We start from the raw sequence: 72,089 nt of genomic DNA on the forward strand, positions 1-72,089 counted from the left end.
AAACCATGCCAGCCACACCACTGTGCCAATGGCATGCCATGCCAGCCACATCTCCGCGCCAAAGGCATGCCATGCCAGCCACATCTCCGCGCCAAAGGCTTGCCGACCATGCCAGCCACACCTCTGCACCAAAGCCATGTCGGCCATGCCTCCACGCCGCTGGCTGACAAACGAAGGGTTGCAACAATCAACGACCACCTTTCCCTCTGAGATGCAAATCTCAGCCGTCCAAGTTCGCCACCAAACGCGTGGCAACTTTTGGCCCAATGCCAAGCCCTAATTTTGGCCGCGCCTAAGCTATGCCAAAACCCTAATTTTGGCCACTCGTAAAACTATGCCAAAATCCTAGCTTGGCCGCGCCTAAGCTATGCCAAAACCTTAATTTTGGCCACTCCTAAAACTATGCCAAAATCCTAGCTTGGCCGCGCCTAAACCATGCCAAAGCCATGCCTCCATACCGCTGGTTGCCAGACGAAGGATTGCAAAAATCAACGGTCACCTTTCCCTCTGAGATGCAAATCTCAGCTATCCAAGTTCGCCACCAAACGCGTGGCAACTTTTGGCACAATGCCAAGCCCTAATTTTGGCCGCGCCTAAAACTATGCCAAAATCCTAGCTTGGCCGCGCCTAAACCATGCCAAAGCCATGTCGTCCATGCCTCCATGCCGCTGGCTTCCAAACGAAGGGTTGCAACAATCAATGGCCACCCTTTCCTCTAAGATGCAAATCTCAGCCGTCCAAGTTCGCCACCAAACGCGTGGCAACGTTTCGCCAAATGCTAAGTAGTAATTTTGGCCGCGCCTAAAACTATGCCAAAATCCTAGCTTGGTGATGTATTTTCAAAGTTGTTGTAGTAATATGATTCGTTCAAGACTTGTGAAAGCGGATTTTTAGATATTTTTTTTAATAAATAAAAATAGCGAACTAAATTAAAAAGATGTTGTGAAAATTATGGAGAGAATATGGCTAGGATTCCACCATTGGTTGATATTAGTGATTTAATAAAACAATAATTATGCAACTCAACATTCAAATTGATTCTAATAGTATTGTCTAGACATGTAGATTTCCAAAAGAATAGATGTTAATCCAAGCATAGAATATCAAAACCCTAAAGCAAGCATATTCTATCAAGAGAAAATACACCTAACTAATCAAAATCATATAAACAATTTTTAGTTCAATGCAAAAATCATAATAGAGTTGTTTTAATTAATTAATAGAAATATATCACTTTTACCGAAACAATGGATTCCTCCGTAGCCCCAAGGATTGGGTTTATCTCATCATGATGTTGGAAACACGCTCAAAAGTTGATTTCATTGCTCAAAGTAGGTGTACAAATGATGAAATGGAGAAATTGATGAAATTGGGTGTTTGCAACGTTTATAATTGTTGCAAAATACTGTTACAAAGAATGATAGAAAAGAACTGTTGTTGTTGTATCTCTGCGACCCTCGTGTGGCTGTCGTTGTCACTGTTGATAAACGACTTCCTCTGGTGGTCTTTTGTTCTTCGTGTTCTTGGTGCAGCAGCAGAAACAGAGTTCTGAAAACTCTTGATTCACGCCTTCTGAGTTCTCCTCTCGACCCCAAACTCTCCGTCACCCTTCTCTATGATCCAAGCAATCTATTTCTACTCCTCAGCCTCATTTAATCACGCCATAATTCTCAATATTCTTCATTGAACTCGGGTAGTAAAGAAAATATTCTGGGAATATTTTCTTCCCTGATTTAGCTTCTCACGCGTTTCTACATATGCAAAATCTCCTTATTTATCTTTGTCAAGGTCCAAAGTGTTGCTCGATTCATCAAACATGAGCAGAACACGTTTAAATTCTCCAAAACTCATGCAATCCCGTGAACTGTTCCTCTCATGCACGTGCTGCCCTGTTTTCTTCTCACGTATTTTTCAGCCAAATTTGATCGAAACAAACACCCATACCAGCTCTGTTAGGACATATCACAACTACCCATAAATCAGCGATTGAATCGCACAAAAACTCCTCCAACATCCGATCGAAAAATTTGCCAGTGAATGGAAATATTTTCCCGCCAAAATATTTTTTTTGAAATGTTGAAGATGAAGTGCCCCTATCCCTTTCTGGGGTGCGAATAGCAGATGGGGGATAAGGACAAATTTGGGTGCTGAGGATGAATTTGGGCTACGCATAACCTTAGGTGTCCCTTAGCCAAATCTGGGGTCCGTATAGCAAATGTCCTCCAGGGGTCCAAATAGCACTTTTGAGCAACTTTTTCCGCACAAGTGTATTTCTCCAAAAACACCTACACAAACATAAAAACACCATAATAAGTACAAAATCAAGCACTAGCAATAGAGACACTGAGGACAATTCAGACACAAAAATGTGTCTATCAAATACCCCCAAACTTAGTATTTGCTAGTCCTCGAGCAAATCTAATATAGAAAATAAAAATGACTACACTTAGCACGTGCAGCAAGCCGTTAAACCACTAGGTGTCCCTAGTGGTGGAGTGTTGTCTCCGGAGGGTTTACCATAGGTGTACCCACAAAACCTTTACTCCAGACCCTAGCTATCTACGCAGAACCTTGGAAGGCACTAAAGAATCTCCTTGGTTGGCACACTCTCATTGACTACAGGAGGAAGTACCCTGATGCGAAATTCCAATTGATGTACACGAGTTTGCACTCAGCATACTAAAATTCATATATAAGTGACAGAGCTCTACTCAGATAGTTTCTGTACATCATAACCGGAGTCAACCAATCACATGGAACTATTAAGAAGATGGATAAAGAGATGGTTAAAAGTGAACGGTGTTTCCCATATCTGTCTGAAGGCCTCTGCCAAGGTGAACCTATCCTAATGGACTGAGATACCGGTCTGACTAATATCAACACAAATGGCATATACAAGGGGACCAGTAGTCGATAAACCTAACTCTAGGTAAACACAACTGGCATATACAAGGGCACCAGTGGTCAACTTTATTGAATTTATTCCGGTTGCTGTAATGGTCTTTTTTGTGTGTGTGTGTGTGTGTATCTCAATCACTCTATTCCACCCTAGCAAAGGTAACAACTTGAATCGTGTGCCCCACCAAATCACTTAAAAATAAAAATAGAAGGATTAGGATTCAACGAGATATGGCGAAACTACCATGTTTTGTTTTTTTTTTTAATTCTAACACATGAGCTCTGTGCTTTTATGAATATACTCTTTAGATGTTTCCATCTAATCAGATTGGTTCCTCAACTCCTATAACTAAGATGTTCCCATCCACTTAGATTGGTTAGTGCCAACCTTAATAAGCATAAAATTCTAGGCTCTGGAGTTTATTTGTTGCAGCTAAGAGCTAACAAAAAGTTTCTTCCTCACCCCCAAACTTAAATATAACATTGTCCTCAATGTTCTAAAGATGAAATTAAAACTATGAACAATAAGAAACTGTTACCACTTGATGGATGGAAAAAGAAATAAGGAAGGATATTACCGTAAGCATGACTACCTCCCAGGAAATGCTAAATTTAAAGTCTTTAGCTAGACATCAAATACCTCAAAAAAGTATTGTCACCTTCCAAAGTCATATATCAATAGTCAAAACAATTGTGGGTCCATAAGACCAAATAGAGCTGACACTAGTATGAGACAACTGCACTGATTCAGAAAAATGAAAAGAAGGAGCACGTCCTCATCTAAGGTTTCTGTCAAGACAACTGGGTTTATCTGTGGCGCGTAATTGAACTTCATATGTGTGTCTCGATAAATAGATTCATCCGAAAAACGGGTCTCTAATACCTGGGTTACCTCCTGGACAGTATCAGGGGGATCGGGTTGCGGAGTCTGAAAAGACTCAAGTAATATCTCAGATGTACAAGGCTCGAGTTCCAAGTTAGGGACTCTAATTAGGGATACGATACAATCACAAGAACCATCACTACCCCCAAACTTAGGGTTCACAGACAAACCTCTAACTATTTCTTGAATTTCCGGATCTTCAGAGTCCTTAAAATACTCAAGAGATTCTTCTAGTTCTCTACCCCCAAACTTAGGGTCATCATTATCCTCAGAAAAACCTAAAACTATTGCCTGAATTTCTGGGTCCATAGAATCTTTAAAATACTCAAGAGCTTCTTCTAAAGATTGATCACATATCTGATCTAAGAGAATGGTTTCCTCAAAATCTTCTAAAGAATCTACTAGTAAAGTGTCAAGCCAATTATCCTGAACCAAATCCTGAACTAAAGTGCTAAACATATTCACTTATTCTAAATCATCGTTCTCAGAAGGTTGTCTAGTAACATTAAAGACATTTAGTTCAGTGGTCATATTACCAAAGGATATGTTCATAAGCCCAGTCCTACAGTTGATGACAGCGTTAGCTGTGGCTATAAATGGGCGACCTAAAATCACTGGGATTTGTCGACTTGGGTCCTGAACCGGCTGGGTGTCTAGAACAACGAAATCCACAGGATAAATAAACTTATGAACCTCAATCATAACATCCTCTATGACACCACGAGGGACTTTGACAGACCTATCAGCTAATTGTAGTGTCATTTTAGTCGGTTTCAACTTACCAAGACCTAGCTGGGTGTATACATGATACGGGAGTAAGTTAACACTAGCTCCTAAGTCAAGTAAAGCTTTATCGATCATGTGATTACAAACCTCACAAGATATGGTGGGGCATCCAGGATCCTTATACTTAGAGGGTGTTTGGTTCAGAAGAATGGAACTTATGGTCATTAAGCTTTCTTATGGACATTAAGCTTACGCTTTCGTGTACAAATATCTTTAATGAACTTGGCATAAGCAGGCATCTGCCTAATTGCTTCTAATAACGTAATTTTGATGTTCACCTGCTTAAATGTTTCCATTATCTCGTTGAAAGTCGACTCCTTCTTTGTTAGGGCTAACAAATGTGGATATGGGGCTCTAGGCACAAAGGTAGACCTATCAGGAATTTCTTGGGAATTCTTAAAGACTGTTTTAGTTTCCTCGTCTATGAGCTCTTCTTGGGAAGTAGAAGGTGGAACTACAGTATGTCCACTAGGCATGGCTACCTTATTTTCTACCGTTTTACCACTCCTAAGGGTTGTTATTGAGTTCACATGGTTTGATGATTTATCACCAGCTAAAGATATTTGATGGACTCCCCTAGGGTTGGGTTGTGGTTGACTAGGAAACTTTCCTTTTTCTCTAAATGTCTCATTTATCTGACTAACCTGGGTTTTCAACTCGGAAATAGCCTGAGAGTTAGCTTGTACCTTTCTTTTATTTTCATCTAATCCTTGTGCAACCGATTGCTGAAATTCTAAAGTGTTCCGAGTTAACAAGGCAAGAGACTCTTCTAAACTCATGATTTTCTTATCTGAAGGGATCTGAAACTGTGCCGGAGCTGAAGGATTCTTAGTATAGCCAAAACCTGGGGGAACCTGAGCATTACTGGACTGACCTTGATTCTGGCCCTTGGACCAAGAAAGGTTTGGATGGTTTCTCTAGCCAAGGTTATAAGTTTCTGAATATGGGTCAAAATTTTGTCGATTATCAAACCTAGTGTTGTTATAAATAGCATTGGCTTGCTCTTCAACAACATAGCCTTCCCAAAAAGGCTCATTTCTTCCACTACTACCACTAGAATGACCTAATTCTAAGGCTTCTAACCTTTTGGCTATATCTGCTATTTTGGCATCTGACTCATAAGATCCTTCTACCCTATTAACATTTCCTCTACTTAGAAGAATTTTTTTCTGGGGTTCCCTACTATTTTCCCATTGTTGGGTCTTATCGGCGATTTCATTCAAAAATGTCATCGCTTCATCAACAGTTTTATTCTCAAACCCACCTGTGCATAAGGACTCAACCATGGTTGTTGTTGAATAATCTAAACCCTCGTAGATGATCTGAACTAACCTAACCTTCTCCAAACCATGATGAGGACATTGAGATATCAAGTCATTGAACCTTTCTAAGTACCTATATAAAGATTCTCCCTCTTGTTGGGAAAAAGTACATATTTGTGTCCTAATAGACGATGTTTTATGCCTTGGGAAAAACTTATGTATACAGGCAGAAGTAAGTTGGTCATAGGTTTCAATTGACTCAGAGTCCAAACTGTACAACCAAGATTTGGCTTTATCTTTTAAGAAAAAGGGGAATAACCTAAGTTTCAACGCATCATCACTTAGGTTTTTAATTTTCAGAGTACTACAAACTTCCTCAAATTCCCTAACATGAAAATAGGGGTTCTCATTCTCCTTCCATAAAAACATTGGTAGCATCTGTAAAGTCCCAGGTTTCAGTTCATAATTTTCCTCGGTTTCAGCTAACTTGATACAAGACAGACGAGAGGTCCTAGTTGGGTTTAGCAAGCTTTCAAAGTTGTCATTTCTGGCACTACCAAAGGACTAAGAGTACTAGGGATACTTTCCTCACGAAGAGACAGATTCTCAAAACTGAAGTTTCCAAAAATGGGGCTCTCAAAAGAAGAGTCTTCGAGCTCCCCGCCTTCACAAGAAGAACTACTAGATTTGTCATAATCAAACGACCTAGAGTGTTTCTTTTCCAAGACCGTTTAAAAACTTTGGGCATACACTAGAAAAACAAAATCAAAAAGAAAAGTCCTAAAAAGAAAGGGATGTTCTATGCAAACACAAACAAGGCTGACTCCACCACAGCAAACCTACTAATTTCTAGCAAACAAAAAGCATGATGGCTCCACTTAGATTGTTTCTAGACCAGCTTCTAATCCTCGAACGGGAATTCGTTACAATTTAAGCAAACCCCTCTGGAATCAATCCGAGTCAAAGTAAGTTGAATAGAGGCGAGAGAAGCTCGGTGGAGCTTTGATACCCAAGGCCTCATCGGTATTACAAGGCGGCGCAGTCACGCATTCAACTTACATAAACCGTCAAGAACTTCGAAGTATGCTTAAAAGAGTAACCGATATTTTTCGAATGAATTTCCGGTTAAGCTCGTTACCCTATCGGTCTCGTTCTAGTCAAAATTTTAGGCTTAGGTTCGCGTTTGTTGTCGTTTTCCTAAGGTGGGCAAGAAGAGAACGGTGATGAAATCCGAACCCTTATCTTGTATGGCCAGTCCTTGCCCTTTACTAGGAAATTAAAGCAGCCGTTTTCAAGTCCTCAACATATATGCATACGAAGGAAGACAGTAACTCGCTGACATGGGATTCACGAGTGTTTCGACAAACTTACCTCCCGTACCACACGGGGGATGAACCTTTATAGTCGACTCGGGCCACGACTCCTATGTCGTGTACGAACCCGAGGGACCGAGGTGATATTGTAATCACCGTCCTTCTCTGCAAACAGTTTATATTTAAACTACCCTTCCGTAGGGTTTTAAAAAAATAATGTCCCAAAATTTAAAGTCCAGAGTCCAAAAAAAAATTAATATAAAGTGCAAAAAAAAAAGGAAGTCTAAAAAAAAATCTATAAAAATAAAAATGTCTCTCTTTTTTTTTCTCTTTTTTTTATAAAATAAATAAAAAAATCTTCTTCTTTCGCTCCTTTCGCTTTGCCTTTCACTCGAAGTCTTTAAGTATTCACCAAAAGCTTTGGCAAAATTTTCTTTCGCTCCAAATTCCGAATTCTGTAAGAAAAGGACAAAAACCCAAAAACGTAAAGAAGAACAAATAAAATAAAAACCTAAAAAAATTAAAAAAAATCTAAAAACTCTAGCCTAAAGACAAGTCCGCGTCGATGGCGCCAAAAATTTGATGTATTTTCAAAGTTGTTGTAATAATATGATTCGTTCAAGACTTGTGAAAGCGGATTTTTAGATTTTTTTTTTAATAAATAAAAATAACGAACTAAATTAAAAAGATGTTGTGAAAATTATGGAGAGAATAGGGCTAGGATTGCACCATTGGTTGATATTAGTGATTTCATAAAACAATAATTATGTAACTCAACATTCAAATTGATTCTAATAGTATTGCCTAGACATGTAGATTTCCAAAAGAATAGATGTTAATCCAAGCATAGAATATCAAAACCCTAAAGCAAGCATATTCTATCAAGAGAAAATACACCTAACTAATCAAAATCATATAAACAATTTTTAGTTCAATGCAAAAATCATAATAGAGTTGTTGTAATTAATTAATAGAAATATATCACTTTTACCGAAACAATGGATTCCTCCATAGCCCCAAGGATTGGGTTTAACTCATCATGATGTTGGAAACAAGCTCAAAAGTTGATTTCATTCCTCAAAGTAGGTGTACAAATGATGAAATAGAGAAAATGATGAAAATTGGGTGTTTGCAACGTTTATAATTATTGCAAAACACTGTTACAAAGAACGATAGAAAAGAACTGTTGTTGTTGTAACTCTGCGACCCTCGTGTGGTTGTCGTTGTCACTGTTGATAAACGACTGCATCTGGTGGTCTTTTGTTCTTTGTGTTCTTAGTGCAGCAGCAGAAACAGAGTTCTGAAAACTCTTGATTCACGCCTTCTGAGCTCTCCTCTCAACCCCAAACTTTCCGTCACCCTTCTCTATGATCCAAGCAATCTATTTCTACTCCTCAGCCTCATTTAATCACGCCATAATTCTAAATATTCTTCATTGAACTCGGGCAGTAAAGAAAATATTCTGGGAATATTTTCTTCCTGATTTAGCTTCTCACGCGTTTCTACATCTGCAAAATCTCCTTATTTATCTTTGTTAAGGTCCAAAGTGTTGCTCGAGTCATCAAACATGAGCATAACACGTTTAAATTCTCCAAAACTCATGCAATCCCGTGAACTGTTCCTCTCATGCACGTGCTGCCCTGTTTTCTTCTCACGGATTTTTCAGCCAAATTTGATCGAAACAAACACCCATACCAGCTCTGTTAGGACATATCACAACTACCCATAAAGTTTCAGCAATTGAATCGCACAAAAACTCCTCCAAAATCCGATCGAAAAATCTGCCAGTGAATGGAAATATTTTCCCGCCAAAATATTTTTTTGAAATGTTGAAGATGAAGTGCCCCTATCCTTTTCTGGGGTGCGAATAGCTGATGGGTGCTGAGGAAAAATTTGGGTGCTGAGAATGAATTTGGGCTACGCATAACCTTGGGTGTCCCTTAGCCAAATCTGGGGTCCATATAGCAAATGTCCTCCAGGGGTCCAAATAGCACTTTTTGAGCAATTTTTCCGCACAAGTGTATTTCTCCAAAAACACCTACACAAACATAAAAACACCATAATAAGTACAAAATCAAGCACTAGCAATACAAACACTGAGGACAATTCAGACACAAAGATGTGTCTATCACTTGGCCACGCCTAAACCATGCCAAAGCCATGCCGGCCATGCCTCCATGTCACTGGCTGCCAAACGGAAGGTTGCAACAATCAACGGCTGTCCTTCCTCCTGAGATGCAGATCTCAGACGTACAAACTTGCCAGCATACGACATGTGGCAATCTCTTGGCTACGGTGCCAACTCTCGGCCACGGTGCCAAACCTTAATTTGGCCACGGTTCCAAAGCCCTAATTTGGCCACGCCAAAGCCATGCCGACCATGCCTCCATGTCGCTGGCTGCCAAACGGAAGGTTGCAACGATCAACGGCTGTCCTTCCTCTTGAGATGTAGATCGCAGCCGTACAAACTTTCCACCAAACGACTTGTGGCAATATCTTGGCTACGTTGCCAACTCTCGGCCACGGTGCCAAAACCATGATTTGGCCACGCCAAAGACATGTCGGCCATGCCTCCATGCCACTGGCTGCCAAACGGAAGGTGGCAACAATCAACGGCTGTCCTTCCTTCTGAGATGCAGATCTCAGCCGTACAAACTTGCCACCAAACAACTTGTGGCAATCTCTTGGCTACGGTGCCAACTCTTGTCCACAGTGCCAAAGCCCTAATTTGGCCACGCCAAAGCTATGCCGACCATGCCTCCGTGCCACTGCCTGCCAAACGGAAGGTTGCAACAATCAACGGCTATTCTTGCTCCTGGGATGCATATCTTAGCCGTTCAAACTTTCCACCAAACGACTTGTGGAAACCTTTGGCTACGCTGTCAACTCTTTGGCCACGGCACATACTTAGCAATGCCAATTCTTTGGTCACGGCACCAAACCCTAATTAGCCACGCCAAGAGCATGTGCAAGCCATGCCAGCACCGTGGCCAAGCCACCGACTACCAACGGAAGGTAACCACAATCAACGGCTAACCTTCCTCCCAAGATGCGAAATCTCGGCCGTTGAAAGTCACCACCGAACCGGAAAGCCTATCAATCTTAACTTGCCAAACAATAGCAACATGCTACACGTTTTCCACGAAAACACTCGAGACATCAAAACATGTCACAAACTGGGGGATGCTCATCAGGGTATTGGTCTGGCGGTTTACAGCGTGCGGCGTACACTACGCCCATTACAAGAAAGTGTCATAAGAGTGAGGCGGTTAGTAAATACAAGAAGTAATGGTGAAACGTTTCCTTCATTATGGAAACATCAATTCTAGACGTTACCCGTTACCGCTTTCTTCCATTTACTCAACTGTTTCCACTTCTTACAAGACCAGGGTACGTTTCGTTGCGACTTGTATAAATAGGTCTCACCTATTTCCACCAAAAATAAGTTTTGGTCAGGAGAATACAACACTCGGAAATCACTTGTTAGCTTTCCCATCTGTTAGCTTTCCACTTTCTGATATAAGTCGTCAAACAACTACTCTTCCCGAATCAACCATTATGGTCTCAACACTCTCTTCGCTTCCCTCCCTAGATCAACCCTTCTCCTTCACTTTGTGACCGAAGAAAGTCTGGAACGGCCATTTCTTGGTTTAGGCCGGACTTGTACAGATTGATCTCTCGAATCAAAGTACTCCCTCGCAATACATTGTTTAGTTTAGACTCGTTTCTCACCAACGCACTCGAAATTATCAAAATCAGCAGAAACTGTTTTCACCCTCAAACAACATGATTAAAAGCTACCGGCTCACAAGGAGTAGTGATACATGATCTCTTAGGCATGATGGCGCCTCAAAAAATGACTATTAGTAAGGGTAAAGTTTTTTTTTAAATCCGCCCCGAAACTGGCTTTCCCTCTAGTAAAAGTGGCTTTCCCCTTAACAATTATCAAATAATCCAAAATGGTATTTGGCAGATATTGAGTATCCTTAGAAAACTTTCTCTCCAAGCTTCTAAATTGTTATTAAAGTCTATAAATAACCTGAAAAATATTACATGTAGTATGATTCTAATAAATTGAAGTAGTTTTATAATAAGAAAATTGTATAATAGTCATGAAAAACTATCTTATCAATATTCCTTTAAGAAATTTTTATAAAACAATTAGGTAGACTATGTGTTTTTCATCCCAATATTTATATTTCCTCGGAATGAAATCAGTTGGTGGATATATTTTGCTAATACCGGAGACTTTGTGTTGGCTCAAGGTGCTTAATTATTTATATTGGTGGAAGAAAATACAATCGATTACAATGTTACATGTACTAGAAATATAAAAATCTATAAGTGGTAACACAACTTAAAAATAACGACGACGTATTTAATGAGCAATCTTAGGATCGTAGCTAGAAGTAATTGGTCATGTAATGGGCGATTATTTGCCTTTAGGCCATGTATGGCATGTTTTGAATACTCATATCACATTTTGATATTCCATGTGTGTACTTACTGTATGAACTTTACCGCATATGCGGGTTATATGTAGGCTATTTTAGAGCTTCTCCAATGGAATATATGTGATGATAAATGTCTAAGTCCACATAGGATACACATTGATTTTCACTAAAATTCTTCTCCAACCCAGTTTATTAAATCAATGTGAAGATGACATGGCTTAATTTTTGTTAGACATTGTCAAGATGAATGTCAAGTTTTAGACATTCACCTTGACAATGTCAAGCTATCCTAGTAAGCCTTTACTTAACTAAAATTAATTCCAATATAATAAATAACCATTTTTAGTTCTAATAAAATCTTAAAATTACTAAAAATAAAATTTACATTTAATTAAAAAAATATCACAACTAACACAATTGGAGATGAATTATTTTTTTCCCCTAAATTTAAGTTAACATTGGAATAAGGATGATCTTGTTTGTGATTCCACATAGAAAACACACACAACACCATTGGAGAAACTCTTACTTCTATTAAAACAACTCTTGTATCATCAAACCTTATATTAGAAAATATAAGAATTTTTTTTCTTTACAATAAAAAACAAAATAAAATTTTCCAAAAGATTTTAAGCAAAATAATTTACTTTTAAAGTTTAAAATATTAGTTACTGGTTTTTCTATATTTAAAGGATTTTCACTAAATTTTATTTTATATAAAAGCACAATATCTCATCCAAAAAAAGATAAATTGATTGCTCAAATAAATGTCATTATTGTTATTAGTTTGGGCATATATATTATGTTATTTTTCTTCTATTAAAACAACTCTTGCATCATCAAACCTTATATTAGAAAATCTAAGAATTTTTTTTTTACTATAAAAAACGAAATAAAAATTTCCAAAAGATTTTAAGCAAAATAATTTACTTTTAAAGTTTCAAATATTAATTACTGGGTTTTCTATATTTAAAGGTTCTTTTTTTTTTTTGTATAAAGCAAAATATCTCATCCAAAAAATGGTAAATAGATTTCTCAAATAACTGTCATTATTTTTATTAATTTTGTCACACATATATATATATATATGTTAAGGACACAGTTAATTGGTTTTAAGTCACCTGAGTTGTGAGATGATGTCAAAGTACATAAGGGTCGTACTATTGCTATGTTAAGGAAATCCATCAAAGGTTAGTTAGTATAATTTCACAATAAAAAGAGGTTACAAATCATATATTCATTGGATGTGTATGGTTGGGATGAGACTGGATGGTCGGATGCAACTTTTGTTCCTCAGAATGTTATCCGATCGTCCAAGTTCAAAAACCCTTTCTATTTTGTATCATAAATGTGTTAACAATTGCGGAAACTAAAACTCTGACCATTAAAGATGACTTGTATGTCAATATTCTTTGTTCTTTCCACATGATGTAGCGTACGCCAATGATGATAAGTAGCGCGTCTATAAAAACTTTTAAACTCAACTGGAAATACCCTTACCCGTTGAAATTCAATTTGATATATGATAAGATTACGTATTACACGGTGCATCAATTGTTTTTAAGAAAATCATCCACAACTAGGAGATTAGTCACAATTCTATCAAAGATAAACAAGATCTTGTTGGATTCCATACGATCAAGATGGGTGCACAAATCACGAGATACAAAAACTAATAAGAAAATCTTCTTCGTCTTCAAATCTTCAACTGCCTTCTTATAACCTGCTATTGATGGTGGTTTTTAGCTTTGGGTTAAAATCGTAAAACCTTAGTCTGACATGGCGTCACTCTGTAAGGAAACGGAGCCGTGAGTACCAATATCTCCACTAGCACATTTATTGAGACTTTCAATACGTCTACGAGAAATTTACCAGGGTACCTTTTTTTTACATATATGTTATGTTCCACGACAAAACCCTCAGTACTGACTGGCATCATCTCCGCACATGCCAGCCACGCATGCTGGCCAAGCGTGCCAACCGTGCATGCCGTATATTATAACTAGGGTTTCGACACGCTAAACCCTAATTTCCACACCTAGATGGCCTTAGCCACGTCACCGCGCCAAAGGCATGCCAACCATGCCAGCCGCACCACCGTGCCAACGGCATGCCAACCATGCCAGCCACACCTTCGCGCCAAAGGTATGCCAACCATGCCAGCCGCACCACCGTGACAACGGCATGTGATGTAATTTTGTAGTGGTAAATAAAGTGTTCGTTTCTCGGACTTGTTGAGACTGATTTCAGATTTAAAAATAGAAAACAATAAAAATAAAGAAAATATATACACAAGGTTTGTCACAATGTCGAGAGATTACTGAGACTCAGGATTCCACCAAACCTCATATCATGTGGTTCAAAAATCAATTCTTAGACAATTATAACTCTTGTTTATTGACTCTAATTCTTTGCCAAGGTATATTTTAAAAAGATTAACTATAAATCACTAGCATGATGCATCAAAAGCACTTAGACCAAGCATACATCATCATACGACTTCACAACTAATGAAGAAAAATCATAAATGAAAAAAGTCATAAAAAGAATTAAATATAAATACCACACGCATGAAATATGGCTTTCTCCGTCATCCCAGTATTGGGGTTTAGCTCCTCATATTAATCACTTGCTCAAAATACATGTTTGTTTCTCAAAAGTTGATTAAAAGAGTGAAAGGTGTAAAGCAGCTGATTTGCAACAGCGTAAAAGTGTTACAGATCTCTGGTACAAAGAGGAACAATGATTAACTGTTGTATATAAACGTTACTGCTCTTCTGCTGTTGAACAACGACATTGTTCTGCGACTGTTTTCCGTGCGTCAATGTTCTTCGTGTTGTTGAGCTGTGCAGCAGAAGCAGCAGCAGAAACAGAGTTTGATAAAACTCTGATTTCTTCTTTTCTGGCCCTCCTCAGGTCCCCAAACTCCAGAAACCCTTTCCTTGACCTCACCACAGGCTATATATACATCTCCGGGCAAAATTATCTCGATTAATCATTCCAATATTATCTCTTTTCCTCCACCACAAGTTTCGGGAATAATTCTCTCCAAAACTTTCTTTACGCGTCTTCTGGCATATTTTACACTTTCCAAACTCTTCAAAGGATGTACTGATATCGAATAGAGCATCTTAGTTACTCATCTGGCCACGTAACTTCCATAAACAGAGAAACAAATCTCGGAAACTTTCTCCTTCTCTGCTTTTACGTAACTCACGTTACTCTCCTATTTCTTCGAAACCAAACTGCTTACCGTTCCTATCTTGTCGCAAAGTGTTGGTCTGAATTTATTCCCATGAAAAACTCCGGCTATACCTCTCTCGAATCCTTCCCTAAAAACCCGAGAAACCCATCCTCCACTGTTTCAATCAAACTCGGCGATCCGACCCTACTTAATCAAATCTGATGGACCTATCCACCCTGTTTAACCTTAAGAAGTCTGTCCCAACCAATATTAACGATTGAGTCTTTTTAAATCTTGCCGAAAAATCCAACCCTAAGTCTGAACTTTGCTGGACAAACTTTCCCGCCAAATTTGAGATTTGAATAGTTGAAGATGACCTCCCTTATCTGTGACTGGTCTCCCTTAAGAAATTGGGGTGTAGATAGCCATAGGATTCCCCTTAGTAACTGGGTTCCCCTTATCAAAACTCGAGAGTCCGTATAGCAGGTTCCTCCGAGTGCTTTCATCAACTTTTCGAGCCAAATTTCTCCGCACAAGTGTATTTCTCCAAAAACACCTACAAAGACATAAAATAACCAAATAAGCACAAAATCGAGCACTAACAATATATACAATTGGGATCAAAATAGACACATATATGCATCTATCATCATGCCAACCATGCCAGCCACATCTCTGCGCCAAAGGCATGCTAACCATACCAGCCGCACCATCGTGCCAACGGCATGTCAGACACATCTCCGCGCCAAAGGAATGCCAACCATGTCAGCCGCACCACCGTGCCAACGACATGCCAACCACGACATCCACACCTCCGCGCCAAAGGCATGCCAGCTGCACCACCGCGCCAAAGTCATGCCAACTATGCCAACCGCACCACCGTGCCAACGGCATGCCAACCATGCCAGCCACACCTCACGCGCCAAATGCCCAACCATGCCAGCCGCACCGCCGTGACTAAAACATTCCAAAGCCATGCCGGCCATGCCTCCGTGTCGCTGGCTGCCAAACGGAGGGTTTCAACAATCAACGGCTACCCTTCCCTCTGAGATGAAAATCGAGGGAACTGGGTGCCCCTTATCCAAAATCGAGGGTCTGTATAGAAGGTTCCTCCAGGTGCTTTCATCAACTTTTCGAGCCAAATTTCTCCGCACAAGTGTATTTCTCCAAAAACACCTACAAAGACATAAAATAACCAAATAAGCACAAAATCGAGCACTAACAATATATACAATTGGGATCAAAATAGACACATAAATGCGTATATCAAATACCCCTAAACTTATTATTTTCTAGTCCTCGAGCAAATCAAATGAAATAAAATCCTAACTCACTGTCGCAGGCATCATCGATTGCATTTAGCGTATGCAACAAGCCTTTCAACCCCTAGGTGTACCTAGTGGCGGAGTGTTGTCTCCGGAGGGCTTACCAGAGGTATACCCACAAAACCTTCATACTCCAGACCCTAGCTATCTACACAGAACCTTGGAAGGAACTAAAGAATCTCCTTGGTTGGCATACTTATTGACTACAGGAGGAAATACCCTGATGCGAAATTCCAATTGTTGTACACGAGTTTGCACTCAAGCATACTAAAATTCATATATAAGTGACAGAGCTCTACGCAGATAGTCGCACTATGGACATCAATATCCGGAGTCAAAACTAATCACATGGATAGATCAAGAAGATGGATATAAAAAAACATAGATGGTTTTGATGTTTACTAGGTGAACGGTGTTTCTCATACCTGTCTGAAGGCCTCCGCTAAAATGAACCTATCCTAATGGACTGAGATACTAGTCTGACTAATATCAACACACTGGAATATACAAGGGTACCAGTGGTCGATAATCCTAACTCTAGGTCAACACAACTGGCATATACAAGGGTTCCAGTGGTCGACTTTATTGAATTTATTCTAGTTGGTCTGATGGTCTGGTCTCAATTTCTCTTTTTTTTCTTTTTTTTTTCTTTTTTTTTTCAACTTTTTTTTTCAAATTTTTTTTTCAAATTTTTTTTTTTATCTCAATCACTCTAATTCACCCTAGCATTGGTAACAACTTGAATCGTGAGCCCCACCTAATCACTTAGAGAAACATAGTTTAAAAACAAAACAAAATAAAAACAGAAGTGAAAAGGACTCAACGAGATATGGTGAAACTATCATGTTATTTCTAACACCTGAGTTCTGTGCTTTTATGAATAGACTCTTTAGATGTTTCCATCTAGTCAGATTGGTTCCTCAACTCCTACAACCAAAACGCTTCCATCCACTTAGATTGGTTAGTGCCATCCTTAATAGGCATAAATTTCTAGGCTCTGGAGTTTAATTATGCAACTAAAAAGTTTCTCCTATACCCCCAAACTTAAATCTAACATTGTCCTCAATGTTCTAAAGATCAAATTAAAAGCATGAACAAGGAGAAACTGTTACCATTTGAAGCAAAAGAGATAAGGAAAGATATTACCGTATTGCATGAGAATGGGTTACCTCCCAAGAAGTGCTAAGTTTAACTTCTTCAGCCAGACTAAGAAAGGATTAGTCACCTCATAGAATCATAAAGTAATAGCCGAAATATCTGTGGGTCGTCAAAACCAAATAGAGGTATCACAAGTAAAAGGAATCTGCAACATGCCAAGAAAATGAACAAATAAAGCACACCCTTGTCTAGTTTCCTGTGTAAGAAAACTACATCTAGTTGTGGTTCAGGTTCAGGATTTATAACTAGGTCCAAATAAAATATTTTCATGGGTTGCATTTCCTCATAGGTTAGATCCAAATGTTCAGGTTTTAGAGTCTGGAAAAACTCAAAAAACTTAGAAGCACATAATAATAACCTGAATAATTGAGGATCCTCTAAGTCAATCAGATTTGACTTACACAGCTGACCACAATGAGAGTGGTGATTTTCCTTAAACAAATATGTCGACTCTAATCTCCTAAAGTAATTAGGTTTAGTCTCAAAACTTAATATTCGATACATTTGAAAATCAAACATTCCCACATTTGGAAGAAAAATATTTGGTGGGAAACAAAGTCAATCTGGGTATCATAGTCTGGGTAAACCACATCAACCAGAGGATGGGTTTCTAATAACTGAAATTTCTTGTGGACATCACTAGGTTCAGGAAAACGTGTATGAAGATAATCTTGTAAAATGGTTGAGGCACATATGTCAAGTCCCAAGTGAGGGACCTTTCTAATAGTTAAATCACATGGAGAATGATAATCACCCCCAAACTTAGAGTTTTCAGTGTCTCTAAAAAGACTAGTCACAACTTCCCTAATTTCAAGGTCATCTAATTCATGAAAATGGTCAATTGATTCTTCTAAGCCAGGTACATCCTCACTCATCTCCATGAGTTCATTTTCTTTTTCTAAGTCTATTGTTTCTAAATCGGTAGACTCAAAATATACTCGTTCCTCTAAACCATTATTAGCTTCGTAATCAAAAGGAAATACTACATCATCTAAAACGGGGGCATCTCTAGTCAAATCCTCGTCCTTTTGAATAGGTGAATAATTATTAAAATTATTTGGATTTGAACTAGAAATAATATTATTATTAAGCTCAGTTGGAGTAGCAAATTCCTGATCACTATGCCTATTTATTTCAAATTCTTCATCAACACTGTCCTCATCATAATTATTATAATAACATGAAAATGGTTGAACCTCATCTAAACAACAAGTAGTGTTACCAATTATATCCTCGTCATCTTGATTATGCAAATAACTATCCTCATTTCCAAGGGTACTATTGGAAACACTATATTGGAAATTAAGACTATCTTGAGAAGTTCTTTCCTGGGCCTCTAACAACATTTTCTGAGTCGACTCTTATGACTTCCTGATTTTATCTAGGAAAGAGGTTCACACGTTGCATTGCTTTTATTCATAACTAAGTTATTTATCTCAGCTGAACTATGTGTCGACTCAAGTAACTTTTGTGTCGACTCAGCTAACTTACATGCGGACTCTAGTAGAGAAGAATCGTACGACCGGTGGGCGTATGGATAGTAATTAGGCTCACCATGGTATGGACCATAACCTTCAAAAGGCTGATGTTCCCAAACACTATTCACACTATGGTCAAATAGCAACGTCCATTTTGAAACTCAGTCGGATATTCGTTGTATTGGCTATTGTAATATCAGTTCGGCATTCTATTGCAGGGGTGTGAGTTGTCACACAAAATAAAACCCACTGACAGGGGATTCGTGGGTGGATAGAGTCTTACCTCCCGTACCAGACGGGCGATGAACCGTTGAAGTCGACTCAGGCCACCGACTCCAATGTCAGTGTACGAACCCGAGGGGCCGAGACAGTATCGTAACTGTCGTCTTTCCCTTCAAACAGTTTATATTTAATTTTAACCCTTCCTTAGGGTTTAAAAATAAAAATGTCCAAGTCCAAAAATAAAAAATAAAAAATTTCCAAAAAGGAAAAGAAAAATTACAAAAATAAAACCCTATTTACAGTTTCTAAAAACAAAATAACTATATACAAAATCTTCTTCTTCACTCCTTTCAGATTCCTCTTTTCTTTCCTTCTCTGGCGATGCTTTCGTTTTATAGCACTTTTTCTTTCCTTGTAGCTTCACTCCAAATCTGAAAAGAATCGAAAAATACCAAAACGCGTAAAAAAGAACAAAAATAATAAAAAGAAAAAGAAACCTAAAACAAATCTAAATACAAGTCCGTGTCGGCGACGCCAAAAATTGATGTAATTTTGTAGTGGTAAATAAAGTGTTCGTTTCTCGGACTTGTTGAGACTGATTTCAGATTAAAAATAGAAAACAATAAAAATAAAGAAAATATATACACAAGGTTTGTCACAATGTCGAGAGATTACTGAGACTCAGGATTCCACTAAACCTCATATCATGTGGTTCAAAAATCAATTCTGAGACAATTATAACGCTTGTTTATTAACTCTAATTCTTTGCCAGGGTAGATTTTAAAAAGATTAACTATAAATCACTAGCATGATGCATAAAAAGCACTTAGACCAAGCATACATCATCATACGACTTCACAACTAATTAAGAAAAATCATAAATGAAAAAAGTCATAAAAAGAATTAAATATAATTAACACACGCATGAAATATGGCTTTCTCCGTCATCCCAGTGTTGGGGTTTAGCTCCTCATATTAATCACTTGCTCAAAATACATGTTTGTTGCTCAAAAGTTGATTAAAAGAGTGAAAGGTGTAAAGCAGCTGATTTGCAACAGCGTAAAAGTGTTATAGATCTCTGGTACAAAGAGGAACAATGATTAACTGTTGTATATAAACGTTACTGCTCTTCTGCTGTTGAACAACGACATTGTTCTGCGACTGTTTTCCGTGCGTCAATGTTCTACGTGTTCTTGAGCTGTGCAGCAGCAGCAGAAACAGAGTTTGATAAAACTCTGATTTCTTCTTCTCTGTCCCTCCTCAGGTCCCCAAACTCCAGACACCCTTTCCTTGACCTCACCACAGGCTATATATACATCTCCGGACAAAAATATCTCGATTAATCATTCCAATATTATCTTTTTTCCTCCACCACAAGTTTCGGGAATAATTCTCTCCAAATCTTTCTTTACGCGTCTTCTGTCGTATTTTACACTTTGCAAACTCTTCAAAGGATGTACTGATATCGAATAGAGCATCTTAGTTACTCATCTGGCCACGTAACTTCCATAAACAGAGAAACAAATCTCGGAAACTTTCTCCTTCTCTGTTTTTACGTAACTCACGTTACTCTCCTATTTCTTCGAAACCAAACTGCTTACCGTTCCTATCTTGTCGCAAAGTGTTGGTCTGAATTTATTCCCATGAAAAACTCCGGTTATACCTCTCTCGAATCCTTCCCTGAAAACCCGAGAAACCCATCCTCCACTGTTTCAATCAAACTCGGTGATCCGACCCTACTTAATCAAATCTGATGGACCTATCCACCCTGTTTAACCTTAAGAAGTCTGTCCCAACCAATATTAACGATTGAGTCTCTTTAAATCTTGCCGAAAAATCCAACCCTAAGTCTGAACTTTGCTGGACAAACTTTCCCGCCAAATTTGAGATTTGAATAGTTGAAGATGACCTCCCTTATCTGTGACTGGTCTCCCTTAAGCAATTGGGGTGTAGATATCCATAGGATGCCCCTTAGTAACTGGGTTCCCCTTATCCAAACTCGAGGGTCCGTATAGCAGGTTCCTCCGGGTGCTTTCATCAACTTTTCGAGCCAAATTTCTCCGCACAAGTGTATTTCTCCAAAAACACCTACAAAGACATAAAATAACCAAATAAGCACAAAATCGAGCACTAACAATATATACAATTGGGATCAAAATAGACACATATATGCGTCTATCATCATGCCAGCCACATCTCTGCGCCAAAGGCATGCTAACCATACCAGCCGCACCATCGTGCCAACGGCATGTCAGACACATCTCCGCGCCAAAGGAATGCCAACCATGCCAGCCGCACCACCGTGCCAACAACATGCCAACCACGCCAGCCACACCTCCACGCCAAAGGAATGCCAGCTGCACTTCCATGCCCACGGCATGCCAGCCACACCTCCGCGCCAAAGTCATGCCAACTATGCCAACCGCACCACCGTGACAACGGCATGCCAACCATGCCAGCCACACCTCACGCGCCAAAGGCCCAACCATGCCAGCCGCACCGCCGTGCCTAAAACATTCCAAAGCCATGCCGGCCATGCCTCCGTGCCGCTGGCTGCCAAACGGAGGGTTGCAACAATCAACGGCTACCCTTCCCTCTGAGATGAAAATCTCAGACATACAAGTTTTCCACCAAACATGTGGCCACTTGTTGCCCAATTCTAAATTCCACGGTTTATTCCAAAACCCTAATTTGGCCACGCCTAAAACATGCCAAAGCCATGCCGGCCACGCCTCCATGCCGCTGGCTGCCAAACGGAAGGTAGCCAATTAACGACAAACCTTCCTCCTGAGATGCAAATCTCAGCCGTCCAAGGCCTCCACTGATCTAAAATACTTGTGATGACCTTTTTGGGAACAACGCCAAATTCTTTGGTTTGTGCTACCAAAACCTAACTTTGACCATGCCGCCATCCCTCATGAATTCTTCCTGAGTTTTATTGTCGGGCTGTTTTCACCCCTAAACGATCCCAAAACCTAAATATTCCCGCGTGGAAAGATATAGTATTCTTTTCCGATCAGAATGGAGGGGCGGACCATCAAAGTCCGAGTCCGCACGAGAATTCTACAACGATTCTAGTAAAGGGCTCTAATTAGGGTTTCGGCATGTCAAACCCTAATTTAGACAAAGCCGCACGCTGCCAGTGATTCCCTTCCAAGCCGCCAGCGCTTCCCTTCCAAATCCGCAAGCGACTCCCTTCCAAGCTGCACGCTGCCAGCGTCTCTCTTCCAAGCCGCAAGCGACTCCCTTTCAAGCCGCACACTTCCAGCGGCTCCACTTCACGCCAAAGCCATGTCGGCCATGCCTCCATGTTGCTGGCTTCCAAACGGAAGGTTGCAACAATCAACGTCTATCCTTCCTCCTGAGATGCAGATCTCATTCGTACAAACTTGCCACCAAATGACTTGTCGCAATCTATTGGCTACGGTGCCAACTCTTGGCCACGGTGCCAAAACCCTAATTTGGCCACGGTGCCAAAGTCCTGATTTGGCCACGCTAAAGCCATGCCCGCCATGCCTCCATGCCGCTGGCTGCCAAACGATGGGTTGCAACAATTAACGACTACCCTTCCCTCTGAGATGCAAATCTCAGCCGTACAAACTTGCCACCAAACGACTTGTGGCAATATTTTGGCTACGGTGCCAATTCTTGGCCACGGTGCCAAAACGCTAATTTGGCCATGATGCCAAAGCCCTAATTTATCCATGCCAAAGCCATGCCGGTCATGCCTCCATGCCGCTGGCTGCCAAACGGAAGGTTGCAACAATCAACGACTATCCTTCCTTCTGAGATGCAAATCTCAGCCGTACAAGCTCGCCACTAAACCAAACGAATTGTGGCAACCTTTGGCTACGTTGTTAAGTCTTTGGCCACGGCACATACTTAGCTATGCCAATCCTATGGTCACGGCGCCAAACCCTAATTAGCCACGCCAAGAGCATGAGCAAGCCATGCCAGCACCGTGGCAACGCCACTGGCTACCAACGGAAGGTAACCACTAGAGATGTCAAACGGGCAAGATAGGTTCAACCCGGCCCTAGCTTGCCAACCCGTACTAGGGTTAGGGTCAACCCTAGCCCTAATACTGTTCACGAACAAGCTCAAAACCCCAACCCTAGCCCTAGACGGGTCAACCCTGACGGGTTGGCGGGTTGGCTTGTTAATGTTATCAATTTAAAAATTAAATTTAAAATTTAGGATTGTTTAGGATTATTCATTTAGTAAAGGTCGAACCTAGGTCAATTTGGTGTTTAACTAGAAGCCCCACCACTGAGTTGTAAAGTGGACGTTTTTATTGCCACTTAATCAACGATATAGCCGGTTACGGCGCTTTAGTCTTCTTAGGCAGACAACCCTAACATCAACTAAGCATTTTACTTTTTTTTTATCATTTTATAAGTTTAAATTAATGTGAGTAAGACTAACTCACTGTTTAAATTATGCTAGTCCTTTTATCAATTTAGGACATCCCGAATAAATATGTGATTGATGAATCTAAGTTGTAATTTAATTTATTGATTGATTATTTAAAATCTAAAAATTGTTATATTTGTTTGGGTAGATACAAAATTAGCTATATTTATTGATTTAAAATTAACTAATTCTAATATATGTTTGCTAATCATGGATTTTAAAGAGTTGGTGGGATTGAGGGATATATTTATTAATTTTGACGGGTTGACGGGTAACCCGCGGGTTGGCCCTAGCCCGGCTCGTTTTCTAGTAGGGTTGTATATGCCAACCCTAACCCGGCCCGTTTAGACAACAAGCCAAGCCGGGCCGGGTTGAAACAAGCCGGGTTAGGGTCAACCCGCAAGCCGGGTTATAAATTGACAGCTCTAGTAACCACAATCAACGGCTAACCTTCCTCTCAAGATGCAAAATATCGACCGTCGAAGGTCACCACCGAGCCGGCAAGACTCCCAAGCTCAACTTGCCAAACAATAGCAACATGTTACACAAAACACTCGAGATATCAAAACATGTCACAAACTGGGGGATGCTCATCAGGGTATTGGTCTGGCGGTTTACAGCGTGCGGCGTACACTACGCCCGTTACAAGAAAGTGTCATAAGAGTGAGGCGGTTAGTAAATACAAGAAGTAATGGTGAAACGTTTCCTTCATTATGGAAACATCAATTCCAGGCGTTACCCGTTACCGCTTCTTCCATTTACTCAACCGTTTCCATTTCTTACGGGACCAGGGTACGTTTCGTTGCGACTTTTATAAATAGGTCTCACCTATTTCCACCAAAAATAAGTTTTGGTCAGGAGAATACAACACTCAGAAATCACTTGTTAGCTTTCCCATCTGTTAGCTTTCCACTTTCTGATACAAGTCGTCAAACAATTACTCTTCCCGAATCAACTATTCTGGTCTCAACACTCTCTTTGTTTCCCTCCCTAGACCAATCCTTCTCCTTCACTTTATGACCGAAGCAAGTCTGGATCGGCCATTTCTTGTTTTAGGCCGGATTTGTACAGATTGATCTCTCGAATCAAAGTACTCCCTTGCAGTACATTTTTTAGGGTTTAGACTCGTTTCTCACCCATACACTCGAAATTACCAAAATCAGAAGAAATTGTTTTCACCCTCAATCAATTGGAGACCACAGTGGGAGATTAATCTCTCGGTTACAATATCAATTTCCAATTCCCGATTTCATTCTTCAACCCAGATTCTAAGATGGTGAAAGCAAACGATCCGCTAGGGAATCACTGGCTCAGTCACCAAACGGCTCAATTACCAGTTATCACACGACAAGGGGTGACCGGGGACTTCTAAGATGGTGAAAACAAACGATCCGCTCGGGGATCAATGACTCAGTTACCAGTTATCTCACGACAAGGAGTGACTGGGGACTTCTCGCGGTCAGGACGACGTCGCCCATAAAACTATGGCGGACATGCCTATGGCTAGAGTTTGCACCAACAACAGAAGAGCAAACAGAAAGAAGAAACACGGAGATACGTACCTGGAATATGTCCGCCTTCTTTATTACTACTACTCTGCCACTAGCACCAAGACTTAGAAACGAAGCCAATAATACGAGCGATAACAGCTTGCGTGCTTCCAGCGCCGGCAGCTTGCATCTTTTCCAGCGGTAACAGCTTGCGTCCTTCCAGCGTCGGCAGCTTGCATCTTTTCCAGCGCAACTTCTCCGCCCATATCTGATTCCACCAACAGATCCGCGTCCCAAGACGAGCCAACGACGTTGACGGCTCACCAAGCCAAGATGGCGCACGCCAAGCCAATGCTAGCGGCTCCACTTCAAAACCAACACCGGCGGCTCCATGTCAAGCCGACGCCAACATCTCGCGTCCTAGCCAGCAGCGCCATGGGCCATCCCTTAGCCAGTCGGGAAGCGCCATCCCCCTTTCCATAGCCACACAAAGCACCGTCTCACGAAACAAGTTGCAATGCCACCGCTACCGATCAGTATCCCAAGTTGCAGCGCTGACGCCAACACTCAATGGACAAACCAAATTTATGCAAATCCGCGAATGCAAGGATCACATATTCTTCATGCCTCCTAACAAAGTGATATTAATACGCCACCTGTCAACACCAGCGACGCAGAAAATGTCCCTTCAGGCGTTACACCTCCGATCACCAGAGCCGCTTCCGCCACCCCCAACGTTTCTTCAAGTGTGACAGCTCCAACCGTCGCCAGAGCCGCTGCTACTCCACCACCAGGACGAGAGATTGGAGGATCCAGAAGAAGCCGACCTCCTTTTACCGTTGTTGATTTGATGGAAAGATGAAAGGATCTTGTAAGGCTCAGACAGACATGGCTATAACTCAAAAAGAGATACCTATTTTCCTCAAGACACTAACGGAGCGTCCACCACAAGATTCACGTCAACCCCAGATGGAGATGGCAAGGAATATTATTAACATACGGTGCATGCACTTCGGCGGGACGTGCGTTTATAGACGAAGAGGCTCGCGTTGCTCTTGAACGCCAAGTATAATGGAATCAGCAATCCGATTTCATCACACGTGAAGATCAGGAACGACTTCTCCAAAATCGAGGCAAAGAAAATCAACAACCCTCCCGAGTTCACAAAGACTCTCTTTCTGTCAGGAGCTGCATGATTTCCGGGGACTTCGCCCACAAAATCGTGTTGTCTATGATAAAACACTTATATGAGATTCTATATTTCCCAAAGGCGCAGCGTCAAGACATATTTACATCCCTCAACTGCACTGCATCAGGAAAGCAGTTTTTCTAGCCAAAGAAGTCGTTCCCAAACCCCAACCTATCCTGGAAAGCATGATTGATAGATGGAACTTGGGACTCCTAACCACTGTTCGCTTGAAGGGTGTCTAGTTTGACAGCATACTGATTGACGCAGCCGCTCCGCTTCAACGTCCTCCAGCAGCGTCTCCGCTTCAACGTTCTCTCCAGCAGCCACTCCGCTTCAGTGTTTTCTCCATAAGCTACTCCAGGATCTGAAGCCGAAGCTTCAGCGTTTGGCTTCTTAAGTTTCAACGTCCTCTCCAAGAGCCGAAGCCGCTTCAACGCTGCTCCCTCCTGCCAAAGATCGTACCGCGGCCGCTACTCCTTCATGCAAAGGTCGTGCCGCCGCACCCCCCATGTCAAGGATCATGAGCCGGCCAATCTTCGTAGTCATGGCCACCTTTTGATCCATCCCGCAAAAACTCGTGATCATGGAAAGTTTTCCTGCTTACGCATCCAACCAATCCTTTTGCTTCCATGGATGCCCATACAATTCCAGTCAACCTATTTTGTTCCGACGACAATGTAGTCTCTTCTGATTACATATGCTACCAAGAACTGTTGCTGCTCATTTGCCGATACCAACCAGAGCTCCACCGCAGCAGCAATCACTACAAAGATCTACACGGAATCCCTTCATTGTCAAATCTCAGAAGACACAGTCAACCAAAAGGCCATAGCCACAACAAGGTCATCTACCCTTCGAGGGTGTAGCGCAAGAATATCATCACCTCTCTGTCTAGAAGATGCCTTCAACACTTTACGAGGCCGCGGTGGATCCCAAGCCTGCTCATAGGAAAACAGCTTCAGAAACTAAAGAAAAATGCGACTGGGGACTGCTCATCGCAGTCCATCCCGACGGTCATTAAAGATTCATGAGATAAATCCAGAGACGCGGCTGAAACATTTTCTTTAAGAAACAGAGGAATCCACGATAAACAACATAACTCTCTCATATTTACCTCTTCGCTATCCAGAATATTTTTTCCACGTGATATCCTGAGCATCCCAGCGTCACATCTAGAAGAGTACAATAAGCTTGTATCAAATCCCATGGACATGGATTCAAGGCGATGCAATGAAAGTATGCTACACATGGGTACTACCAGCATGAGACGATTTCACCCCCCTCAACCTGGTTATTTCTAATTTCAACATCATCACTGCTGAAGTTTTACGAGCCGCAGGAATTTCTCAACATGAGGTCGTACATGTGCATCAAAGACTCCAAAAGCACGCCACAAAAATACATTCACATATTCGACCATGCTATCAGATCTAACAGAAATATAACTGGGGACTGCTCACCGCATCCCATTCCATACGATAGTCCAAGATTCAGAAGCTGGTTCGAAGGATGTCTCTTGGAACAAAGTCCTTGAAGACTTGATAGCAGTACATTGGCAACAGAATGTCTCCCAACTCATCTATTTCATCATGTGGCTTCGGAAGATTTTTACCAAACAATCATCCACAACATATCATCATCGCGATCAGAAGGTCCAGACACTGAACAACCTAAAATCAAGGATGGACCGACAACACAACCACAATCTCCAAGGTTACCCCTGACATGATCGTTGCCGAGCATATATTTCATCCATGCATTCCAAGAATGCAATGGAGTTTGGTAAATTTTGGAATCTGCTGGAGATACACTGCAGACGAAAGCATGGATCCAGACGAGCAACAGAAAACAGAAGAGGGTCGATACCTCTTTTTCATGCGGATGGAATTTCTAGAGTTTGAACAGAATAAAGATTCCTTCTTTCTCCATGACCGAGAATAGATGACTGGGCGCGACTATGCCACCTCGGGCCCGCAACATCCCTCCTGAATTCTCCCTGAGTTTTACTGTCGGACTGTTTTCACCTCCTAAACGAGCTCAAAACCTAAATATTCCCGAGTTGGGAGATAGGAAATTCTTTTCCGATCGGAATAGAGGGGCGGACCGTCAAAATCCGAGTTCGTACGAGAATTCTACAACGATTTTAGTAAGGGGCGATAATTAGGGTTTCGGCATGCTAAACCCTAATTTGGACAAAGTCGTCATCCTTCCACGGAACTGAAGCCAGTCGTCATCCTTCCACGAAACTGAAGCCAGTCATCATCCTTCCACGGAACTGAAGCCAGTCGTCATCCCCCACGGAACTGAAGCCAGTCGTCATCTTTACACGGAACTGAAGCCAATCGTCATCCTCCCACGGAACTGAAGCCAGTCGCCATCCTTCCACGGAACTGAAGACAGTCGTCACCCTTCCATGGAACTGAAGCCAGTTTTCATCATTCCACGGAACTGAAGCCAGTTTCCACCATTCCGCGGACTGAAGCCAAAGCAGCACCAACGGCTCACGCCCAAGCCATGCCAAGCCCAAGCCAATGCTCGCGCCAAGTTCATGATAGCGGCTCCATTCCAAGCCGACCAATGTTAGCGGCTCCATTCCAAGCCGACCAATGCTGACGACTCCATTCCAAGCCGACCAATGCCGACGGCTCCAGTCCAAGCCGACCAATACCGACGGCTCCATTCTAAGCCGACCAACACCAACGCTCTATTTCACGCCAAGTCTATCCTAGCGGCTCCCTTCCAAGATGATGTCAACAGTCTGCATCTCAGCCAGCAACCATCTATACCACCCCGCGGCATAAAATTTACGCAAATCACCAACGCAAGAGCCATGGATTCTCTTTACCTCCCGAAAAAAGGTTAGTCGGATCTCCCTGACCATCTTTTCATGATTTTCCGTTTTGATTTTGCCCTTATCTGTCACCATCTCATGCTTACCTCGCAATAAGGCCCATGTTCCGAGCTAAGAAGGGGACTTAATGTTGATGGTGGTTTTTAGCTTAGGGTTAAAATCGTAAAACCTTAGTCTGACGTGGCGTCATTCTGTAAGGAAACGGAGCCGTGAGTACCAATATCTCCACTAGCACATTTATTGATCCTTTCAATACGTCTACGAGAAATTTACCAGGGTACCTTTTTTTTACATATATGCTATGTTCCACGACAGAACCCTCAATACTGACTGGCATCATCTCCGCACATGCTAGCCACGCATGCTGGACAAGCGTGTCAACCGCGTATGCCGTATATTCTAACTAGGGTTTCGACATGCTAAACCCTAATTTTCACACCTACATGGCCTTAGCCACGTCACCGCGCCAAAGGCATGCCAACCACACCTCCGCGCCAAAGGCATGCCAACCATGCCAGCCGCACCACCTGCCAACGGCATGCCAACCACATCTCCGCGCCAAAGGCATGCCAACCATGCCAGCCACACCACCGTGCCAACGACATGCCAATCATGCCAGCCACACCTCCGCGCCAAAGGCATGCCAACCATGCCAGGCGCACCACCGTGCCAAAGGCATGCCAACCATGCCAGCCGCACCACCGTGCCAAAGGCATGCCAGCCATATCTCCGCGCCAAAGGCATGCCAACCATGCCAGTCACATCTCCGCGCCAAAGGCATGCCAACCATGCCAGCCGCACCACCGTGCCAACGACATGCCAACCATGCCAGCCACACCTCCGCGCCAAAGGCATGCCAACTATGACAGACGTACCATCGTGCCAACGGTATGCCAACCATGCCAGCCACACCTCACGCGCCAAAGGCACAACCATGCCAGCCGCACCGCCACGCCTAAAACATGCCAAAGCCATGCCGGTCATGCCTCCATGCCGCTGGCTGCCAAACGGAGGGTTGCAACAATCAACGACTACCCTTCCCTATGACATGCAAATCTCAGCCGTACAAGTTCGCCACCAAACGCGTGGCAACTTCTGGCCCAATGCCAAACTCCACGGTTTATGCCAAAACCATAATTTGGCCGCGCCTAAAACATGCCAAAGCCATGTCGCCACGCCTCCATGCCGCTGGCTGCCAAACAGAAGTTAGCCACAATCAACGACTACCTTTCCTCCTGAGATGAAAATATCAGCCGTCCAAGACTGCCACCGAACTAAAAGACTCGTGACGACCTTTTTAGCCATAATGCCATATTCTTTGGTTTGTGCCACCAAAACCTAACTTTGGCCATGCCGCCATCCCTCCTGAATTCTTCCTGAGTTTTATTGTAGGGATGTTTTCACCCCCTAAACGAGCCCAAAACCTAAATATTTCCTAAGGGAAAGATAGAGAATTCTTTTCCGATCAGAATGGAGGGGCGGGCCGTCAAAATCCGAGTCCGCACAGGAATTCTACAACGATTCTATTAAAGGGAGCTAATTAGAGTTTCAGCATGTCAAACCCTAATTTAGACAAAGCCGCACGCTGACAGCGGATCCCTTCCAAGCCGCAAGTGATTCCCTTCCAAGACGCAAGAACTTCCCTTACAAAGCCGCAAGCGAGTCCCTTCCAAGCTGCACGCTGCCAGCGTCTCTCTTCCAAGCCGCAAGCGACTCCCTTCTAAGCCGCAAGAGACTCCCTTCCAAGCCGCACACTGCCAGCGGCTCCACTTAACGCCAAAGCCATGCCGGCCATGTCGTCTGCTGCCAAACGGAAGGTTGCAACAATCAACGGCTATCCTTCCTCCTGAGATAAAGATCTTAGCCGTACAAACTTGCCACCAAACGACTTGTGGCAATTTCTTGGCTTCGGTGCCAAAACCCTAACTTGGCCACGATGCCAAAACCCTAATTTGGCCACGCCAAAGCCATGCCGACCATGCCTCTATGCCGCTGGCTGCCAAACGGAGAGTTGCAACAATCAACGACTACCCTCCCCCCTGAGATGTAAATCTCAGCCGTACAAACTTGCCACCAAACGACTTGTGGCAATCTCTTGGCTACGGTGCCAACTCTTGGCCACGGTGCCAAAACCCTAATTTGGCCACGGTGCCAAAGCCCTAATTTGTCCACGCCAAAGCCATGCCGGCCATGCCTCCATACCGCTAGATGCCAATCGAAAGATTGCAACAATCAACGGTTATCCTTCCTTCTGAGATACAAATCTCAGTCGTACAAACTCGGCACTAAACCTAACGACTTGTGGCAACCTTTGGCTATGCTGCCAACTCTTTGGCCACGACACACACTTAAATATGCCAATCCTATGGTCACGGCGCCAAACCCTAATTAGCCATGCCAAGAGCATGCGCAAGCCATGCCAGCACCGTGGCGACGCCACTGGCTACCAACTGAAGGTAACCACAATAAAAGGCTAACCTTCCTCTCAAGATGCAAAATCTCGACTGTCGAAGTTCACCACCGAGACGGAAAGCCTCCCAAGCTCAACTTGCCAAATAATAGCAACATGCTACTATTTGAGGGTGAACACGATTTCTGCTGATTTTCGTAATTTCGGGTGTGTGGGTGAGAAACGAGTTTAAACCCTAAACAATGTACTACAAGGGAGTACTTTAGATTCGAGAGATCAATCTGTACAAATCCGGCCTAAACCAAGAAATGGCCATTCCAGACTTGCTTCGGTCACAAAGTGAAAGAGAAGGGTTGGTTTTGGGGAGGGAAGCGAAGAGAGTGTTGAGACCAGAATAGTTGATTCTGGAAGAGTACTTATTTCACGAATTGTATCAGAAAGTGGGAAGCTAACATGTGGAAAGCTAGCAAATATTTTCTGAGTGTTATATCCTCCCGACCTGAACTTGTTGTTCGGTTGAAATAGGTAAGACATCTTTATACAAGTCGAAGTGAAACGTACTCTGGTCTCGTAAGAAATGGAAACGGTTGAGTAAATGGAAGAAGCGGTAACGGGTAACGCCTGGAATTGATGTTTCCATAATGAAGGAAACGTTTCACCATTACTTCTTGTATTTACTAACCGCCTCATCCTTATGACACTGTCTTATAACGTGCGAAGTGTACGCCGCACGCTGTAAACCGCCAAACCAATACCCAACGAGCATCCCCCAGTTTGTGACATGTGTTGATGTCTCGAGTGTTTTCGTGGAAAACATGTAGTATTTTGTTGTTAGGAAAGTTGAGTTTGGGAGACTTTCCGGCTCGGTGGTGACCTTCGACGGTCGAGATTTTGCATCTTGAGAGGAAGGGTAGCCGTTGGTTATTACAACCCTTCGTTTTGTAGCCAGTGGCATGAAAGCATAGCCGGTACGGCTTTAATATGGCCTAGTTTAGGAGCGGCCAAAAGTTAGGGTTTTGGCTTTGTTTGGGCGCGACCAAACTAGGGCTTGGCGTCGGGCCAAAGGTTGTCATGCGTTAGCTGGTAACCTTGGACGGCTAATATCTACATATTAGATGGAAAAGTGGTCGTTGAGCTTCGCAAGCCTTTGTTTTGGTAGCCGTATAGGGAAGGCCGTCATGGTATCACGCGACAAGGTGGTTGGCATGCCATTGGCACATGTGGCATGGCTGGCATGCCTTGGCGCGGTTTGGGCGTGGCCAAAACAAAGGTTTAGGCGTTGGGCCAAAGGTTACCATGCGTTGGTTGGCGACCTTGGACGGCTAATATTTGCATCTTAGATGGAAGGATGGCCATTGATTGTCGCCAGCCTTTATTTTGGTAACTGCATAGGGAAGGCTAGCATGGTATGGCGCGACAAGGTGGCTGGCATGCCATTGGCACATGTGGCATGGCCGGCATGCCTTGGCGCGATTTGGGCGTGACCAAAACTAGGGTTTTGGGCCAAAGGTTACCATGCGTTGGTTGGCGACCATAGACGGATAAGATTTGCATCTTAGATGGAAGGATGGTCGTTGATCGTCGCAAGCCTTTGTTTTGGTAACCGCATGAGGAAGGCTGGCATGGTATGGCGCGACAAGTTGGCTGGCATGCCATTGGCACATGTGGCATGGCCGGTATGCCTTGGCGCGGTTTGGGCGTGACCAAAACTAGGGTTTGGCGTTGGGCCAAAGGTTACCATGTGTTGGTTGGTGTCCTTGGATGGCTGAGATTTACATCTAAGATGGAAGGGTGGATGTTTATTGTCGCACGCCTTCGTTTTGGCAGCCGTGAAGGGAAGACCGACATGGCATGGCTTAGGCGCGGAAAGGTGGATGGCGCGACATGTCATTGACACATGTGGCATGGTCGGCATTCCTTGGCGTGGTTTAGGCGCGTCCAAACTAGGGTTTTGGCATTGGGACAAAGGTTACCATGCGTTGGTTCGTGACCTTGGACGACTGAGTTTTGCATCTAAGATGGAAGGGTGTCCGTTGATTGTCGCACGCCTTCGTTTTGGCAGCCGTGAAGGGAAGGCCGGTATGGCATGGCTTAGGCGCGGAAAGGTGGATGACGCAGCATGCCATTGGCACATGTGGCATGGTCGGCATGCCTTGGCGTGGTTTAGGCGCGGCCAAACTAGGGTTTTGGCGTTGGGACAAAGGTTACCATGTGTTGGTTGGTGACCTTGGACGGCTGAGATTTGCATCTAAGATGGAAGGGTGGTCGTCGATTGTCGCACGCCTTCATTTTGGCAGTCGTGAAGGGAAAGCCGGCATGGCATGGCTTAGGCGCGGCATGCCATTGGCACATGTGGCATGATCGGCATGCCTTGGCGTGGTTTAGGCGCGGTCAAACTAGGGTTTTGACGTTGGGGCAAAGGTTATCATGCTTTGGTTAGTGACCTTGGATGGCTGAGATTTGCATCTAAGATGGAAGGGTGGTCGTTGATTGTCGCACGCCTTCGTTTCGGCATCCGCATAGGGAAGGCCAGCATGGTATGGCGCGGCAAGGTGGTTGGCATGCCTTGGGCACATGTGGTGCGGCTGGCATGGCATGCCATTGGCGCAGTGGTGTGGCTGGCATGGTTGGCATGCCTTGGCGCCAAGGTGCGGCTGGCATGGTTGGCGCGGAGATGTGGCTGTAATGGTTGGCATGCCTTGGCGCGGTAGCATGTGAATTAGGGTTTGGCATAGATGATGTCAGTCAGTGTTCAGTGTTCTGCCGTGGAACATGACCCATGTAAAAAAAAAGGGTACCCCGATAATTCTTACGTAGGCATGCTAATTGATTTAATAAATGTTCTAATGGTCATCGTAACGTCATGTCAGATGTACAGTTTTACGATTTTGACCCTAAGCTAAAAACCACCATCAACAGCTACACAAAACATTCGAGACATCAAAACATGTCACAAACTGGGGGATGCTCATCAGGATATTGGTCTGGCGGTTTACAGCGTGCGGCGTACACTACGCCCGTTACAAGAAAGTGTCATAAGAGTGAGGCGGTTAGTAAATACAAGAAGTAATGGTGAAACGTTTCCTTCATTATGGAAACATCAATTCCAGGCGTTACCCGTTACTGCTTCTTCCATTTACTCATGAGGAAGGATGGTTGTTGATCATCGCAAGCCTTTGTTTTGGTAACCGCATGAGGAACGCCGGCATGGTATGGCGCGACAAGGTGGTTGGCATGCCATTGGCACATGTGGCATGGCTGGCATGTCTTGGCGCGGTTTGGGCGTGGCCAAAACAAAGGTTTTGGCGTTGGGCCAAAGGTTACCATGCGTTGGTTAGTGACCTTGGACGGCTAAGGTTTGCATCTTAGATGGAAGGATGTCCGTTGATCGTCGTCAGCCTTTATTTTGGTAACCGCATAGGGAAGGCCAACATGGTATGGCACGGCAAGGTGGCTGGCATGCCATTGGCATATGTGGCATGGCCGGATGCCTTGGCACGGTTTGGGCATGACTAAAACTAGGGTTTTGGGCCAAAGGTTACCATGCGTTGGTTGGCGACCTTGGACGACTAAGATTTGCATATTAGATGGAAAGATGGTCGTTGATCGTCGCAAGCTTTTGTTTTGGTAACCGCATAGGGAAGGTCGACATGGTATGGCGCGACAAGGTGGCTGGAATGCCTTGGCGCGATTTGGGCGTGACAAAAACTAGGGTTTTGGCCTTGGTCCAAAGGTTACCATGTGTTGGTTGGTGACCTTGGACGGCTGAGATTTGCATCTAAGATGGAAGGGTGGTCGTTGATTGTCTCACGCCTTCGTTTTGGCAGCCGTGAAGGGAAGGCCGGCATGGCATGGCTTAGGCGTGACAAGGTGAATGGCGCGGCATGCCATTGGAACATGTGGCATGGTCGGCATGCCTTGGCGTGGTTTAGGCGCGGCCAAACTAGGGTTTTGGCGTTGTTCCAAAGGTTACCATGCGTTGGTTGGTGACTTTGGACGACTGAGTTTTGCATCTAAGATGGAAGGGTGGCCGTTGATTGTTGCACGCCTTCGTTTTGGCAGCCGTGAAGGGAAGGCCGGCATGGCTTAGGTGCGGTAAGGTGGATGTCGAGGCATGCCATTGGCACATGTGACATGGTCGGCATGCCTTGGCGTGGTTTAGGCGCGGCCAAACTAGGGTTTTGGCGTTGGGCCAAAGGTTTCCATGCGTTGGTTGGTGACCTTAGACGGCTGAGATTTGCATCTAAGATGGAAGGGTGGCCGTTGATTGTCGCACGCCTTCGTTTTCGCAGCCGCGAAGGGAAGGCCGGCATGGCATGGCTTAGGCGCGGCAAGGTGGATGGCGTGGCATGCCATTGGTACATCTGGCATGGTCGACATGCCTTGGTGTGGTTTAAGCGCGGCTAAGCTAGGGTTTTGGCATTAGGCCAAAGGTTACCATGCGTTGGTTGGTGACCTTGGACGGCTGAGTTTTGCATCTAAGATGGAAGGGTGGCCATTGATTGTCGCACGCCTTCGTTTTGGCAGCCGCATAGGGAAGGCCGGCATGGTATGGCGCGACAAGGTGGTTGGCATGCCATTGGCACATGTGGTGCGGCTGGCATGGTTGGCATTCCTTGGCGCGGAGGTGCGGCTGGAATAGTTGGCATGCTTTGGCGCGGAGGTGCGGCTGGCATGGCATGCCATTGGCGCCATGGTGCGGCTGGCATGGTTGGCATGCCTTTGCGCGGAGGTGTGGCTGGCATGGTATGCCATTGGCGCAGTGGTGCGGCTGGCATGGTTGGCATGCCTTGGCGCGGTAGCATGAGAATTAGGGTTTGGCATAGATGATGTCAGTCAGCGTTAAGGGTTCCGCCGTGGAACATGACCCATGTAAAAAAAGGATACCCCGGTAATTCTTACGTAGGCATGCTGATTGATTCAATAAATGTGCTAATGGTCATAGTAACGTCATGTCAGATGTACAGTTTTACGATTTTGACCCTAAGCTAAAAACCACCATCAACAGCTACACAAAACACTCGAGACATCAAAACATGTCACAAACTGGGGGATGCTCATCAGGGTATTGGTCTGGCGGTTTACAGCGTGCGGCGTACACTACGCCCATTACAAGAAAGTGTCATAAGAGTGAGGCGGTTAATAAATACAAGAAGTAATGGTGAAACGTTTCCTTCATTATGGAAACATCAATTCCAGGCGTTACCCGTTACCGCTTCTTTCATTTACTCAACCGTTTCCACTTCTTACGAGACCAGGGTACGTTTCGTTGCGACTTGTATAAATAGGTCTCACCTATTTCCACCAAAAAACAAGTTTTGGTCAGGAGAATACAACACTCAGAAATCACTTGTTAGCTTTCCCATCTGTTAGCTTTCCACTTTCTGATACAAGTCGTCAAACAACTACTCTTCCCGAATCAACTATTCTGGTCTCAACACTCTCTTCGCTTCCCTCCATAAACCAACCCTTCTCCTTCACTTTGTGACCGAAGCAAGTCTGGAACGGCCATTTCTTGGTTTAGGCCGGATTTGTACAGATTGATCTCTCGAATCAAAATACTCCCTTGCAGTACATTGTTTAGGATTCATACTCGTTTCTCACCCACACACTCGAAATTACCAAAATCATCAGAAACTGTTTTCACCCTCAAACACCTGCGTAACACAAACTTGAATCCTTTTGTGATTAATCACACACAAAACAGAATCTTATAACAATGGATTATCACAAGATGTCTTTAGATCCAGCAACGGTTCTAAAAATCTCGTCGATACTTTGATCTAGTTTGAGTGACCCTTATGTCAGAAGAGAAGGCTCTCGAGAATAATTAAACTATGTGCAATCAAAGTTTCAACAACCGTTAGTCAATCAAATCAATAATCGAAAACTAAAATAACAATGAAATTATCTAGTTTCTCACCAACAGTACTCGTAGAGCTTCTTGTCCCACAAAGGTCTTTAAACGAGTGGTCGTAAGAGATTTCACCTAATTAGGGTACTTTCCTCTACGGATAGACGGCTCCACTAGAAACAACACGAACGAAGTTTGCCTGGCTCTTAAGATAGTTTGTAAGAAATGCAAACTCAAGTATCTATAGTCTAATGTTGTTTGGACAACAAGGAAATTCCAAAATCGATAATACTCTCAAGATATGCACTAAAGTACCTAATTTCAGTTTTCCTATTTCCAATTAATGTCAAACAATGTTTTTGAAATCTCTCTTATATTTTTTTATATTATATATTAGTTTAGCACATTAACTAATAAACCTTTTCCAGGGGGATATGTTTTAATTGCTGGTAACTAAAACATATATACTTGAAAATCATAATTAAATGCTTTTCAATATTTCTGTTTGGGATCACCTTGAGCATCGAGGAATATCTTTAAACGATTAAAGGTAAGGGTTATGCACATGTTTATTAAATAATATCGACATCTAACAGTTTCTTTCATCTTAGCAAACCCTGATTACGAATTCACACACAATATAAAGAAATATGTGAATATTGGAAACTCGGTTTTGCTCTTGGGATCGGTTATACCATGACTCCCAAACTAAGTTATGTACGGTTATACCATGACTCCCAATATAGGTTGTGACCTTTTATACCATGCTTCCCAAAACTAGTTAGGATCGGCTACACCATGTCACTAGATATAGGTTATGACCGGTTATACATGTTTTCAAAACCTTTCCGCACGGTTCGGAGAACATTGAATTAGAATGAGAGCCACGGAACTCGCTTGATTCGCGGATTGGTCCGAATCGTAATTCACTTATGACTTCGTGTTCGATAGCTAGTTAGGATCGATTATACCTTATCGCACAATACAGGCTATGACCGGTTATAACTAAATACTCAACATAAGTTAAGATCGGTCCTAACTTGTCATCTTGCATTGGTTATCCAAATATTATTCAATGAAGAAATGGACCAACACACTCATGATTTCCCTTTCGATTATGAAACAAGTTCATACATCTACTTCCTTAAACCAATGTAATAATACATAGTTTTCTAGGATGAATTCATACTTATCTCCCGCACATAATAAAATAACTATATACATATATTATGTTGATGTCGTATTTACGAAGTTCAAAAGATAAACGTTATACTTCGTAATTTAATATAATTCCTTAATTATTTGATCATAATGTTATGACCAAGTCCAATCATTAGAGTGTCATAATAGCTCCGCATGTTATGTTTTCAATATAAAACGACTTGAAATATACGTTAGGAATGAAACAAGTCAACTCAGTATTACTAACCTCAAGTAGAAGGATGATGTCTTTGTAACAGTCGTTAGTTCTTCACATTCTTCAGGTCTTCAGAGTAATACTTGTAAGTCTTAACATTCCTATACTTTCTAGTCTAACCTAAATGAAGTTGACTCTAGTAATTAATCAAGCGACTCTAGATGAGTTTTGATACTAAAATATGACAACCAAACTTGATATATCAACGCTTGGTGGGTTCAACCGAGCTATGCTCTAACAATCTCCCTCTTTGTCAATTTTAGAGACAAAACTCTATTACATATGAAGATAAACAAATTACAAAATAATTCATTCTTCATACGCTTGATTCCAAGTTTCAACAACACAATGTCCTGCGTATATTCAAAAATAAATGCCGCTATTGACATTCGAATAACAAAATCTTTACTCCCCTTAAAGGAAATCTAGGCAAATATTCAATCCGAACATCTTTATTATTCCCCTTTTGTAGCATGAAATACTACACACCAATATGATATGTTTCCCCCCTTTAGTCTATGCTTTACTCTTTCGTTATATATAACGTTTAAGCACATATATCCTTTCCTAGTGATCATAAATCATTTGTTTACTCCATATATTTCTCCTCCTTTTTGTCACAAAAATGACAAACAAACGGAAAAACAAAATATCAAACCGAAAGGAACTTACAAATCCATAAAACTTGTACAACCTACAAGAAAGATAAGCACGAAGGTTTCACATATCATTTTATATAACCAATACCTAAACCGAAACTACAAAAGTAATCTTGTTTTAGTATGTTATCAAGGAAACAATTGCCCGATAAATCAACTAAGACAACTTAGTTCTTAACCGAACCGATTATGTATGTACCATCGCTTATTCCGATAAGACATAAATAAAGATCATAATTAACTCAATTTATCTTACCAGGTTCTAATTATTCATAGAATAACTTAGACCTTCCTTTAGGAAAGACAAACACCAGGTTAGTTAACTAGTTTTCATTGTCAAGAACTTCAATTAGACTTGAATAACCGAATACTACATTCGATAAGTCTAAACTAAGATCATAATTAACTTAGTTTTTCTTATCCGGAATCAAATGGACTAAAAAAATTATCCCGTATGTTTTTAAGAAAAAACAATAGATACAAATAAAATCATGTACTTGTTATAGTTTTTCTAAACCTAAAAGAATTGAATCACAATAATCGATCCATACATCATAATAGAAAATATCAATTGTACCAAATTTTGTTAAGAAAAAACAAAATATATGCAATAAAATCAAGCTTTTCTTAAACAGGAAAAACGTTTAAATAACAACAAAATAATTGTTACCTTGATTTCCGTATCCACTTCTCCCCATAAAGATATATTATTTAAGCACCAGTTCAATAAGAACTATCCCCCTGTTTATTGTCATCCTCTCGCAAAACAAAAGAACAACAACAAAAACAAAGCAACCTTTACCAGAGAAAGGTTGAATCGGCTTTAACCATTGCGTGATAACAAAAGTTTAAACCCAAAATCATATGTTATGCTAAACACAACTTATGTAAATATAAATTGATATCAACATCATTGTGACTTTCACACATGAGTTTTAATCATATCTCCTAATGATCCTTTGATAAAACCTACCTAAAAATGCTAGAACTTAATCCCGCCAAATAAAAAATCCACACAAATCATAATGGATAACACAATATGAGTTCGGAAATTAGGTTTTAACAAAAATCGAAACAAACATCTCATAAACCGAAAGCAATAGTATAAAAATATAACAATTCATCACAGGCTTTATGCAATCAGAACTATCAAATAATGAAACAAAAATTATAAAATAAAATTTATTCATTCATAATAAACGATAGTTTATTCGATTAGACTTTACAAAAAACATTGAACCAAATCAATAATTTGATTAGTCTATTCCTTAGATATAAGAAGTGGACTACTCCTTATTTTTTAACCACTCTTGACATTCCTTCTCTAGTCCGGACTCTTGGTATCCTTCACCTCTCCATAACTCTGTATCAATACCTAAGATACCTTGTAGAGTTTCTGGATCGTTTCGAGCAGCAAAGGCTAACTGTTTCTGAATATATTTCAATTTTTTACCAAGACGCAAGATGGAAAACATTATATTCTCGTCCTCAAAAGTATGAGAGGACAGAGCACCAGACTGTTCTTTGTTTTTTCCTCGAATCATTTGATTTATGGCTCCCTCAATGACAGCTTTAGTATACTTCAAATCACTAAGATTGTCACCCATTGCACATTCACAAAGTTTAGTGATGAGACATGGATATCCAAGATTTCTCTTTGAAACTGGAGAAGAAGTGCTCTCATACTTCTTAATCATTTGATTTATGATTATCCCACAGATATCAAGTTGTTTATCATCTTCTAAAAAAAAGTAGACAAACTCTGCAAACTCTTTTTCCCAGTCTGACTTGTCTCTTGTACTTGCAAAGATGGTTGCAATAACAACTTTTCCAAAAACCCTTAAATAAAGAGGTGTATCTTTAGTTGGTAATCTTCCTTTCTCCTAGTTAATCCATTTTCCAGTGAGATGGGTTTAAATGGTATCTGATCAATTTCAAAACCGGTAATCATATGATTACAATTCTCATTGTACTTGATAATATTCGAAATAATCTTTCGATCAACATAAATAAGATTACATCCAACAAGTGTGACAAAAGCAAACTTCTTATGATAAATATTGTGAATATTAACATGAAAGATTCTTATCACATCAGGTGAATAATTCTCAAAATCAAAAAGTTTTCCCCAGTTTCGATATTGAATAAACTTCACATAGTCATCATTCGAAACCTCTGAGACAAATCTCTTTTCAACAGTGAATTTCATTCCTTTGAGAATTTGATATTTGTCAAAACATGTGCTATCAATAAAATATTGGATGACCGATGGTCGTCCAACAAATATTGGATGGTCTTCTAATGAAATATTGCTTATTGGACAATCGAGTAATAAAAATGTTGGTAGCAGGACCGAACATTAGGTATCAATTAAAATACTGCTAGCTGAATCAATATGAAAATTATTGATGTTCAGACTCGATCAGAATTATCATAAGTCTAAAACCCTAATTTTAGGAAACCTTGGATCCAGGAGATAGAGGACTGTCCAATATGAGTAGAGAGACTGACCAATCAATGAATATAAGGATCTTCCATTGTTGGTGGAGAGACCGACTGAGCGGTATTTGGAGAATTGTCCCGATGTAAAGAGGGTTCACCAAAAAATGGAGGATTATCCAAAACTGGATTAAGGAATGTTGAAATAATAAAATAAAAGAGGATTGTCCCGCGCCTTCTTTTTTTTTTTTTAATTTTATTTTCCTTTTCCCTTTTTGCATAACTCTCCAAATCCCCATTCCTCCATGTTTTTGGGTGCTCATTCATGCATTAATACTAAGTACACTAGCATCATATTCTCGGGGCTTACTCGGTGGTCGCCCATATGGCCAAAATGTGCATAGTTATTACTAATCCGTGGAAATCAACTGAGAAAATCCGTGAATTGAAGTGACAAAATATTGCAGTGGAAATATAATATTTAGGAACTCTTGATGAATTTTACACTAGAATTAATTAATTAATGACTATACTCTAACAAGTAATTTGTCTATAAGCGTTATATTTATTCGAGAATCGAGGTATGAGATAGTGGAAGCATCATATTCGTTCTGAACATTTATTCTGTATAGTCAGGAAAAGTTGCGACATCCAAAAGACGATATCGCTCTATAGTAGATAGCAGACAATCCGTCTAGGAGCCGTCCAATCGTTTTCAATTCTACAAACTAAGTGAATAATGAGCCAGATGGTATATAGAAATATATGGAATATCGAGAGCTTAGCCAGGAAGGTCCCAATGTTACCGTCATATATTTATGTTTTGATGAGGTTATATGATATAAAAATATATGGAATATCGAGAGCTCAGTCGGGGAGGTCTCAATATTACCGTCATATATTTATGTTTTGATGAGGTTACATAATCAGTGGAAGATCGTTGTAACATGAGCTTTCGTGTTCAAATTATAAAATATATATATTTCATATATTTGTTTTATTTAAGCCGGGTCAGAAATATATAAAACTTGGCATCTTATGATTTTAGTCCTCCTCAAAATCCCCCATCAACGCTGGGAGGACGCGGACTCATTGACAGCTAAATCAGAAAGACCATGTTTATTCGGATTTAGGGTCGAATTCGGATCTTGTGGAATTTTGCATCCGTTTACGCCCCTCCCTAGATGGAATCGCGCTCAAAAGTTATGTCCATCCCTCAAGCCAATAGCGAAAAAAAAGTCATAAACATTTCCCTTCCATTTTTCCTCACCGTCTCTCACTCATCATCACCATCTCCATTACTTTCTCTCTCTAAAAAAATTTGAGAGAGAAAATGGCAACAACAACAAGAAGTTCATCGGGATTAAGTTATCCAGAGAGATTCTTTTCGGCAGCTTCTTATGTTGGATTAGGTCAATCTTCCTCAAACTCAAATTCATCTTCATCTAAATCACCGATCTCAAATTTTAAAAATGATACTGCTTTGTTACTATACGGATTATATCAACAGGTAAACTATTCATTCTAACTTCTTATTAGATCTACTGTAACACATCTGAATTTGTTTTCAACTGCCACATTATCTTTGTGCAATGTCAGTTATTCAATTCGCATTGAAATTTGGTTATCACCTTGAGATTTTGTTCAAAATACAACTAGATCACTGGATCTTATGATATGTAGCTGATTGGATCTTTACACAAATGAATTTTGGTTTTCGAGGTTTAGATTTTGGCGGGAATTTGGTAGAAGTATTGAAATCTGAATGTATCTGGAGAGTTTTGATCAGTCATATATGTTGAACTAATTGCAGGCAACAGTTGGACCATGTAATGTTCCGAAACCTCGAATCTGGAGTCCTACGGAGCAAAGCAAATGGACCAGGTTTACATGCATCATAATTAGCAGATACTCAATTTGGTTTTTAAATTTTCAGCTTTTTGATATTTTGTTTATCTCAAAGATGTTGTTTATATGTTCAGTTGGAATGGGCTCGGTAACATGGCTTCAGCAGAGGCGATGCGTCTTTTTGTGAAAATCTTGGAGGTAAATGCAGTTTTTAATGGTTTAGTCCTTTTTGTGTGGTTTTTGTTTTAGCTCATTATGTCTGGGTTGTTTCTTTGTCCAGGAAGAAGAGCCAACATGGTATTCAAAAGTGCCGGAATTTGTTATTGAGCCTCTTGTAGATGTGGAAATTAATGTGAGTCTTAAAACTTTAAAGTTCATAGTGTTGTATTTTTGTGACCAATCTAGTAGCTATATTTTGATTGCTACTCTTTATCAGATACAAAAACATTTTAACGAATCCTTTGTGGTTCACAGTTAATTGTGATCATCCTTACGTTCAGCTGACATTAGAACTGGCAAGATATTGTACTATCTCATGCCCATGCTTATCAACCTTAACTTATAAGTTTTCTTAAATAAATGTTATAACTGTGTCGTCGTATCTACACTACGTAACCTTGTCTTCTGGAAGTACAGCTTAGCTCGCACTATTCATTCTTTATTATTTTAATAGCTGGGTAACACCTTCTCTTTGCTCATCACCTTTGCGATAATGACATGGGTACAAGTACCATTGTGCGACACTGGTACTGGCTGCCCAGCAAAGCGAGCTCAAAATGTGGGGGACCAGGGAGAATAGAAACATTCTTGCTTTAAGTAGTTGAAGACCTATCTCTGGCCCAAATAAAAATTAGGACAAAAGATCTTTAGAAAGTTAAAAAAATCAGGTCTGGTTTAAGTTCCTCATACCTTAGTTGTCTCTAGGTTTTGTGAAACATAAAGGATAGAGGAGACCTCAAGATCCAGTGCAGTGTCCACCAGTGTCTAAACACTAAACAGCCTTTTTTTCTATGGCCCTGCAGATTTCTTCCCTGAATATTCATTACAGTGTCAGCTACATACATCTTCTTCCACTAGACTACCTAAAGGTTATACTTCTCTTGGTCTCTTGCAGAATACAAAGATGGAGTCAGTTGCTCCAAACGGTAACCATTTTCCGGAACCAAAAACCATTTCCACTGAAAATGGCATCCTTGCTGAGGCTCAGGATAAGGATGTTGTCACAGAAGGCATTGGTTCTATTGCTGTGTATGATCAATGGATTGCTCTTACAGTATCTGGTCAACTCCCAAAAGCGCGCTATGAGGTATCAGTCCTCTACTTATGTGTTGACTTGAGCATAACTAGTTAGCTTGAGATTTTTGCTACAGTTGTACTGTAAAAGGGAAATATTACCATGCATCTTTTTTTGAACTTGATTTTGTAGTCGAGTTATTAACTTAGACTTCTGTGTCCATGCAGCATGCTGCAGCTGTAGTTCAAGACTCGATGCATGTATTTGGGGGAAACCACAATGGTCGTTACCTTAATGATCTTCAGGTATGCAAGTATGCTTTGTAGAGCTCACTTAGAATTGGCCTCATATTTGAATCATACCACTGAACAGTAAGTAAGCACAATGAAGTTCTGTAATCCGTCACCCCTTCATTCAACACCTTTGCAGAGTTAGTCGTGAGGGAATTTTGAAGACTTAACATCATTATACATTTTGGATATCTAATTATATATTTGGTTTTGTTGATATCAAAATCTATTGGACCTTTAGTCGTTTAAGGTAGCTAACTGAAATGTGTTTTCTTTGTTTCTGTGAATAATGCAGGTCCTTGATTTTAGAAGTTTGACGTGGTCCAAGGTCGAGGTTAGCGCAAAACCAGATTCTTCAGAAGTGTCTCCAGTACCTCTGCCTCCCTGTGCGGGCCATTCCCTGGTTAGTATGGCATTAATTTCTTTATGAATCTTAGGAAACAAGCTTCAGCATATCACTATTATCTTTGCTGATCATGTGCATTATCCAATGCCCATTCAAAAATACTTATTGCTTTTGTGTATAGATACCATGGGAAAACAAGCTTATTTCAATTGCTGGTCATACAAAAGATCCTACCGAGACTATCACAGGTTGGCTTATATTGACGTTATGTTTGGTATTCCATAAAAGTTATAGTCCTCCACCTTTGTATTAATATTTATTCTCCATGGCAGTAAAGGCATTTGATCTGCAGTCTTCTACTTGGTCGACATTAAGAACTTACGGGGAACCACCGGTATTTCGTTTACTTGCAAATGGTTGATACTTATGTTTCAGTAGGATGATATTTTTTGTCTTTTTTCCACATTGAAAATGTACCACTTTGATGTTGTAACATACTGTCTGCATTAGTGCACTTCGGCACTTTATTACGAGGTACCAGACTCCCTAGTTGGTAGAGCCTTTCATTGATAATATATAAATATCACGTCCTTAACTTTATGACCAGTTTATATACTGTCTGCGTTAGTGCACTTCGGCCCTTTATTATGATGTACCAGGCTGCCTAGTTCGTAGAGTCTTTCATTGATAATATATAAATATCTGGTTTGTAACTTTATAACCAGTTTATATATCAAACATTGTCCCGCCTCTGAGGAAGAAAAAACTAGTTAACTATTGAAAACCTAGATTTTGCTGATGCTGATCAGAGTGTTATCAGTTGGGGTATCACTTCCTGGTCATTTGTTTCTCCTCGTGAAGATGTTCAGTTCCCGGTTCTTCATATTTTTGGAATTTTCCGCTACGTCCATTGTTCATAATATTAAGTCACAACTTGCAAGGTCATGTTAGATATTACGTGTTGTGCCTTATTTTTATTGCTGTTTCTAGAGAAGTTCTGAAACGTCGACTTGTAATTTTTCAGATCTCACGTGGAGGTCAGTCTGTGACGCTTGTTGGAACTACTTTAGTCATATTTGGTGGTGAAGATGCCAGTAGATCTCTCTTGAATGATTTGCACATTCTTGATCTTGAAACCATGACCTGGGATGACATAGATACTGTGTAAGTGGCTTGTATAACTTCTGATGGATTCTCCTTGTTAGTCACCCAAGCTTCAATACTATCACATTATATTTGGTTGGCATCCTAGAGTGAAAGCAGATATTGGCATGACATCTCAACAGTTTTATCTTCTAGTTCTCTATTTGGTTGTCCGTGAACTTTACTTCACTCATTATATGTAACTTATTATTGTTGTACGAAAAACTCACCTCATAGAAGAAGGCTTATCTTAGTAACGTGATTGTTTGAACCTGTGGGATAATTTGTTTTGTAGCATACTGAATGGTGTTTCTCATTAATCAACCCCCTGAACATATTATACTTATTGTTGCTGTGCTTAAGAAACAAAGCTTTAGAAGGTCTACCTCATATTGGTTTCATTGTGTTTTACCTATTATTTTGCAGGGGCATGCCTCCTTCCCCAAGGTCAGATCATGCTGCTGCAGTGCATGCAGAGAGATACCTTCTCATCTTTGGTGGGGGTTCACATGCTACATGCTTCAATGATCTACATGTCCTTGACTTGGAAACGGTAAGGGAGCCTCCTTAGAGTGGAATAGTTTTTATATTGCCTAAGAGACACTCTTTCTAGTTTTCCAATTCTGATTTGTCTTTTTTGCAGATGGAATGGTCAAGACCGAAGCAACAGGGTAGCATACCAACTCCACGAGCTGGACTTGCAGGTGTAACAGTTGGCGAGAATTGGTTTATTGTTGGTGGAGGCGATAATAAAAGTGGTACGTGGTAATAAGCTTAATTTCATTAAGTTTTTTAATAGTTTCAATTGTGACATGTACAATCTGTATGTAAATTGCTCTTTAGTCATCATTTGGCATAACTATAATACAGTGAGTAAAACGGAACCTTAACATAAAATGCCGTCTCTCTGATTTTCGTAAACTGTTCTTTTTTTTTTTTTTTTGTATATTCCTGCAGGTGCCTCAGAAACTGTAGTTCTTAACATGTCAACGCTTGTCTGGTCAGTTGTAACAACAGTCCAAGGACGTGTTCCTATTGCTAGTGAGGTAAGGGTTTTTTTGAATTTTTCTATTACTAGGCAAGTTAGAGCGAGGAAAAGGCAATCTAATCACTCCATTGCATGGCTAAGCCATCCTTTCTTTCATGCAATTGAATTGAAAAGGTTGTTTCTGAATGTTTTACCTGCCTGCAGGGCCTAAGTTTGGTGGTGAGCTCCTATAATAGTGAAGATATCCTAGTGGCTTTTGGAGGATACAATGGGCGATACAATAATGAGGTCCAGAGTAACTATAATTCTGTTGTACTTCTTTTATATCTGACTTAGTTTTTTCCCCTTTTTAATTCCGTTTGCTGATAATTAGGTTAATATTCTTAAACCAAGCAACAAGTCAACATTGCAATCGAATATAATGGAGAGGAGTATGCCCGACAGTGTTGATGTGCATCATGCAACAAATGCTACAAGAGATGGGGAGTCCGAGTTTGAATCTGGGAAAATAAGGGAAATTGTCATGGACAATGTTGACTCAGATCCCATGGTAAGCGAACTGTGGACGTGTTCAGTTTTAGGGTTGATGTTAAGTTCATTTTTGCAATGAACTCCTCCACCGCAGGTAGTACCTGCATGGATCTTACTTAAATTATAAAATCCAGAGAAGATTCTTGCACGAAGATCATTGTAATCAATTTTGTTTGACAAATGTTTTTAAAGTGGAATGTTTGGTCGCTAAAGCTGGTTTTTACTCTGCCAGGGATCGGGTAGGCACAACATTAAAAGCGGTGAACACAGTGAACGGATTATAGCAGCCCTAAAGACAGAGAAAGACGAAATAGAAGCTGCATTTACAAAAGAGCAGTTGCAAACCCTAAAACTGAAGCAAGAGTTAGCAGAACAATATGGTCGAAATACAGATATTAGCGAGGCAAGCATTTTAAACTTGGTCAAATGTTTCAATCCCCTCGGAAATGAGCAATCAAGATGGATAAAACTGAAATTGTTTTAGTTGTATTTTGTAGCACATTTGTTTACAAAATACTCTTGCAAATAAGTTTGGGTTCTGAATGACCCTTTACTCCAACCCTGAATTTGTTGTTTCCTTTTTCTTTCTTTTTTGGTTTGTAGGAACTTCAATCTGTTCGTGCCCAGCTTGCTTCTGAGCAGTCGAGGTGTTTTAAACTCGAGGTATTTGGTTACCATTGTGACTCACTTTGTTGAGCTTTGATATAAAGCCTCTCATCCATATATTCTGCCAAGGTCTATACTAATGATGTGATTTGAATCTGCAGGTTGATATTGCAGAGTTACGGCAAAAGTTGCAAACAATGGAGACCTTACAAAAGGAGCTTGAACTCCTTCAACGACAAAAGCTTGCCTCTGAACAGGCTGCTGCAAATGCCAAAAAGCAGCAAAGCTCAGGCGGTGTTTGGGGTTGGATTGCAGGAAACCCTACTCCTCGTAACCGAAAATCCGAAGACGATTATGACGACGAGGATGAAGATGCCTGAACTAGTTTCAAATCCAAACCCAGTTATAGTCGCTTGTAGTTTTTGTTTAATATCTCATTTTTGTTCTTTATATTTGATTATTTAGTTCCACACTAACTATTTTCTCAGCGTTAACTCGTTCTTTCTAGTGATGGCAATAAGTTTTCAGTTGTATCTGTTATAATAGATCTCCCAGAAAAAGGTTTCTGTAGATGTTCTTTTTTTTTTCCTTGTAAATTTTACTGCTGTCTGGTTTTATTGAAGTTGTATACGGGACAGAAAGAGATTATTTTGATGAGTTAAACAAAGAGATTAAATCTTTATGATGTATTGGATGTGTTAAAATTCACTAGAAATGCAGATCCTTGAGAACTTATATATGCCTGAGAGTCGCATACAGATTCAATTCTCTCCTGATTCATGAATCTGACTTTTATAAAGCTCACTCGGAATCGGGGGGACTGGTTTGTCCTTCGACCCGACACACTCAAAATATCCGAATTCGGTAATGTATCGCCGATAATTGGATTATAACACTACCATATACATAGTAGTTCCCCAGTTTTCTTCTTCAAAAACCCATACCTTACGTGTCAAACACCTAAACGTGCAGAGAACTCTTCCTTTAATGGCGACTCCCTCTGCTCAATCTACTCATCTCCCACTGCACAACCATAGTTTACCACACGATGGCGATGAAATTCCATCTCCTACTTCGGTTTATTCATTAGATTCAACTATTTCCACATTAAATTCTCATTCTCAAAGTAACAACAATGATATCCCTAACCCTAAGAATTCAACTTTGACAGATTCTCAAACTTCTTCATCACCAGTACCGTCTTCTCTTCTTTATGTTTCCTTCAATCAAGATTTTCAATACTTTTCAGTTGGGACAGATGAAGGGTTTAGGATTTACAATTGTTATCCATATGGCGAATCCTTCCGGCGCGATTTTAATGGTAGTGGTGGTATTGGTATTGTCACTATGCTCTTCCGTTTCAACATTCTTGCCTTAGTTGGTGGTGGTACTCAACCGATGTTTCCTCTTAATAAGGTAGTTATTCTTATTTCATTTACAGTGCAATGGTCAATTTAGTTTTATTGTTCCTTATCTACAATGTATATCATGCTAGTTGAAGAGTGTAGTGATGATACTGTTATTTTAATATATGTTAGATAGCTTGGGGAAATTACAAACTTAACTAGGCACATTTGAAAAGGTTGAGTTACGATGTATGTAACTAGAGTTTCATTGAACTGTGTGTGATGGTTTGCGTATGCCTTGCTTACATTAAGGGTGATTGTACATTAGCTGCGGTTGGATGAGGGTATGCCGACTTAATGTCATTGTATGAGGAAACAGTAATCCAAAACTAAACTGTACGGAACGATGGTTGAAGTTGAACATGAAGAAGATTTGGGCTGAATGGAGTTTATATGCTCTCCCCAAATTGAGTTACCATTAGTGAACTTGGAGTTGGGAACTTAGATGGTTATTAGTTGTCGCTAATGTTTTGTATCATAAGAACAACTGGTATAACAATTTGTTACACGGATTTGGGTGTCAGATGTATAGAATATTTCCCATGGTATAATACTGACCTTGATTACGCTATGGTTTTTTTTGCAGGTCATGATATGGGAGGATGACAAAAGCCTGTGCACGAAAGAGATTTCATTTAGATCAAATGTTCGGGCAGTTCGTCTTCGACGTGACCGAATAATTGTTATTCTAGAGCAGAAGATATTCATATACAATTTCATTGATATGAAGCTTTTGCATCAAATTGAAACGTTCCCAAACCCCAAGGGACTATGTGAAGTATCTCATGTCTCAGGGTCACTGGTACTTGCTTTTCCGGGACTTCAGAAGGGGCAAGTTAGGGTTGAGAATTATACGACCAAGAAGACTAAGTTCATATTTGCCCATGATTCAAACATTGAATGTATGTCACTAACACAGGATGGGGAGTTGCTTGCTACAGCCAGCTCGAAGGGAACCTTGGTTAGAATTTTTAATACTTCAAATGGAACTTTGTTGCAAGAGGTATGTTTTGTTTATGAATGAACTTTTATTTGCTTGCAGTGAAAATTATTTTAGTACATATTTCTTTGCTTAATGTTCGCCGTGCTTTCACCAGTTAGTATCCCTAAAATCTTATATAAACCTTAGCAGTATGAAAGCTACTGAATCCAGAAATTTCATTTCATTGTTAAACTAATTACCTATGCTGAAGAATGATATATCGTCTTGAACTAAGTTGTTAACATTAAGACTTTCTGAATAACCACTACTCTTTTTTTTGATAAAGACATTCTGAGATTACAACTAGGTGACTTCTTAGGAGAAGAAATATGCATTGTCCTTGAGACCTTTATTTTTGTGTTAGTGTTCTCTTACTTGGCGAGCTGGTACTCTACACTGAACAGCTTCGGACAGAAAAATATATGCAGCCTAGTTGTTGAGATCAGCATCTATTGAGCAGTAACTGTTCATTTGAATGGACTTCGGGGTTATCAGTTTCAAGTCACCCTATAACTCATCCAAGTGTTACCTCACCAGCATAAATTTTCTCCTTAATTGTTTATCTAGTTTAAATGGTTTTAAAATGAATTAGATATTCTTGGGAAGAATTAAGTTTTCAAGAGTACTTCTTTTCTTATGCATTAGCATGTTGCCTCGTTATTGGAGTTGCTAGTTGCTTCTATGCGGAATACCCTTAGTGCTGGTCTCTTCATTAAGATGAAACAGTTACTTTTATTCATCGTTTGGCATCATTTGCATTACGTGCATCGTTCGACTTCTTCTGTCTTTACTTACTTTTGATCTTCCAGTAGTATTTCTACTTTCTAGACTCTTCATTATCACTGTCCAATATGTCAACATTATAAGATAGATATGCACAAGGGTAAGGAATGATGGGGAGATTATTAGTATCTATTCGGCTTACAGTTTTCATTCTCACATCAACTCTTAGTGGACGTTCTAGTTATGACGCAATTGCTTGGATGCCCAAAATGCAGGTAAGAAGAGGCGCAGATCGAGCAGAGATTTACAGTCTAGCTTTCTCACCTACTGCACAGTGGTTGGCGGTTTCAAGTAACAAGGGTACTGTTCATGTATTCAACTTAAAGGTCAATCAAGACACGTCGGTGGGTTCATCTAGTTCCAATCCCCCTATTCCGGCAACTAGTTCACCCTTCTCTTTCATTCGAGGTACAAACTAGAAAGTTGTTATATTATTTAGAATCAATTGTGATGTGAGTATTTCAATTGGCTAATATCTTAGTTCTTTAAATCTATGGCAGATAGTTCTTAATGTTGCGTTGTTGAGTATATAAACCATGGTCTGTTAGATTCCATCACAAACAAGTGCCCAAATATCACGTCTCTTGACTGATGTGCCATTTTTTGTATTTCAGGGGTACTGCCTAAGTACTTCAATTCAGAATGGTCGGTAGCTCAATTTCGGTTTCGTGAAGATTTGAAGCACATTGTTGCATTTGGTGACCAGAAGGATGCCCAGAGTAACACCATCGTGATCTTAGGCATGGATGGAAGGTAGGTCCGAAGGAATCTCTCTCTTTATACACATTCATATCAATATTATATAAAACTTGGCTGCGACTGCAGCTTGGACTTTCTATGTGAACACTAGTTGTAAGATATTGCCCATAAAATCCTTTATTATCTTCATATCTACATCTTTTTATACCCAGCCTGACTTGATTCATTTATAACGACCATATTGGTTTGTTGGCATCCGCGCGTGCAGTTTTTATCGGTGTCGGTTTGATCCAGTGGCGGGTGGAGAGATGACTCAGCTTGAACATCATAACTTTCTGAATTTGTAGCCAGCTTTTCAAAGTAATACAAAGATCTATTGGTATATTTATTCTACTTTTTACTTTCGGTCATTACTTTTTTCCCAGTTTTTTTAGTAAGCTGTAAATATTTGTCTGTCTAACGAAGTGAAAAATTTAGGGTTTAGTTAGTAGTTAGAAGCTGCAAGTTGGTACTACAACTACCTAGTTCTGACTTGGTGTTGGGTGTGGGCACATTTGTATATGACATTATTGTATATAAAAATTATTTATGGCATATATAACAAATAGTTATTCTGTGTGCTTGATTCTAGTTTCTGGTTTTACTGAGCTGATGAGATTAATTAAAGCAGGAGAGATTAGGTTTAGAGATCTTGTTGAGCACTTGAGCTCAAATCTGCTGTTAGCCTAAATTTTATATCTTATCACTTTGTTGTTATTTGAATACAGTGCCAAATATATGGTGTCTGGAGTAAGCATTAGTTATTGACTTTCAGTACAGAAGTAGGATCCCTTGCACGATGTAGCCCCAATTATACTATTCCTGGGGTTTGTACCAACATCAGCGTAACTGATGCTCTAAATTGTGGTCCTAAAATTTGATACTTGAGTGATTTGTTTATTTTAGACGACAACGGATGTTGTACAGTATAGCTAGATCTTTCTTACTTCTAACGAAGAATAAAGGATGAGTGGTAACACCGGAGACTGTAGAATACCCATAATCCCTCTCCTGACCAGTATATAATGGAGTACTGAACTGTAGGATTCCTGGTGGTCGAGCTTCTTTGAGTTGAGAAAACTGTTTATTTCAATTTAAATATGAACTTATGGGTTCATGATTGACTTACCTCTCTCTTTCACACCCATTGCATAAAAATATAACTATACTTTCTGATTCAGATTCATTAATGCAACCACATGTGATAATTGCTTCAAATTTGTCAAGTGTTTTTCCTTTTTCATTAATCCAAAGCATCCAAATGTTCAGATTGGTTGGTTAGGTCTACACTGTTTCTTTACAAGATTATACTATATATATTGGAGCTGAGATTCAGCAATACAGAAAAATTATTTTTATTTCATTGAAAGAACACAAAAGTTCAGTTTTGAGTGGTTAGAGTCCAAGATTCTGCAGTAAAATCTAGTCTAGATTTTAGTGTGTTGAATATGGATCATCCCTTATGCCTACATCTACATGGGATACTAGCATTTACTAGTATTTATAGTACAAGATTTTCAAACCTAATACCAGTGAGAGAGAGATACTAGTATAAATGAAGATTGATTATTATTTTGTTACCAAAAAATTCAGTAGCAGTCAGAGTCTATCGACATAAAGAATCTAACCTAGCTGTGGCTGTGAGCACTCACATCACATAGACTTATTATGATTCTTTCCGATATTAGTAGGGTACACTACATTTGTTGTCATCATCAGCAGTCAGGTACTATAAAAGTCTACACTGAAATGTAAACCATTATATGAGTGTACTGTTTCCGTTGCTTCACAAATTCTTGTTAAAGGTTTGGTTTTAATCTTGAGTTAGTATAAATTTTGTTCCAGGTACTCTAAGAAATCCATAAGCTACTTGCAAATTGATGCACTATGCTCGCCTTTCAACACACAAAATGGTGAAAATTTTAGTTATCAACCAAAACAAGAATCACTGTTTAGACGGACGAAATGAAATCTTAAACACATGAAATAAAAATAAAAACTTAAGTTAACCAGTCATAGGATCCGTTTCTTCTTCTCAGCTTAAATAATTTTCTCTCTTACAAAAATGTGCGTGCATTTGCCATTGGCATTGGCATTGTGATTGGCAAATAAGATAGAGAAAGAAATGTCAATTATCAAATACAAGGGTGTGAGCGGTCAAGAAAATACACTGCAGGTTTTTTTGTTACTACTAAAACACTGATACCATTCAATTTTCCCGACACACCATGTGAGAAATATACTCCAGCTTTTCAATAGTAAAATGACTTTATGACTTTGTCTTTGAAATTTAAGTACTTGCATTTTATTCAAAAGGTGGTTGAACGTTACAGACTTACAGACCCTCCTCTCTCTATATATAGAGACCAACAAACCTCATAATCCCTGTTATACGCAAACCCTTTGTCTCTCTGAATCTAATCACTTTCTTTCTCAAGCTTCAGTCTCTTGATCAATATGGCACTTAAGCTGTATGGTATCCCCATGTCGACGTGTACTACGCGTGCCATGATATGTTTACATGAGAAGGAAGTCGAATTCGAGCTTGTCCCTGTCGATCTTTACGCCGGAGAACATAAGCAACCTTCTTACCTCTCCAAAAATGTAAGTGTTTTTTTCTTTTCTTCATTTGACGGGAAAGTGTTCAAGATTTCCGTCCTCTAAATGAAACAAAAATTTGTCATCATCTTTATGAGCTTTGATATTTGAGAAATTATTTTCTCCTCTGCAGCCATTTGGTCAGGTTCCCTTGTTAGAAGATGATGATCTAACACTCTTTGGTAAGTATATTTTCTTACTCCCAAAACCTTAATTTAGATGACATTGATCTGACAAAAAATGTTGATGTGGACCTGCCACGAGATTTCACCGGATGATCTATGGTTTGTCTGGAATTGTTGTTAAAGTTACTGAAAGTATTTTTTTGTGATTGGCTTGAACAGAATCCAGAGCAATAACAAGGTACGTCAGCGAGAAGTACGAGAAGACGGGGATCGATCTACTAAGAAGAGACAGTATCAAGGAAGCTGCACTGGTGAACCAATGGGTAGAGATTGAGTCACAGCATTACAATCCAGTGATCTTGCCTATTATCTATGAGATCTTCGTGAGTCCAATTACAGGACAATCACCAGATAAGACGGTGATCGATGCCAATGTGGAGAAGCTAGGAAAAGTGCTGGACATTTACGAGGATCGACTCAGTAACAACAAATACTTAGCAGGGGATTTCTATAGTTTGGCAGATTTGCATCACTTGTCTTACACTTACTACATGATGAAAACAGAATGGGCTTCTTTGATAAATACTAGGCCTCATGTTAAGGCATGGTGGGAAGATATTTCTTCAAGACCTGCCTTCATCAAGGTTGCAGAAGGGATGACTTTTAATTAATGCATAATATGTGCAACTCATGTGCGCACTGTTAGATTTATTTGAAGGAAAAAAAAAACAACGAGATTTTCCAGTCATATTAAGTACGTAGGAGAAAAAAGTCTGCAAGTTCTGTTTTAGGATGAATTATTGATAATGGTGGTGGATGGTAGGGACTATAGCTAGCTAGGGAAAACTAGAGTTTGAAAATGGGGGAGGGAGCATGCACGTGTGGTACGAATTTGTTGGTGTGAAGTGATTGGTTTATGATATGCTTATTTATGTGTGTTCTAATATAACCAAACTAGCTTTCGAAATGATCCATACTTTATACTTTGAGCATAGCAATATGATTCAATGATTGTTATTTATATCATCTGCACCAAATAATTGTTTTATCAGTGACTCTAGATATCCGGTCATACCGAGTGAGACAGAAAAGGTGGGAGCTCAGCCCGTGTCATTGAGATTAGCAGGGATAGCCCATTGGCTCTCTCTCCTTGGTATGACCCGCGATATGCCAATTATTTTAGTTGTTCTATATTCCTTTTTAGGGGAGTAACTAAAATTTGGAACTAGGAGTTGTTTGGGAAAAACTTGTGAATACTTATGATCTTCTACCATGATTTGATAACAATTTTAGCTGGATTTGCATTGGAGTGGGTTAAGCTCCACTACCTATTTTAGAAAAATATTCAAATTTGGGGTGGCCTAAGCTAGTCCAAATCTGGTTGTACATCCGCCCATGTTCTTTTTATAAGATACTAGTATAGCACAGATGTGCGATGCGCCTACCGGTATATCCGTTTTGTAATTTTGTTGTCTTTGTGCAGTAGTAATCAACGGTCAAGATCAACACTCGGTCAACGATCAATGCCGAATGGTGAAAACTAATTTACAACAATGTGCAAAAGTAATCACAACTAAACTTGAATTCTTTATTTAATAATTTTTCAATCGTAAATGTTCTTTCACATCAAGAATGTGGATTCGTAACTCGTATTTTTCTAAGACAGAAAGACTTCTTTATATACAATATTTTCCATGTATGTTCCCTTCTTCTTTGCAATAGTGCCTTTAGTAACTAATACTTTCGTATTCCTACTTGACACTCCTCTCGAGAGAACAACGTGCAGTTGACCATGGATAAACACGTGTTCATGGAAAACAATATTTGTGTTCTCTATCGTCGCCCTTGCACCTTGTTGACTGTAAAGGCGAAACACAAACAGATTGGAAATTGTTTACGTTTAAACTCGTATGGGAGCTTTAGATTCTCAGGTGGCTCCAGTGACATCCTGTGAATAAAAACTCGTGTACCCATGTTATTCCCACTAATAATTACATCATCTATACAGTTTTGGAGTAACTCTTTGATTATTAACCTGGTACCATTATTACATAGACCATTTTTTGCATCAACATTCGCCAACAACATAATAGGTGCACCGATCTTCAATTTCAAAATGTGTGATGGCAAACCCCCTGGAGCAATGTTGTTCAAGTATTCTTGTTTGTAAAGACCATGAGTATCTTCTTCCACAAAATCAAATGAGTAGAATATAACCTCATTTCCAGGAAAGATGCTAAGTACTCGGTCATTAAGCTTCTCAACATACTCGTTCAATGGTGTGATCAATTCCCTATTGACCATGTAGTCTCTATTTCTGGCATTTTCCACCAAGTTTGGAAATGTTACATCTACAAGCTGAGACAAAGAAGCATCACTAACCCATGGTACGACCACCTCTTCCGGAACCTTTATAATCTCATTAGCAACGTAAGGTTCATCCCCATGACCAACAAGAATCAAAAACTTAGAATAAGATGCATCCTCGGATGCACGCATATTCTTCTCCAAATGCAAAACATGTACATTTTCCCACAAATGTGATCTGTTAAGAATGTAATGTAATTCAATGTCATTTCGAATTATTCACTTAAAAGTTAATTAATTAAGTACCATAGTTTAAGAAACATTAAGTATCGCATATCAATATAAAACAAATTTTTTTATCTTAAAAGAAAAAAATGCAATGTACCTGCTAATACATGCATCGACTGTTTGTCTGCTTGTATTCCTTGGAATCACTTGTAGTACCTAGCGGAAACCACCTCCCATGATTAGAATTTTTCCACCAAATGGTTCAGCAATCCCTGTGATATCTCTCACCATCCGATCAAATGCTTGCAAAGAGTAGCGACGCGCCATTGTAGCTTCATCCCACATAAGGACGGTAGCATGCCTCAAAAGTTTAGCTTCTTCAGATTGCTTCTTCGTACGACATGTTGAAGTTGATGTCGGTGTCATCGGAACCTTGAGTATGTTGTCCCCCACCAGGTAGCATAGTAGCAGCAATTCCCAACGTGGCTATTGCTAACGAATACCACCATTTTTCCTAACAGTCGCCAGAATAACACGATATAGATATGTCTTCCCAGTACCTCCCGGACCATCTATGAAGAAGAATTTACTTTCCTTTCGCTCAATTGCTCCCATGATTGTATCGTAGGCCCTAGAATGGTTTTCATTCAACTTTTGGATAGAAGACAAGTCTTCGTCGGATAAAGGAATCAACAACTCCTCTTGAATATCAGACTCGAAATCTCAAAGTCCTCACCCAATGTTCCTACAATCGGCGGTATATCATACATTGATATGTCTTTATCGTGCTGCTTAAGTAATTCAACTCTCGAAGAAGACGATATGATAAGAACGTCGAGCTTGTATTGCTTGAACTCGAGTAATCCTCGATTATGATGTTGAAAAATTCATCCCATAATTCTCTCACGCCTGATGGTTTACAAAAGTTCAAGATAAAGGCGAATTTTCTTCTTAGAACAGACGGCATCTTGACTGTTGCTGCTTCATCCAAAGACACTCTCACATTCTGATCATTCTCTTAGAGTCCCAGTTTTTTGGCAGCTCTCTTGAATACCAGACATCTCTCTCCATCAACAAACAATAAATCATCAAAATAAGTTAGACCTCTAACGTGGTTCAGAATGTGCCTTAAGAACCACACATCTTTTGCACATGAAGGTACTGTATAAACCCTCCCTATCGCCTTATGTGTACTTCGTATTCTTCTCTACTCTTTGGTTTTTGTATCCCAACAGTAGCATTCTGAAAATTCACGACATAACAACTCTCTCGCTCTAGGATCGCGAGAATTTGTCACAAAGAACTTTGTCAAAGTTTTTATCAAATTCCTTTCATCAGATAAAATTTCATCCAACGTTGGTAATCATAGTATCTGACACTCTGTTGGTTGGGAAGATGTATTTTTAATCTCACTACCGAAGGATAGACTTTGCAAATATCTTCCATATTTTCTCTTGAGCAAAAACCCATCTTGCATTAATATACCTTGTTATCTCCTCATGGTCTTCTGGATGCACTCCAAATGATACATCATCTGGACCCTTATACATATACTTGTAAAGATATTTAACACTCTCCACACTGCTACAAATTTTTATGTTTATGTGACAATCGTACTTCTGTAATAACCAAGGGTTATAAGGCACAATCATCCTATTGTACACTTCAAAACTTTCACTCTTGCGTATGCGTCCTCCATCATTACGTCTCATGTAAATAGGGTATGCATCTTTTCCTTGCACAGTACACTCGGGAAACTCTTTTGGAAAGTTTCTCTTACATTTACCATCTCTCATGCATTTACTGCCACATGTACCGTGAATCATCTACTTTTTCACACATTCGTATGGTTCTGTCTTTTCATCAGGGTCGGATATTTCTGCTCTCACTATCTTGTCATAATCATCGGGACCTTGTAATTTGTCTTCGTCACTCAACATAATTAACATATAAACATGAGGTAGACCCCTTTTTTGAAACTCAACAACATGCAGATGGGCAGCTACTCTGCCAAATATTGACTTGGTAAAAAGATCTACCTTCAACTCGTCGATCTTTGCACGGAACACCCTTGTAGTCAGATCGGGTCTATCTGCTGCAGATTGACCCGGTTTTAGGTTGGACACGATTTTATCCTAAAATGGGTTGCAAGTCATTTTAATGAACAGATCAGGCTTCCCATACTTTTGCACCACTTCCATTGCATTCTGATACCGCTGGTACATATCATGGGGGTTTTCCATGTATGAGGAATGAATCACTTTCCTTTGAACAAGATTCTCTGTCATAAAAAACAGATTTCAAATTTTAAGGATTTAACTATTTGTCGCAAACGCAATCACGAATTATAATGTTGATAATATTGTTAAGCAGTTATAACACACATATTAATGTATGCGATGCAATTGCCCTTCACGACATCTTATGGCTCTAGTTGTGGATACAACTGCATCCTTAAGCACTATAGTATGATTGCAGTTCATCCTTATTCAATAAACAATTTCTAGTTTTCTCTCTTCAGATTCTGTATGTCTAAGAAGTTAGTCTTCTCACGCTATAATAGGAAATTTCCAAACCTAATTTCCTCGTATTTACTCTCGCAATTCATTGCACCACCCATCCTTTGAAATTTCCAATACACGACTTCTTTAATCCCTCTATCGTTTCAGAATCCTTAGGATAAGTGGCAAGTATCCATAAACACTTAATCATTTCATTACTGCAATACGTTTTCTAATTGATAATTGTAATAGTTAAGCCTTTAAATCCACAAGGGTATGATAGGTACTTAGATAATAAGGGGGAATCAGACCCCTCTGATTATTTTTTGGAAGAATAAATTTTTTTTATTTTTTTTACTCTCGTATAATCTCTATTTCTTTTCTCAAATTTGCTGCTTGGACTGTGACAAACATGCTACAGAGCCCGAAACATACTATTGTCAAAACCTAGTAGTATCAAAACCTCGTTCTCCCCAACTCTGATTAGCAAGTCAAATTCCAGCACCCTTTTTATTCTAGGAGCTAAGATAATATTAGGAATATCTTTGTCGATATTTGATTGGCCTAAAATTTAAACACTTCTCTTGTGTTTTTGATTGAAAAAGAGATTTTATTAAAGAAGAAAAGAATTTACAAGATACTACCAGGGGTAGTAAAAAAACAAAAAAACAAACAAGAAAATTAAGCAAAAACATAATTCCAGTTTTGCGTTGTATATGAGAAATTTAAATGAATCCTGCTGACTGAACTAGCAGACCTAGATAAAACTAGAGATTTAGCATCGGAGCATAAGTATTCATCTGTTTTGAAACAATACTTCTTCTCAAATATACAACAGTTCATTTATCTCCACAAGACTCAAACAACACTTCTCTTATCTCTATCACTCACGGGTATGCATAACCTTTCTCAAAATCAGTATTAGATGTCTCGTTGTCCAAAATCATCATCCCTAACTCTGCTACTTCTATTCTCTTTCTGCTCCCCTCATCCCCTTCCTTTCACCGCTGTTAGTAACTATGGGAGATAGTAACACCTTATACAGACATCTAAGTGGACTATCTTTAGCCTAATATTTTACAAACCATAGCAACGCTTGTCATCTACCAACTCCTCCTGAGTTCATTAGAGATTATGAAATTAAAGAAAATAGTATCCTAGCTAGAATCTTGTCAATAGAACTTTACAAACCTTGGGTAGTCAGAGGAGTCTTACATTACTTCTGGGGCCCTAACATAGTATTTCAAATTCGAGACGGTTGATCCAAACATCTTTATTATCACCTTTCGTTCTTCTGCAGATCTTAGATGGATATCATTTAACGATCCTTGGTACCTATTTGGTAATGTAATGGCAGCAACAAGTGTTTATCCAGGGATGAACATTTCCACATATGCAATAAAATAGATCCCAATATGGGCTAGTGTTCATAATGCAAAGCATGAACATAGAGGAAGAGAAATGCTGGGTATGATTGCAAGCAGATTAGGGAGTGTAAGTCAAGTATCAACTGAAATAGAATCTCCAGATTTTTTCCCTAGAGTCCTTCTATGGATAGAAAAAGTACCCCACTACTGAAATCTACTTCAGTTACATCAACGTCTCGTCCAAATTCTGCTCTTATTGCAAAAGATTAGGTCATAAAGAGTGTAGCTGTGCAATAATTCAAGGAAGAAACTTAGAGGAAAAATATGATATCTCTGTAACCTTTAATTTTCTAGGATATGATCTCTTCTGACTCAATGACACTCAAGTGCAGATATGGAATCCAAACGATAATACGGATCATCATGGAAGAACAGTACCAATAGAATCATATTTAAGCTTACTAGGAGTTAGGGAAACCTTTAATGACATTTTTCGGCAACACATTTCTGAGGGTACCCAACAACCTCATGTTACTGTGGAAGAAAGTTATGAAGTGCTTGGCTCTGTTTACATTGACGAAGATATGCCACAAGCATCTGATTCCATTATGGGGAAACGTATGTTTCCGTTTTATCTTCCTGAAAATTTCATTCCTCTTGAATCTTCGGAACCAGAATCGTTCCAATCCATTAACTCAGAAACTCACAGAGTTATTGAGATCTCTAGATCGGCTGAGCCTAAATCGACTCAGGAAACCAGTTTACTGCAGGATATACCTAACCCAGTTCAGGTCGGAGTCGATTTATCCTCTCCTATTTTGAATAGAAGATTGTCTTTCTATTCATATGAAAACGCTAGGGGTTTCCTCTTATGCATTTCATTCTCCATCGTTTTTTCCTAATTTGCACGAAAAAATTTCAGTCAATGTTTCCCCCTGTACCCAACCTAAATCAACTTTTAAAATATACATACCTGAATTTCCATCCTCAGTTCTTCGGAAATTACTTGTGTTTTTTCTGCGGATAATGGATCTTATCTTTCTATCAATCAGTATGGGTCCAATATTAAAGAACAACTTAAAGCAACCGAATCATATCTCCCTATACCTTGCTCACTGAATTCCTCATCGATGCAACAAGATGATTTACAGGTACTACTTAACTTGAATCTTTCTCTTTCAAATTTCATCCCTATAGTATTTCGATTAATTTAATTGGTTATTGGCTTCCTTTCCAATTTTTTGATGTTGTCTCATGCTATTATAATTTTAAATACTCATAACTTAGCATTCACTAGCAACAACTTCACAAAAGATTGATAATTCCTTTAACCTAAATCATGATTTGAGAAATAATAGGGTTCACAATAATGAAAATAATTGCATGGAATGTGCAAGGGTGTGATGTGATTTGTAGATAGTGGTAAAAAGTGATTCGATTCTCGAACTTGTGAAGGATAACTTTAGACTTAAATTCAAAACTAAATAGAAAACTCGCTAATAATTATAACAAACACCGACAAAGTTGGTATCAATATTAAAATAACACTGAGGCTAAGATTCCACTATTTTCCAAGTTCAAAGTGATTTGGTCCAAATATTTATATTCATGCAATTTTCTCGTTTAATTTGATTCTACATATTGCAACTAATAGATTTTCAAAAGTAATAATTGTAAATGCCAAGTATGAAGCACCAAGAGTCTATAAACTAAGCATACTCCATCAAAATAGATCACAATCACTCAAATAAAAATCATATTCAATAATAGTTCAAGGCAAGTAATCATAATAATAATTGCAATAAATTAAATAAAATAGATTGTACCGCTTTTTGTTGGAAAAATAGATTCCTCTATCGCCTCAGCAATGGGGTTTAGCTCCTCATATTAATCATGATCTCAAAATAATTGTTTATGGCTCAAAAGATGATTAAAAAGATGAAAAGTGATAATACAGACGATTCACAACAGTTTGCTGGTGTTGCAGAATCACTGTTACAGGGAGAAATAGTAGTTAAAGACCTAATGCAACATCTGTGATGAACGACACATAGGTACTGCTGTGAAACAACGATAGTTTTCTGCGACAGTTGCTTGTGCGGCAATGTTCTTCGTGTTCTTCCTCTTCAGCAGCAGCAGGAGAATAAGGTATTTTCCTGCAACTCGATCTCTGGAGCTCTGTGGTGTTCTAAACTTCTCTGCAAGGATTCGTACCTCTTATATGACTTATCCCCTATCCTTTTATAGGCCACAACTCGATTAAATCTCCCCCAAAATCTTGGTTTATCTCCACAGCAAGTTTCGGAGTTTTGTTTCTGCCAAACTCTCTTCATGCGTATTTGACCTCTCCCAATACTTCCAAACTCTTTATTAGATAACTACGAATGTTGAGGAAGCTTTTATAGCCTTTAATCTCCCTGAATTGTCGAAAAAAATACTCCAACAGCAACCCGTGACCACAACACCTATGTTTCCTTCTCCCGGTCGATCTAACCCAATTCATTCGATCCAATCAAATATACCGACCCTGTTATGCTCTAGGAAGTCCAGCCCAACAAAAATCCGAGATTGAATCTCCTTAAATCTTCCTAAGAATGCGAACCCTAATCTACATGCATGTTGGTTTGTTTTCCCGCCAAATTTGAAATTTGAATTTGTGAAGAAAGGGGGCGCCTCCTATCCAAAGTAGGGGTGCCTTTAGCATATGCCTTAAGGGCTATCCTGGGGGTGCCCCTTATCCAAACAGGGGGTCCGAATAGCAAGTGTCCTCCGGGTGCTTTCCGACAACTTTTCGAGCCAATTTTTTCCAAAAATGTTTATTGGCCAAAAATACCTACAAATAAATAAAACACCATAATAAGTACAAAAATGAGCCCTAACAATATATAGAATCGAGACAAATCGGACACAAAAATGTGTCTATCAAATACCCCCAAACCTATTATTTGCTAGTCCTCGAGCAAAAATAAAATAAAAATAAAATCCTAACTCACTGTCGCAGGCATCGTCGATTGCATTTAGCGTATGCAATAAGCCTTTAAACCCCTAGGTGTCTCTAGTGGCAGAGTGTTGTCTCCGGAGGGCTTACCAGAGGTATACCCACAAAACCTTTATACTCCAAACCCTAGTTATCTACACAAAATCTTGGAAGGAACTAAAGAATCTCCTTAGTTGGCATACTTATTGACTACAGGAGGAAGTACCCTGATGCGAAATTCCAATTGATGTACACGAGTTCGCACTCAAGCATACTAGAATTCATATAAAGTGACAGAGGTCTACTCATATAGTCGCATCCAAACTCAGAATCAAACAAATCACATGGATATATTAAGAAGATGGATATAGAAAAACATAGATGGTTTTGATGTTGATTAAGGTGAACGGTGTTTCTCATATCTGTCTGAAGGCCACTGCCATAATGAACCTATCCTAATGGACTGAGATACCGGTCTGACTAATATCAACACACTGGCATATACAAGGGTACCAGTGGTCGATAATCCTAACTCTAGGTCAACACAACTGGCATATACAAGGGTTCCAGTGGTCGACTTTATTGAATTTATTCCAGTTGGTCTGATGGTCTGATCTCAAATTTATTTATTTATTTTTATTTTTTATTATGGCTATCTCGATCACTCTATTTCACCCTAGCAATAGTAACAACTTGAATCGTGAGCCCCACCTAATCACTTAGAGAAACATATTTTAAAAATAAAAAAATAAAAATAGAAGTGAAAAGGACTCAATGAGACATGGTGAAACTACCATGTTATTTCTAACACCTGAGCTCTGTGCTTTTATGAATAGACTCTTTAGGTGTTTCCATCTAATCAGATTGGTCCCTCAACTCCTACAACCAAAATGCTTCCATCCACTTAGATTGGGTAGTTCCATCCTTAATAAGGATAAATTTCTAGGCTCTGGAGTTTATTTATTGCAACGAAAAGGTAACAAAAAATTCTACCCCACCCCCAAACTTAAATCTAACATTGTCCTCAATGTTTCTAATTAAAGAACAGTACAAAAAATATAAGTAACATGAGGAAATAGTAAAGAGAGAAGTCGGAAAGATAGTACCTGGGTGAAGTGTAACCAAAAACCTACAAAAATAATATACAACATACGAAATCGCCTCGTTGGTCAATCAAGGTAAACAGGGTCCTCCGGAGGGACCTCCTCAACATCACCTGTAGGAAAAGGCTCTAAAAAGGGCTTCAATCGCTTACCGTTAACCTTCGAAGAACTACTACCATCTGGTGTCTCAATCTCAACAGCGCCATGAGAAAAAAAAGTACGGACCACAAAAGGACCGGTCCATCGAGAGCACAACTTCACGGGGAATAGATGCAAACGAGTGTCATACAGAAGAACTTTTTGACCTGGAGAAAATGACTTTCGTAAAATATTCCTATCATGCACAAGTTTCATTTTGTTCTTATACTCCTTAGCACTATCGTATGCATCTCTACGTATCTCGTCCAACTCATTGAGATGGAGCTTTCTTTGAGCTCCTGCCTTGTCAAGTGAAAAGTTCAAGTTCTTAATATCCCAATAGGCTCGATGCTCTAACTCAACAGGCAGGTGACATGCCTTTCCAAACACTACATGATAAGGTGACATTCCAATGGTTGTCTTAAACGCAGTACGGTAAGCCCATAAGGCATCAGTAAGCCTCGATGACCAGTCTTTCCTATTTGGATTAACTGTTTTCTCTAGAATACGTTTAATTTCCCTATTGGAAACCTCTACCTGACCATTAGTCTGAGGGTGATATGGGGTTGCTACTTTATGGGTAATACTGTATTGTTTCATTAAAAGAGCAAACGGTCTATTACAAAAGTGTGAACCTCCATCACTAATTATAGCTCGCGGCGTACCAAAGCGTGTAAGTATATTCTCTTTAAAAAACTGGACTACGACCCTGTGGTCATTCGTTTTACACGGAACCGCCTCAACCCAATTAGACACATAGTCTACAGTGACAAGTATGTAAAGATAGCCAAACGAAATAAGAAATGGACCCATAAAATCAATGCCCCACATATCAAAGACCTCAATCACTAAAATAGGGTTCAAAGGCATCATATTTCTACGAGAAATGGTTCCTAACTTCTGGCAACGCTCACAAGAAACACAATGACTATGGAAATCTTTAAACAACGAAGGCCAGTAAAATCCACACTGCAAAATCTTAGCAGCAGTCTTCTTAGCACTAAAATGACCCCCACATGCATGTTCATGACAAAAGGAGATAATACTAGACTGGTCACTCTCAGATACACATCTCCTAATAATCTGGTCCGGACAATACTTAAACAGGTAAGGATCGTCCCAAAAGAAATGCTTAACCTCGGCTAAAAACCTAGAACGATCTTTCTTACCCCAATACCAAGGTGATTGGGAAACAGAGAACAATTGTTCATCAGGAAAACTATCCCTTATAGGAAGGGAATTATTAGGGGAACTAAAAACTAGCCTAGACAGGTGGTCTGCTACCATATTCTCTGCACCCTTTTTGTCTCTAATGTCTGGACAAAACTATTGTAACAAAAGGATCCATCTAATCAATCTAGGTTTGGTATCCTTCTTATACAAAAGGTATTTCAAAGCAGCATGATCAGTATAGATTACGATCTTAGAACCTAATGAATAGGATCTAAACTTATCCAAGGAAAACACGATGTCTAGCAATTCCTTCTCGGCAGTTGTATAGTTCATTTGGGCATCATTCAGAGTTTTGCTAGCATAGTAAATCACATGGAGTAATTTGTTTTCTCGCTGACCTAGCACAATGCCTATAGCATAATCTGAAGCATCACACATAATTTCAAAGGGTAGGTTCCAGTTAGGTGCCTGGACTATCAGGGCATTAGTGAGTAAAGTTTTAAGCTTATCAAAAGCCTTTAAGCAAGCATCATCAAAGACAAACTTAACATCTTTTGCAAGCAAATTACAAAGAGGTCTAGAAATCAAGCTAAAATCCTTAATGAATCGACGGTAAAAACCTGCATGCCCTAAGAATGACCTAATATCTTTTACGGTTTTTGGGACCTGTAGAGTCTTAATAAGGTCAATTTTGGCTTTGTCTACCTCTATACCCTTTGAAGAAACGATGTGCCCTAGGACAATTCCTGATTCAACCATGAAATGGCATTTTTCCCAATTAAGCACTAAATTCTTTTCCTTACACCTAGTCAACACTAATGTCAAATGATGCAAGTACTCATCAAAAGATAAACCAAATACTGAAAAATCATCTATAAAGACCTCTAAAAACCGTTCTACCATGTCAGAAAATATGCTCATCATGCAACGCTGAAAATTCGCAGGGGCATTACAAAGCCCGAAAGGCATGCGTCTATATGCAAAGGTACCAAAGGGACATGTAAAAGTGGTTTTCTCCTGGTCTTCTGGGGCAATAATGATCTGATTATATCCAGAGTAGCCATCTAAAAAGCAGTAGTGACTATGTCCAGCTAATCTCTCTAGCATCTGGTCGATGAAGGGAAGGGGAAAGTGGTCCTTCCTTGTGACCTTGTTCAATTTCCTATAGTCAATACACACACGCCATCCCGTGGTCACTCGGGTTGGGATTAATTCATTATTATCATTCTGGACTACAGTGATACCTGATTTCTTGGGGACAACCTGAACAGGGATGACCCACTTACTGTCTGAAATTGGGTAAATAATACCTGCATCTAACAATTTAAGCACCTTTTTTAGAACTACCTCTTTCATGTTAGGGTTCAGTCGACGTTGCATCTCCCTAGAAGGTTTGGAGTCTTCCTCTAAATGAATCTGATGCATACACACAGTAGGACTTATACCCTTAATGTCTGTTATAGTCCACCCTAAAGCTTCCTTATTGTCTTGAAGTACTTTTACTAGCCTACTTTCCTGATCATTATCCAAATCGGAAGCTACAATCACAGGTAAAGTCTCAGATGGGCCTAAAAACACATATACTGTAGAGTATCGGGTAGTGGTTTAAGGTCCAACTTTGGGGGCTCTTCTAAAGAAGGAATTAGGGTAGTCTCAGAAACTGGTAACGGTTCGAACTTAGCTTTCCATCTGTCAGTGTCTAACACAGGGGTAGAATCTAATAGAGCATTCACTTGTTCAATAGTGTTATCGTCATCAAAATCTAAACCAAAATGGGATAGAAAACTTTCTAATGGGTCTTCAAATAAAATGTTTGGTAATGACTTCTGAACTAAGGCTTATATCATGTTCACCTTTTCAAGACATGTGTCATCTATCTCATAAGGTAGCTTACTGACATTAAAAATGTTCATCTCTATAGTCATATTACCAAAAGATAAATTCATCACACCGTCTCGACAGTTAATGATCGCATTCGACGTAGCTAAAAACGGGCGACCTAAAATCATAGGTATCTGGTTCTCTGGGTCAGGGACAGGTTGAGTATCTAGGACCACGAAATCCACTAGATAGATAAACTTTTCGACCTCAATAAGGACATCCTCAATAACACCTCGAGGAATTTTAACAGACCTATCAGCTAACTGCAGTGTTATCTGAGTGGATTTCATTTCACCAAGTCCTGGTTGTAAGTACACATGGTACGGAAGTAGGTTCACACTGGCTCCTAAGTCAAGTAAATCTTTTTCTACCCGGCGTTTACCTATTGTACAAGCAATGGTAGGGGAACCTGGGTATTTGTACTTTGGAGTTGTAGTGTTTTGAATAATCGAACTTACGTGACTAGATAAAAAGGCTTTCTTATGGACGCTAAGTTTTCGCTTTCGCGTACACATATCCTTAAGGAACTTGGCATAAGCAGGAATTTGCCTAATTGCATCTAATAAAGGAAGGTTTATGGTAACTTGCTTAAAAACCTCCAATATGTCATTAAAGTTCGATTCCTTCTTTGTTGGTACTAATAGCTGAGGAAATGGGTCTCTAGGCACAGAATCAGACCTCTCAGGAACTGAGTTGGCATCATTAGAATTATCAGTTTCCTTAGCTAGTTTTCCTGAGGGGTGAACTACAGTATGTTCACTATCGGGCATGGTTACCTGATTGTCTACTATTCTACTACTCCTAAGGGTTCTAATAGCATTCAATTGATTCGATTGTTTTGTACCTACTTCATGAACTCCTCCAGGATTGGGATTAGTCTGACTAGGGAACCTACCATTATCTCTCTCACTTAAGGTCTTAGCTATTTGGCCGACTTGAAGTTCTAACTTAGCAAGGCTCTGAGCATTAGTTTGAAAATTCTACTTAGTTTCCTGTTGAAAACTAACATGGCTCTGTGCTAACATTTCCTGAGTTTTTGCTAACATCTTAATAGATTCCTCTAAGCTAGTCGTTTTATTTTCTGGGCCTGATGTATTCCTAGTGTAACCAAAACCTGGGGGAGCGTTAGAATTATTAGACTGACCCTGACTCTGGACCTTAGACCATGAAAAGTTCGGATGGTTTGTCCAACCAGGATTATAGGGAATATGGGTCAAACTTCTGACGATTATCAAACCTATTGTTATTATATAGAGCATTGGCTTGCTCTTCATTATTCTGGCCTTCCCAAAAAGGCTCCACTCTACCACTAGTGTTACCCGCTTCTAAAGCTTCTAACCTTTTCACTATAGCAGCAATTTTGGCATCTGATTCATATCCTCCTTCTACCCTATTAACATTTCCTCTGCCGAGAAGAATTGTTTTCTGGGGTCCCCTACTACTTTCCCATTGTTGGGTCTTTTCGGCGACTTCATGCAAATATGTCATCGCGTCATCAACTGTTTGGTTCTCAAATCCACAAGTACACATAGATTCTACTGTGGTTGTGGTGGGATAATCTAAACCCTCATAAAGGATCTGAACTAACCTAACCTTCTCTAAACCATGATGAGGACATTGGGATAATAAATCATTGAACCTTTCCAAATACCTATACAAAGTTTCTCCCTCCTGTTGAGAAAACGTGCAGATTTGTGTCCTAATAGACGATGTTTTGTGCCTAGGGAAAAACTTGTTCAAAAAGGAAGATGTAAGTTGTTCATACGTATCGATTGACCCGGAAGCCAAACTATATAGCCACGATTTAGCTTTATCTTTCAGAGAAAAAGGGAATAACCTAAGTTTCAAAGAATCATCATCTAGGTTTCTAATCCTGAGGGTACTACAAATTTCCTCAAAGTCCCTAACATGGAAATAGGGGTTTTCATTTTCTTTTCCTAAAAATATTGGGAGCAGCTGTAAGGTCCCAGGTTTAAGTTCATAAGTTGCTTCCGTCTCAGCTAACCTGATACATGAGGGGCGAGTAGTCCTAGTTGGATTCAACAAAGCTTTCAAAGTTGCCATTTCTGGCGCTATCGGAGCAACAAGGATTCTCTCCTCAGTCAAAGGACGTTCAAAAACAGACTCTTCAAAAGTCGTACTCTCTAGATTAGGGTAATCGAGACGCTTAGAACTACTAGGTTTCTCTTTAACAAATCTACCTAGTGCGTCTCTTTTACGTTCAGGCATACGATAGAATTTTCTAAATTGGAAGGGTAAGCAAACACAGATCAAGGCAGACTCAACCAAATCAAACCTATTGATTTATAGCAAACAAAAAGCATGATGGCTCCACTTAGATTGTTTCTAGACTAGCTTCTAATCCTTCGAACGGGAATTCGTTACAATTTAAGCAAACCCCTCTGGAATCAATCTGAGTTAACGTAAGTTTAATAGAGGCGAGGGAAGCTCGGTGGAGCTTTGATACCCAAGGCCTCACCGGTATTACAAGGCGGCGCAGTCATGCATTCAACTTACAGAAACCGTCAAGAACTTCGAAGTATGCTTAAAAGAGTAACCAATATTTTTCGAATGACTTTCCTGTTAAGCTCGTTGCCCTATCGGTATCATTCTAGTCAAAATTTTAGGCTTAGGTTCGCGTTGGTTACGTGTTCCTAAAGAGGACAAGAAGAGAACGATGATGAAATCCGAACCCTTATCTTGTGTGGCCAGACCTTGCCTTTTACTAGAAAAATAAATGTGCATATTCAGTCCTCAACATATATGCATACGAAGGAGTCCAGTAACTCGCTGACAGGGGATTCGCGAGTGTTTAGAATCTTACCCCCCGTTCCAGACGGGGGATGAATCGGTTGTAGTCGACTCGGGCCACTGACTCCGATGTCAAGTGTACGAACCCAAGGTGCAGAGACAATATCGTAATTGTCCTCCTTCTCTGCAAACAGTTTATATATAAAGTACCCTTCCGTAGGGTAATAAAAAAAAATAATGTCCCAAAGTCCAAAAGTCCAAAAGTCCAAAAAGAAAAGAAAAATTACAAAAATAATAAACCCTAATACAGTTTTTTTTTTCTAAAAGAAAATAAACAAACCCTAAACTAAAATTGTCTTC

At 40.1% G+C, this 72,089-nt stretch overlaps 3 protein-coding genes and 1 pseudogene across 4 annotated transcripts; all 4 read left to right on the forward strand.

The window, feature by feature from the left end:
• The first annotated feature begins 42,921 nt into the window (after positions 1-42,921).
• LOC113350234 (acyl-CoA-binding domain-containing protein 4-like) lies at positions 42,922-49,360 on the forward strand. Its single transcript, XM_026594348.1, has 18 exons — positions 42,922-43,195; positions 43,499-43,569; positions 43,668-43,731; positions 43,814-43,885; positions 44,648-44,839; positions 44,995-45,072; positions 45,353-45,460; positions 45,585-45,651; positions 45,736-45,797; positions 46,428-46,567; positions 46,973-47,099; positions 47,190-47,304; positions 47,504-47,592; positions 47,739-47,822; positions 47,908-48,084; positions 48,298-48,468; positions 48,669-48,728; positions 48,833-49,360. The coding sequence occupies exons 1-18, from the start codon at positions 43,019-43,021 to the stop codon at positions 49,049-49,051; spliced, it is 2,073 nt and encodes a 690-aa protein (XP_026450133.1). The 5' UTR covers positions 42,922-43,018; the 3' UTR covers positions 49,052-49,360.
• A 225-nt stretch (positions 49,361-49,585) lies between these two features.
• LOC113350235 (autophagy-related protein 18a-like) lies at positions 49,586-53,157 on the forward strand. 2 transcript variants are annotated; one of them, XM_026594349.1, is made up of 5 exons: positions 49,587-50,087; positions 50,664-51,080; positions 52,058-52,250; positions 52,457-52,595; positions 52,810-53,157. In XM_026594349.1, exons 1-5 carry the CDS (start codon positions 49,659-49,661, stop codon positions 52,886-52,888), a joined length of 1,257 nt encoding a protein of 418 aa, XP_026450134.1. In that variant the 5' UTR covers positions 49,587-49,658; the 3' UTR covers positions 52,889-53,157. The 2 variants fall into 2 exon arrangements, with proteins under 2 accessions (XP_026450135.1, XP_026450134.1); XM_026594350.1 differs by lacking the exon at positions 52,810-53,157 and having other exon boundaries at positions 49,586-50,087; positions 52,457-52,599.
• A 1,775-nt stretch (positions 53,158-54,932) lies between these two features.
• Positions 54,933-56,297, forward strand: LOC113350236 (glutathione S-transferase F13-like). The gene is made up of 3 exons (XM_026594351.1): positions 54,933-55,184; positions 55,312-55,360; positions 55,523-56,297. The coding sequence occupies exons 1-3, from the start codon at positions 55,038-55,040 to the stop codon at positions 55,972-55,974; spliced, it is 648 nt and encodes a 215-aa protein (XP_026450136.1). The 5' UTR covers positions 54,933-55,037; the 3' UTR covers positions 55,975-56,297.
• A 14,281-nt stretch (positions 56,298-70,578) lies between these two features.
• On the forward strand, positions 70,579-70,678 carry LOC113354589 (annotated as a pseudogene).
• Positions 70,679-72,089: the final 1,411 nt, after the last annotated feature.

Source organism: Papaver somniferum, chromosome 2 (assembly GCF_003573695.1).
Source record: "Papaver somniferum cultivar HN1 chromosome 2, ASM357369v1, whole genome shotgun sequence".
Classification (NCBI taxonomy): Eukaryota; Viridiplantae; Streptophyta; class Magnoliopsida; order Ranunculales; family Papaveraceae; genus Papaver; species Papaver somniferum.

Bases quoted from the DNA above. Each gene is read 5' to 3' on its own strand.
- LOC113350234 (XM_026594348.1), top strand. From the start codon at position 43,019: ATGGCAACAACAACAAGAAGTTCATCGGGATTAAGTTATCCAGAGAGA. The intron at 47,100-47,189 runs GTAAGGGAGCCT...TCTTTTTTGCAG, and splicing joins ATGTCCTTGACTTGGAAACG to ATGGAATGGTCAAGACCGAA. The intron at 48,469-48,668 runs GCAAGCATTTTA...TTTGGTTTGTAG, and splicing joins GAAATACAGATATTAGCGAG to GAACTTCAATCTGTTCGTGC.
- LOC113350235 (XM_026594349.1), top strand. From the start codon at position 49,659: ATGGCGACTCCCTCTGCTCAATCTACTCATCTCCCACTGCACAACCAT. The intron at 50,088-50,663 runs GTAGTTATTCTT...TTTTTTTTGCAG, and splicing joins CGATGTTTCCTCTTAATAAG to GTCATGATATGGGAGGATGA. The intron at 51,081-52,057 runs GTATGTTTTGTT...CCCAAAATGCAG, and splicing joins ATGGAACTTTGTTGCAAGAG to GTAAGAAGAGGCGCAGATCG.
- LOC113350236 (XM_026594351.1), top strand. From the start codon at position 55,038: ATGGCACTTAAGCTGTATGGTATCCCCATGTCGACGTGTACTACGCGT. The intron at 55,185-55,311 runs GTAAGTGTTTTT...TCTCCTCTGCAG, and splicing joins CTTCTTACCTCTCCAAAAAT to CCATTTGGTCAGGTTCCCTT. The intron at 55,361-55,522 runs GTAAGTATATTT...TGGCTTGAACAG, and splicing joins TGATGATCTAACACTCTTTG to AATCCAGAGCAATAACAAGG.